General features: G+C 35.5%; 10 protein-coding genes, 1 long non-coding RNA gene and 1 other non-coding gene across 12 annotated transcripts; 4 read left to right on the top strand and 8 right to left on the bottom strand.

The window, feature by feature from the left end:
* Positions 1-1183: 1183 nt before the first annotated feature.
* On the top strand, positions 1184-10421 carry LOC133333105 (protein dopey-1 homolog). The gene is given in 11 exon segments (XM_061541448.1): positions 1184-1384; positions 1489-1670; positions 1836-2793; positions 2849-3183; positions 3243-3549; positions 3608-4520; positions 4585-4693; positions 4754-5877; positions 5880-9425; positions 9495-10081; positions 10147-10421. Coding segments are annotated over 11 exon segments (8436 nt in total). The 5' UTR covers positions 1184-1231; the 3' UTR covers positions 10369-10421.
* A 5499-nt stretch (positions 10422-15920) lies between these two features.
* On the bottom strand, positions 15921-17066 carry LOC133333089 (uncharacterized). The gene is made up of 3 exons (XM_061541420.1): positions 17030-17066; positions 16135-16943; positions 15921-16070 (listed from the first exon to the last, which is right to left on the bottom strand). Exons 1-3 carry the CDS (start codon positions 17064-17066, stop codon positions 15921-15923), a joined length of 996 nt encoding a protein of 331 aa, XP_061397404.1.
* A 1059-nt stretch (positions 17067-18125) lies between these two features.
* LOC133333087 (activating signal cointegrator 1 complex subunit 1) lies at positions 18126-19401 on the bottom strand. The gene is made up of 4 exons (XM_061541419.1): positions 19243-19401; positions 19077-19179; positions 18596-19015; positions 18126-18534 (listed from the first exon to the last, which is right to left on the bottom strand). Exons 1-4 carry the CDS (start codon positions 19394-19396, stop codon positions 18126-18128), a joined length of 1086 nt encoding a protein of 361 aa, XP_061397403.1. The 5' UTR covers positions 19397-19401.
* Positions 19402-19904: 503 nt separating this feature from the next.
* On the top strand, positions 19905-21472 carry LOC133333086 (putative methyltransferase C9orf114). Its single transcript, XM_061541418.1, has 2 exons — positions 19905-20622; positions 20682-21472. Exons 1-2 carry the CDS (start codon positions 19905-19907, stop codon positions 21470-21472), a joined length of 1509 nt encoding a protein of 502 aa, XP_061397402.1.
* A 1981-nt stretch (positions 21473-23453) lies between these two features.
* Positions 23454-27648, bottom strand: LOC133333118 (BOS complex subunit NOMO3). The gene is made up of 7 exons (XM_061541460.1): positions 27451-27648; positions 26714-27264; positions 26403-26626; positions 25684-26326; positions 25441-25619; positions 24441-25384; positions 23454-24375 (listed from the first exon to the last, which is right to left on the bottom strand). Exons 1-7 carry the CDS (start codon positions 27594-27596, stop codon positions 23481-23483), a joined length of 3582 nt encoding a protein of 1193 aa, XP_061397444.1. The 5' UTR covers positions 27597-27648; the 3' UTR covers positions 23454-23480.
* Positions 27649-30304: 2656 nt separating this feature from the next.
* On the bottom strand, positions 30305-35021 carry LOC133333108 (23 kDa integral membrane protein). The gene is made up of 4 exons (XM_061541452.1): positions 34926-35021; positions 31028-31216; positions 30625-30942; positions 30305-30513 (listed from the first exon to the last, which is right to left on the bottom strand). The coding sequence occupies exons 1-4, from the start codon at positions 34998-35000 to the stop codon at positions 30364-30366; spliced, it is 732 nt and encodes a 243-aa protein (XP_061397436.1). The 5' UTR covers positions 35001-35021; the 3' UTR covers positions 30305-30363.
* Positions 35022-39945: 4924 nt separating this feature from the next.
* On the bottom strand, positions 39946-40685 carry LOC133333106 (extracellular superoxide dismutase [Cu-Zn]). Its single transcript, XM_061541450.1, has 3 exons — positions 40618-40685; positions 40340-40552; positions 39946-40274 (listed from the first exon to the last, which is right to left on the bottom strand). Exons 1-3 carry the CDS (start codon positions 40681-40683, stop codon positions 40020-40022), a joined length of 534 nt encoding a protein of 177 aa, XP_061397434.1. The 5' UTR covers positions 40684-40685; the 3' UTR covers positions 39946-40019.
* An 8495-nt stretch (positions 40686-49180) lies between these two features.
* Positions 49181-58108, bottom strand: LOC133333085 (uncharacterized). The gene is made up of 5 exons (XM_061541417.1): positions 58018-58108; positions 50835-51241; positions 50628-50771; positions 49692-50567; positions 49181-49628 (listed from the first exon to the last, which is right to left on the bottom strand). The coding sequence occupies exons 1-5, from the start codon at positions 58093-58095 to the stop codon at positions 49181-49183; spliced, it is 1953 nt and encodes a 650-aa protein (XP_061397401.1). The 5' UTR covers positions 58096-58108.
* On the bottom strand, positions 51499-53335 carry LOC133333104 (persulfide dioxygenase ETHE1, mitochondrial). The gene is made up of 5 exons (XM_061541447.1): positions 53259-53335; positions 53000-53144; positions 51851-52217; positions 51669-51787; positions 51499-51568 (listed from the first exon to the last, which is right to left on the bottom strand). Exons 1-5 carry the CDS (start codon positions 53304-53306, stop codon positions 51510-51512), a joined length of 738 nt encoding a protein of 245 aa, XP_061397431.1. The 5' UTR covers positions 53307-53335; the 3' UTR covers positions 51499-51509.
* A 1883-nt stretch (positions 58109-59991) lies between the features above and the next one.
* On the top strand, positions 59992-63103 carry LOC133333115 (uncharacterized). Its single transcript, XR_009754438.1, has 3 exons — positions 59992-60025; positions 62329-62557; positions 62612-63103. It is a non-coding gene; the product is annotated as an uncharacterized LOC133333115 (long non-coding RNA).
* A 175-nt stretch (positions 63104-63278) lies between these two features.
* Positions 63279-64392, top strand: LOC133333114 (uncharacterized). The gene is made up of 3 exons (XM_061541457.1): positions 63279-63457; positions 63531-63687; positions 63757-64392. The coding sequence occupies exons 1-3, from the start codon at positions 63344-63346 to the stop codon at positions 64248-64250; spliced, it is 765 nt and encodes a 254-aa protein (XP_061397441.1). The 5' UTR covers positions 63279-63343; the 3' UTR covers positions 64251-64392.
* Positions 64393-66281: 1889 nt separating this feature from the next.
* On the bottom strand, positions 66282-66353 carry Trnat-ugu (transfer RNA threonine (anticodon UGU)). Its single transcript has one exon. It is a non-coding gene; the product is annotated as a tRNA-Thr (tRNA).
* Between the last annotated feature and the right edge of the window lie 3245 nt (positions 66354-69598).

Here is a 69598-nt window from a genome sequence, read left to right as displayed (position 1 = left end):
GGGAAGATAAAGGTAATTAGAAGTATGCATTAACATTTTTACCAATTATCACAGACACAAACACAATTGGGTTCCAAGAATCCCTAAAGTTATAAATTCGATTAATTTCACGAACAGAACAGTCAAAGCTAAAACAAAAGCAAAACATAAATAAACAAAAAATCAGCTGATTAATTCTAGTGTTGTCAGAAAGAGGAAATCACGAACAAGTGTTCAAAGAGGAGATGGCATTTCGTTCCTCTCAGATCCTCTTTGGGCTGTTCTTCGTTCTGCAACTTCAGACTCTACGGCAACCCTACACTTTGTATTTTTTCTTTACGAGACATTTTTGCAAATTTGTTTTTTCTGAAAATAAAATTATGGAAAACATTACTTGTTTATTGTGATCTACAAACCAAAACATTCGAATATTATTCTCGGAAAGACGCACAGAGTCGAACCAATAAAATATAAATAAAAGTAAACGGGTTTGGTTCAACACAACAAGAAATTGGAGACGACATTTTTCTGCGATTCTATGGACAGACAAACGATGATGAAGTCCCCAACAACAGCAACGACGACAAAGGGATAAAGTTATGCGTCAGCAAATGTTTACATACAATTTGGATGTGAAAAAGCCAACAGTGTGGTTCGAATAGAAACGAAGTTGAAGGACAAGTGAGTAGAGTGAGTGTGCAGGAGTCCGTAGCTGGTATTACGTTGTACGATTGACGAAAATGAATCGGGAAAAACATTTGCCTCAAGTTCTCATAATCAATTATGTATTAGGTGTTTGAAAGTGTCCCCCCGCCGTCTGTGCTCGCTCACATCACAACAATAACAGTTGTTTGTTGGCGAGTAGAAGAAAATCAGTGGTTTTTACACTACACATCCATCAGACGTCGTCATAAATATTATTATATTATATTAACATGCATATATATTCATATACGTATGTATGTACACAAAATCGGATATATGTATGTTCGCCGTACAGCGTAATTTAAATTTGATAATAATATAATTATACTTTGGGGTACTCTTTAACGTTTGAGATATGTAAAAGTGGTGTTGGTGGTGGCAATCCGATTGCTGTTCCAATATTGTGTGACATTAATTTCTTTCTTCTTTCAAGTTATAACGGCAAATTTAAGCACCATCACAATTCACAAGTTCGCAGACAGTCGTCGCTGCATTAACTGATAACGGTAGTCGGGTTACAGGCAACTTGGTGAATTGGTCAGTCACCATGGAGTCCGCCGACGTTCTGATGGAGGAGAAGAAGCTCATGGCCGAGGCAAAGTATCGTAACTACATGTCGAACATCGATAAGGCATTGCGGAACTTTGAATATTCTAGCGAATGGGCGGATTTAATTTCCGCACTGGGTAAATTAAGTAAGGTATGCTATTGAGTGAGTGGTCAGGCGGCGAGTGATGATTCACGCACTCAGTGTTTTCTTATCAGTTATACCTTTAATAATATGTGTTTTCTTTAATTCTTAAGGCCATTTCCAGCAATACACAATACCAAATTATACCACGGCGAATAAAGATTTCAAAACGTTTGGCCCAATGTATGCATCCGGCCTTACCTTCTGGTGTCCACTTGAAAGCATTGGAGACATATGGAGTTATATTTGGAAAGACTGGACCAGAGCGATTGGCGACAGAGCTTTTCATTTATAGGTATGTTTGTGTGCATTTTTATTGCATTTCATCAGACTTCGTGGTATATGAGGTCAATCCCAATTTTTATTTTTAATTTTGAAGGCAAAGATAACGTTACTCAGCGAGCTTTATTTCTCAAATAATTATCAATTTCATTTAATTAAATGTAAACATCTTTTATAGCTCCGGTCTATTTCCCCTGCTGGGATATGCTGCCATGAACGTCCGCCCAGCCTTGCTGGGTATATATGAAACCTACTTCGTTCCGCTTGGAGAAAAGTTGCGTCCAGCATTGAGCGGATTTTTAAGTGGAGTTCTACCAGGTTATGAATGCGGTTTGGACCATTTCGAACGCACCAGTTCTCTATTGACACAAGTTTGCCAGGCCGTTAATCCTACACACTTTTATACCGTCCTCTGGGAATGTGTGGCCACCAATGCACCCGTTCGTCTGCCAGCCATTACGTATTTGTTGGAACACTTCAATAAGCGCATGAGTATGCAAGAGCAAATCTACGTAATGGGTCACAACCGAGATATAATGATGTCCGGTCTATGTGCCTGCCTCAACGACAATGTAATTTTGGTGCAACGTAACACATTGGAGTTCCTCCTTTTGGGATTTCCAATGCATACAAAACTGTTGTCCGAATCAGATCTGGCCAAACTGGTGACAAATGCTCTAAATACCATACTGAGAAGAGATATGTCTTTGAATAGACGTCTATATTCATGGTTATTGGGTTCGGAAATATTGAAGAACTCACCAACATATGAAACGGAACCATCGCTACCACTACCGACCACCGATGGAGGAGATGGTGGGGAAAAACAAACAGAATCTTATTTTGAAAAACACTCAAGACATGTCGTTATCCAGGCCATAATTACAACCTTGAAGTTTAGTTTGGAATTTACACCTGTTGACTTGAAACCATATCGGATTATGGTCTCTCTATTGGACAAGGCCGAAATAGGCAGCGCTGTCTTAGATTATGTCCTGTGCGACATCATACGCACCATGTCCTTATCGATAGGTAATGTGGAAGTTATAAAATCGTCCAATTTGCTGTTTGCTACGTTCGATCCTGCATACATATGGACTTTCATGACAACTATGTTTGAAAAGGCTTGCAAAAAGGTAATGAGTTATTATTAAAAATATCACATTATTTTAATCCATTGACTTTTTATAGACGAAACAGTCCCCATCATGTTCCGATAAAGTTAGGAAATCATACATTCGTTCGAATAGCAATGGCAGTAGTGGTGGTGGAGGAGAACAACGTTTCCAGTGCATTGTTGGATCTGGAGATCCCAGTCTAGTGGAAATTTGTTTCCTAACTGAATTTCTATTAGAGACCATCTCCCTAGAGATGTACAATGAGACCACACGCATCTATTTGCCCAAAGTATTTCTGGCTATAACACAAATGCTGACAGTGCACCTAGAAAATTTAAACGACGAAGAGGTTATTGCATCTCTAAAACTCTGCATGAAAATCGTTTCCAGAGTGCAACCAATGATAACGTAAGTGCTTTTCATTTAGTATAATATAAGCGGGGAATTTAGTGTACGCTTTCTTTTAGGAGTCCAATTAAACTTATGCCACGTTCACAACAAAACAAATCATCAACTGATGACAAAAATTCTAACAGCACCGCAAGATCACAGCCAATTTCTGCATTGATAGGTGCCAATGCACTGGAGAAGAGTAAATCCGACTCTAAACTTGACCAGTTTGCCAATCAGGATGGCCACTCTCACACGATGTCCCTAAATAATGACGAAGATAATATCCGACGGTGCAACTCCAACCAACACATGGAACGAAAAAGTCCAACCAAAAAGAAAAAGGCTAAATCCTTCTCTAAACTCTCAGAGTTGGACAAAGAGGTAATGGTATATTATGAAGAAATACGTGTCAACAAATAAAAACAATTTGCCTCCTTAGATTTGTCCCGATACGGGTGAAATTATAGATCCACGACAATCATCATCCGATTTGGATACTCCAATCAGTATAAAGAAAATTAAAGCAAAGGGAAAGCAGGCTCAAAATCGCTTACGCATGAGTCCAAAAAAATCGAGACCCCATGAATTGGTATTGTCGGAAAATAAACAGCTCACTACAGGACCAGACACACATTCCAATAACGATAGCAGATTGGATACACCTGTTGGCGGCGAATATCAAGATGATGAACCTAAAAGTGCTCCCCTAGAACAACTATCTAAACAGCATGCCGAAGGTTTCGTTTTCAACTATCAAGATGTAAACAAGCCGGAAGACGAAGATATTCAGGACTCCAGCAACAACTATATGGCCACAGCATCCATACTGGAGAAGTGTATCAAACAGTATGAGGTATTTTTTGAAGTGTACATCAGTCATAAAGTGCTCGACATGAATCAGCAGCAAACGCCAGTAGATGACAACAAGTGTCCGATTAAAGTCCAAGTAGAGAAACAAGAAACTCTGGACGAAGCACAGAAAATACCCAATGTAGAAAACATATTCAAACATGAAAATGTCTACGAGGACTTGAATCCGTGTAGACTACTCGACATCGACAATCTGTTCGAAACTTTGAAAATTCACATTGTTAATCGGTCTAAACAGTTGCATTCATTGTTGAATCGTTCGCTGATTGTCGATGGTCAATCGGAGAATACTGATGGCAGTGAAGACGGAGAAGAGGGTACAATATACGAGTTAGATGATGTAACCAAAAAACGTTTACAGTCAATATTGGATTTGCAGTTGGTTCCGTCATTGCGACAAGCTATAAAGCTCTCGGTTAATCTTTTAGTCGAAATGTCAACCTTCCCAAATTGCAACAAAAATATAACACTAGAGAAAGCGGGTAAGTTTGTCAATCTCCACTATCGAAACATTTGTTGTTGCATCACTTTGAATTGTCATTACAGAAAAGGAATTACCCAGTTGGTTAAAAGTTCTTTGCATCGTTGCTTGCTACAGCCAAAACGACAGAGAGTTGCAATTGTCGGCTATTACCACATTATTCGACCTGATAAGGTAACAAGATAACTTCGAAATTTAGACAAAGCTGATTCCTAAAATCTCGTCTCTTTGTAGTTTACTAAAATCGCAAATAGAACACACAACCAGTCCAGGTGTGACATACGTAGTTATGCTACCTTTACTCAAATTCGGCCATGTTCACTATATAGAGCGCCGCACACGAGTGTTCCAGCTGTTGACTTCTAATCTATGGGACTATCTGGGGGAAATTGATGTGGACAATACACAAGTCTGTGCTTTGCTTTATCAACTGCATAATTGCCTCGAAAGTGGCCTTGTTGAGCGCATCATCGACAATCGAATGTATTCCAAGACCATGCAACAACATTTTACAGCTGCCTACGACACTGTGGAGGGGAACATCGGCCATCTGAGAAAGGCACCGGCAAAGAACAACCTCTCAGCTTGGAACTCATATAACTATGACCGAGCCACTGATATTCATATGATGTGTGTAACACCCACACTTATGGTAAATCGAGCGGCCATAGAACAATTGACCGAGAGCGAATCGATCAGTTTTAAAAAGTACGAATTACTATGGCATTTGGGACGCGATAAACAACAAACTCGAGGATTTGAAAAGATACAATTTAAAGTCCTGGACACACTGGCACTACCGCCTTACATGTCAGTAAGAACATGTGTAACTAAATGGCTGCAATCTGCCCTACTAAGGGGTGATCTTTCACGTTTGGTTAAGCCATTGTATAAAATTCTCCTGGCCTCCAACACAAAACGCGTAGGCATTGTTCATTTGCATTTGTTACGCAAGGGTTCCGACGAAAATGGGTCTGATGGAGCGAAAGATTCACTGCGCAACAGATCAAAAAATACGAATTCAGGCGACGTTGATAGCTCAGTGGAGGCAGATGTTTATGCTGTCAGTTCGGAATATGGCAACATACGGTACATAACCGATTCTACGAGTCACAACAAGAAACGTAGCCCCATTCGTTCCATTCAAAAAAAGATATTCGGTGTTTCTCTGAGTAGTAAAAATAAAACCTCAAATTTTGTAAGCGACCAGACACCGACTTCCACATCACCAAATGTCAGTGCTTTGGACCCTGCATCTTTGCCGACTACAACTATAGGCCTCATTGTTAATCCACTGGAGAATTCATTAGATTTTGACGACGAGCAAGAACCGGAAGAACTAAAGAAAAAGGTAAGCATTGACCAGCTGAAAGCATATCTGTAGAAAATTCTTAATCTAATTTGTATCTTTAGATGGCAATGGACGATTACGATCCCGAAGAATTGGACGAGGAAGATGACAATGACGATCCCTTGTATGAACAAGATTACACTGACGATTCAGAAAGCAGTCTTTATGATTCGGAGTCAGAACAAAGGGAAACAAGTGCTGAAAAAGACGACTCCATAACGGCTCAAAGCTCTGAATATGAAAATAAAACTAGACTGAAACGCTATGTGGGTCCCATTGAAAGCGTTACAGATCTACTGTCTCAACATGAACGCACCAAAAATCGCAAAACTTATCATCTAACACGCGAGAAGACTCCCGGTGAAACCAGCTTGACCTCCACAACAACCGAAGAACATGGACCGTTGTCTCTGGAATTGGAGCAAGACAATGAAGAAGAGGAAGTCCACCCGGCTGATGAGTATTTCGATAGCAAAAGCGAGGAACGCCAGGTGGAGTCCTTTGTGGATGATCTAATTGATCAAGTGAAAGACACATCGATTAGTTCAAGCAAACGTAAGAAGGGCTCCAAGAATCATCTAAAAAAGAAGTTGCGATCCAAAAAACTGGCGGGTCAAGACAAAATGGATAAAAAGCGAATGAGTTGCATATCGAAGATTTCCACTGACAGTAACAACAGCTTCACCACCGGTGAAATAGCCAAGGAAAACGAGGACGACGACGATAATTCTAGTAAATTTATAAACATTGAAGAAAAGAGGAAAACCCTTAACTTGGAAACATCAAAATCCCTAACAAAGGAGTGGGAACTAACACCCGAGACATTGGAGAAGAGCAAACAGAACTTGGAAATTTTGAGGCAGTCGGCATCGTCGCAGTTGCTCAAACACGATTTATCTAGCAAACGCTCGTCGACGAAAAGCAGCACTCTCTCATATGATGGAGGATCGAAACGTCTGCAAACAGAAAAATTGCTTCCTTTGTTCCAAAACCACATGCTCATCTACATGAATGTGTACGACACCAAACAAACCCTATATGCGTTCCATACCTTGCGCAATATAATATCGTGCGATACGCGCACCTTTCTGTGTCTATCAATAACGACTTCTTTATCGAGTAGTTCTTTAAAACAACTTTTAACCCGTCATCGTAAATGTATCGCTGGAAAAGGTTTTATGGGCAGCATTACAACATCCGAATTCGCCCAAAGTTATCGTGGTTGCATGCATCTGGAAGTTCTACTGTTGTTGTGTTTGTTTTATGCACGTGGATTCTTTCACGTTGAGTCACATGATGCAGCCAGCGAGCCTCCTACAAGATCCGACATATTGGGCAACTGTCGAGTGCAATTGGAAAGTGTAGAATTGCTGACTTTGATTTGTACCGAACTAATCGAGATTGTCAAGGGTATGGGCAAGGGTCTGGCGTGCTACTTGGCCGACCTAATGGCTCGCTGCAAGTTGCAAAAGGTAATTTTACATTGCCTCAATTCGTCTGTTAACACCTATGGCCACTTTTATCCCGGTTCCACAATGGCTGAACAAATAATAAACTTCAACAATCCCCACGACGACAATCTGCATGCCGAGGCCTTGCAGATACAACTCTTACGGTTGCTTATGGTTGTCATTAAGCTGGAGTACGAAGTAACTCTTCTGAAAAATGATGTGGGCCTGGCATCGGCAAATGATCAATCAGAATCTGGAAGTATATCTCCGACACGCCTCTCGTCAACGGAATCTCAACTGACATCAGTGAAATATTTACCCAATTGTGTGATTAGCCAGCAGCCGATGTTTTTATCGGCTATCCTGAGCGCCTTACAAGACGAACGACTACAGCCGTTGCATCACAACTGGACGGAGTTGGTTACCTCGTCGTTGAATTGCTTTAAATTTGGTTCGCTCACCAACATAGTCATAAGCGTTGTCCATCAACTGTGCAATAACATTGACCAACTAACAAAAATGAAACTCAGCGAACAGAAGGGTTTACCGCCCGACTACGTTATTTCACAATTGGAAGCTATTACCATTTTATGTCATTACTGCTTGCTGGACAATACCCAACAGACGACGCTCTCGCAGCTGTTCAATCAGGCGTACCCCCAAACTAGTTCCATTGCATCACAAAATTCGAATACTGGTCAATTGTTCAATAGCATTGTGCATTCCCTATTGCCTGGAGGCCCCTCTTCGGGAACGTCAGCAGCAAATCAAACTGACTCGCAGGCTCCGAAGAACTCTCAGCTGCTGGCGGCCCGTAATGCTGTCCTATCACATTTGCCGCGCATAGTATCCAGTGTGGCCGCCGTATGGGATAGTGACCTGGGTCAAATCCGACAAATCAAACAACAATTAATGGAATTCCTATCTCCTATTTCGCTGCACCATGGCTGCAACTTCTTGGCGGCAATCGCTGTAACCTGGCAGGAAAGAGGAGAGTCTCACCGCAAGAAGTCGGCAAGTGAATACAAAAATCTTTCAATAGCTCAACAGTATCAAAGACATTCAGTGCCTCAAGCCTGCAATGAACAGCTAAGCTTGGTATCACTGGTCTCCAGTATACGGGTAATGCCCATGGATTCGTTTGTGCAAACACTACACCAAGTTGTAAAATCTCCACCGCCCATACATCGACCACCGACAAATCTCAAAATAGAGGTCAGTGCCTTGGAGTTATTTTACTTTTATATGAAATCAGCCCCGGCTCCGCAATTGGGTGACTCGTGGACATCATTGTTGGCCCTACTAAGGGATGGCTTATCCCTCACACCCCCAGCTCAATTCACATTGCTGATGTTGTTGAACGAGTTTGTGCAGCGCTGCCCCCAAATGCCATTCCAGGATAAGAAGGACATCCGTGATTTGCACGATGTCACCTCTAGACTGGTGGACTCACTATCAAATGTGGCTGGCTCCTGTTTAGAACAGACCACCTGGTTACGTCGTAATTTGGCCGTCAAGGAAGACATAACTCCTTTGGTAACCGACAATGACGTGACATCAAACTCAAGCTCTGGTGGCACAGCGGGCTTGCAGAAGTATTCGGTGCAAGCCCAGAGTGTATTGGCAGCAATTTTAGCTAACCTTCTAGATGTAGCCTACGGTTCACAGGAGAAGGACAAGGTTGTTTCAATTGTCACCACTCTGCTATACAACATCACACCGTATCTGAAGAACCACACCGCTCGCAACATACCTTCGTTCTATGCTTGCTCCAGTTTATTGGCATCCTTGAGTGGTTATCAATACACACGCAAGGCATGGCGCAAAGATATGATGGATCTTTTGCTAGACCCAGCCTTCTTTCAAATGGACATCAGCTGCTTGCCCTTCTGGAAACAGATAATGGACAGTCTGATGACCTACGACAACACCACGTTCCGTGAATTGATGAGCCGTGTATCTCTGACCCAAACCGGCAGTTTGAATATATTCGCTTCAAGGGAGCAAGAGTACGAACAACGGTCCATGTTGCTAAAACGTTTGGCTTTTGTCATATTCTGCAGTGAGTTCGATCAGTATCACAAGTATATGCCTGAAATTCAAGGTAAGTGTCGCGGTTCAACAATTTGTTGGGTTCTGAACGAAAATATATATATTTTTTTTCGATTTGCAGAACAATTGGCCAACAGTTTGCGGTTATTGGCCAATGTGCCTTCGGTGCAAGCTGCTGTGTTTTTGTGTTTCCGTGTATTGTTACTACGGATGTCGCCTGATCATGTCACTTCTTTGTGGCCAAGTATAATAGCAGAAATGGTACAGGTCTTCTTGGCAATGGAGCAAGAACTTAAGGCCGATGGAGATGATTTAAGGTAAGTACATTCAATTTAACTATACGAAAGTTATGTATACCTGGTATTTTGTAATTTTAGCCAACATATACGCATGGTGTCTGGAATGGACGCACCTTGGTCTTCAACCGGTAGCAATGGGAACACCTCACAGAGCCAATTGTACCACTGGCGTTCTGTCCAATTGGAGGCATCAAAACTATTAGAAATGGGTTGTGTACTTCCTGCAACCCTCTTGCCTCACTTCCAGATGTACCGCTGGGCGTTTGTGGGCACTGAATTCGATGTCGCTGATAAGTCAATGCCCAATGGTATGGTAAATGAAGAAAACGCCGGGCAGACGGCACTCTATGTACCGCATATAAGACGGATTGCCCGACTAATGGATATGAAATACACTGTACATTCTCCGGTAAGACTCCTCCGCACAGATATTAAATATTTCAGAATTGATTAACTATTTTTTTTCTCGAATAGACTTTGAATATAAAACGTGGTCGTCACTTGATGCTTACCTGCCAACAGATATCAACACTGCAGGATTTGTACAGTTTCTTTTCAACACTCAGTGTAACCTGTCCCAATCCACATAATTATTCTGATATTGACCATGAAGTAAACAATTGCCTGCAAGAAATCGAAGATATACTGTCCAAAGATTTCCTGGAGAAAATTCCCTCAACTACAACACCAAGGTGAAAGGATGTACCAATAGTAGCCCCAATTAATGGCATAGGTGCAGCGCCGGACACTTGCCGCCAGATGTCATTAATCACTGATCTAACATACAACTTTTCCGCAACGACACGTTCCAAAATATCACCATATTCAATTTCTCAAACATCAATGCTGTTGTTGTCATCGTCGTTGTCTCCTCCTCCGACGCCGCCGCCCTTAATGCATCGGTCACCACTTTTGCCTCTACCAAGTCGTGCAATTCTAACCACACAAGTCGAGACCAACCATCTTCCATTTTATGTCTAATATGAATAGTTAAACTACTTGTGGCCTAAAATTTTACCCCTCGTTATTAGGGTCTCAAATCTATGCAATTCTGAATATCTTTGTATCGTTTAATTTTTATGTAATCTAATTAGCTTGAATGTACTCATAACGTTGGGAGAATTTATGCTCTCAATTGTTATTGCAAAAGAAATACCCACACACACACACCCAACCCATAAATATATGAAAAGTAAAAGAACTGTAACTATACTACGTGCGTACCACACTATTATTATTTTTATTTTTACTAATATTATAATCGTCATAACATTATGTATTGCTGTGAATCTGACAAAAAGGAAACAACAACAAGAATATTATTATATATGTACAATAATGAAACTCATTGATAAATAAATACAATTTAATGTTATTCCAACCGAAATGTGTTTCAATTTTTGGCTAATCGATTATTAATCATAACGACATTATCTGAAACTGATATTGAAACAGTTTTTACTTTTATGCAATTCTTAATTAAAATAACAGAAGTTTCAGAGTACTATTTTCAAGACATATAAAATGTCGCAGCGTGTGAAATGTATATAAGACAGTGACGAAGAGTTTCAGTACCGGATTCCTACACAAACTAATTCTCTACCTACGCAACGTTTTGACTCATTGATTCTAAGCTTTTGATCATTGATGTGAAGTAATAAAATGTACTTAGGATAATGCTACGATTTTCGGATATTCAATTCATCGCATTTTTAGTACATAACAGTTTGCAAAATCTCGAAATATTGGTCCCTACTTCTGGTGTACCAATATTTCAGTCCGTCAGTCCATTATAAATGTAATCAAAGTAAAGGATGTAATATTTAAAGCATTAAAAAACCAGTGCTTTTATGATGATGTTTGGCATGGGAAATTATTGTACATAAAAAAAATTACAAAATCTGCCTTAGCCTAATCGAAAAATTGTCACCGCTCGGTCAATCTTTAGCGAGTCCAATGTGTGAATAAATTTTCTTTCTATAGGAAAGATATAGTCCGGAGATGTTGTCAGTATATCCAAGAGTGATCGACCAGTAAATTATTATATATATGTACACATATATGGAAATTATACTAAGGATTATGTGTTGCTTAAGACCCGGTCGGTTTGAAATTTATAACATGAGTAGTTCGATGGCCCAAATTATAAAGAACTACTTTTTTCTTGAAAAGTTTCCTAAGATATGAGCTCCAGAGTTCCACTGGGAAGACCATTTTTTTCCAATGCTTTTTAAAATTCTCTAATATTGGAATATTGGTAACAATTTAAAGAATTTGCAAAAATGTATTTCATATAATTATATTTAAAGGGACATTCTGCCTCGAAGTCGGCAGTAATACATAATTTTGAAACGCGGCCAAAGGCCATTCACCCACATTAATCTTTAGATTCTGCTGTGTAGCCGATTTTGGAATCTGTCCATAGGTCGACCACCAACAAAAACTATTCTATTTTACACATGTCCGAGAATTAGCTCCCAAATTGTTGTTGTAGTAGCCCTATTGCTTTTACACAATGGGCAGAGGTGACAGACTTTGGTCGAGTAAGACCGTAGATCGTAGACCCCTCTGTCGTGGAAACGTCCCCAATTTGTAGTTGTGATTTGCTTACTTCATTAGGGGACTGCTACAACAATAATATCTGCAATTTCCTATTAAAAACCCCTGTTGGCTGACTGATTTTCTTTAAATTTAAAGGAAGAATATTCGCTTACTGTTCTTTGTCTTCTACAACATACATATGGACCAATTATTGCCATTACATGAATGCATGAAAATAAAAACATACCTCCTGAAATTTGGGGTGCTTCTAGATTTAGTAAAGTTCTCTTGATATTTCACTCCAATAACAAAATTCTCACGGCGGGACTTTCAATACACTCGGACGGAAACTTTTATTTTTCGAAACGACACAAAAATTCGCTAAATTTTGGTTTATTTGCAAGAAAAATTGAGAAATCAAACAAATTGTTACTTTATTAATCCAGTTCTGAACGTTCATGTTCAAAACACCGCTACCGCTTCAGTTTCACTGACGTTAGTGGATAAGTATTGAACTTAACTTGGACTACGTTTCCAATAATTGAGCAGCAATCAGTGCACGTACAATGCGTTACGAAAGTAGTGTAACGGATTCTGTGTTTCCACAAGTTTCTAGTTTCAATTGTGTGTCATTTATAGAAAATATTTTGCATACATTGATTTGAAATTAAAACTAATTTATTTTGAAACTTTTACTTACATTTGTATGTATCTGAACAAAACGGAATCACATGTAACAACAGTAATTGACCGTTATCGTATGTAACGTTATCTTTACGTGTCGCAAAAAATCACAATTATTGGTAATGTATCTCAAGTGAATTACAATACATTCACACTAACTGAGGGACGTAATGGATTGCGAAATACATCTGTGTTAGTTTGAAATGAAAATTCGGCTGTGAAAGATCGTAAGCGCATCGAAGAAAAGTCAATCTATTTTGTTTTCCAAATTACTTTAACTTTAATCAATTATTTGTAAATTTCTATGCCGTTTTGAAAAAAGAAAAGTATCGGGCCTTGTGTGTGAAAGTTTAGCGTCGGGAGTGTTTTGCGATTATAAAGAAAATCTAGAATACATTTTTGCAAGTCCATGGACATTCCAGTGCCGGTGTCTTGAAGAAAGTTCGCGAGTGCATCAACGAAATCTATTTAATCCAAATCCTATTAAATTTAATAAATATTTTATGAATTTCTATGTCGTGTTAAATTTCGCGTCGGGCGTGTTTTGTGATTGGAGTGAACTAATAGAAAACACTTTAGCAAACCAAACAACCCAAACCAGCGTCGGTGAGTTTTACAAGTTTTTTTTTTTTTTGACATACAAATGAAACTTTGTTCTTATTAAATTAAATACAAATCCTTATGGTTTTTTGTGACTGTGAATCAAAATCATTTGTATTTCACCCAAAATCCAGGATTTGATCTCACAAAGTGTTGGGGCAGAACAATTGTCTCTAATAAGAAGAAGTATCGCCATATTGAAACAATTGCGTTTTCGCGCGCTTTTTTAAGAGTTCAAGCTTTCTGTTGTTTAAGCCATTACGATTTGCAAAGAAATGTGTTATGACCACAAGGGTTTGGCCAAGGAAGCGGTTCAGTATAGATTTCGCTGTTCTAATTAGAATTATAGACTGCAGAATGGACTGTGCACCGTGACCAATTGGAAATCTTCGAATCAACATTTCTGTCAAGTTTGTGATATATTGTCAAGCTATAAACAAATTGTAGGTCTGGCGTATCCTTGGGTGAAGTCAACAGTCCTACAGGGCATGCATTACAATCTACTTTTTTTAATATGACATTCCCAAATGTATTTTCTATTCAGAAGGATACAGGGTAAATTCCAACGCTGGCATGTACCAGTATCTTGAGAGATTTAATGCGAGTACCTGTCTATTAGCCTACCTCACATTGGCTGAGCCACAGGCGAAAATGCGCCCTCCAGCACACCAGCACCGAAGTGCTATCCCACCCTAAAGCTCCCCAGGGGGCCACATCAACTATACCAGTTGCATGGCAGTGGCATGTACCAGTAGTAACCCTATCACTAGTTAAAAAAACTACCTTGAGTAATCATCAATAATTTTGAGATCTATATCTATGTAAATTCTCATCAAGCCAACTTCATTTATTAGTCTGATATGTTTTTAGTGGTTTTCATAACTAGACATAATTCAAGTTTCTACTCTTCCTCACACACTCTGCAGCCAGTGCTTTCTACGCTCTCAATCTTGTGTAAATGTGCCTGAAGGCTGAGATTTCATATAAGAATACATGTCGTCAGTCTGCTAATTTCCTTTTTTGAAGCTTAAGGATTTGTGTTATTTCCAGTCCCCTCGTTATTTCAAAAATGTTCGTAGGTCCATAACCTCAGTTCTAGATGTGTTGCACAAAAAAGGTTTGGGGAAATATTTTATATTCAAAAGCTTGACGTATACAGTTGACCAGTGAAACATCTCCATTGCGGGTTTGGTTGGTGCCTTTACATCGATGTTAGTTATAAGGCATTTGTGAAAAAAATGTCACTTCCATGTATTTTTGTATATTAACATCTATAGCCATCTCCTAAAACATCACAAGATGTACTAGTTACATTTCTCAATAAAATTCAGATTTCATAGATAAGATATTTAAAAATCAAGTGATATTATCCACCCATAATTTATGTCTGCAATGATAAAGTATTTTGAATAAAAATAATAAAAAAAACATTTTAGAAACTTCCCTACTCTATATTGGCATAATCGATAAGGTTTAGCTCAGGGGATGTATTGATGTTGCCACCAACATTGCATTTGACTTCTCTAGAAAATTAACCCTACGTACGTTTATCGAACTCTGTGTATGGGCCAATCATGGATAGCATTTTTATTTAGATTTTTTCGTTATTTATTTATAACTACAAACTTTTTTTATTATAATAAATACATAAATATATACAATACAATTTGGCAACAATTCATACAAATTTCACAAATATAAAATTTAATACTTTATAATAAATGCCATATTTTTATTTTTTGAGACAAATTTCGCATTCTATAAAATTTATTTGTTAAATATTGGATTTTAACTTAACAGGTACCTTTATATGATGTTGTATTGGGGAACTGGTGTAAAATCAAAATACTTGGACCAAATATAAATTCAATAGAGGATAGTATACTAAATAAATGTGCTTATATTAAATAATATATTCTATAATATGTTTTACCAAAGTAGGTTAAAGTTAGTTATGTTGAAGCCGTATTAATAAAAGCCAACATGGTTAGTATAATATCAACGATCAACTCACTAATGGTTGTCATGTTATGGAAGTGGTATTATTCGACGCCAAGTTTTCATATTTTAACTATAAATTTGATCTAAACTAATTTGGAAAAAAATATTTTTTTTTTTTTTTTTTTGTAAAAAATCGAACATTTTTATAGATGTATACGTAAATGATTTAGAATTCGTTTTTTGTAATGAGATGCTTGTGCATATGAGTGGTTTTAAAATATATATACAACACAACTGTAATGACAATGAAGTTATAAAAAATAAACGTTTGACAATTTGTTTATAATTTGCAGTTGTAATATAGCATTAACTGCACCTGGCACCTTATGGAAGATGTATGTCTTTCATCAGTTTTATAATATGGTTTAAATATACGGCGAATTAGACATTTGTCTGGGGGGTTAAACGTATACTTGTGTTGCTTATCTATCGGGAAACAATTCTTCATAACTTGGCGGTAAGTCCTTTGATGGATCATGATGATTTTGTCCCGGTATATCTCGGTTGTGATTTGCAATTGTGGTTTCAATGTCATATGTGGGCGCTGTTGGCAATTCAATTACAGGAACATCCTACAAAATGTAAAAAATAGTGTGCTATACATCCAGTCTCCGGTCTCTTTCTATCGACACTTACCCTAATTTCATTGCGTTGTTGATGCTGGGACCAATGCTGACGCTGTGAATGACGTCGTCCGGATACCGAACCAGTAGAGTCGTGCGAACGTTGATGCACCGTTATGCAATTCCAATATTTCCAACAAATCCACACACAACAACCCACACCCACCATGGTAAAGATTAACGATGTTATTGCCGACAAAGCCACACTTGTTGTATCCACTTCTCGCACCGGAACTAATTCTGGGGAGCAGGATACCTCATCACATTTGCAATTTGTTATATTGTCACGAACAAAGTGGTGTGATATGCACGAATATTTATCTGTGGGTTCACATAAAAAATCTCCAGAATTCTTACATTCCGAATGTGCAGTCAGCACCATGCTTAATTCCAATGGCTCCGTAATCATACGACTCTTGTCGATGTGTATGAAAATGCTGACATCGCGATCTCTTTGATCTATTACCCGATTCGAAGTCCCATCAATATTGCAAATGGGGTCACTGGGCGAACGATTGCCACTGCGAAATTGTATGTAATCTAAACAGTTGTTTGTCTCCGGATGGTGACGAAACTTCAGGTGTGTTATCACAGTGTAAATCCCACGGGGATTGCGATAGGCGTCCTCGCTGCTCAATACTTTGAATTCGCAATCGTAGTTAATTTTGTTTGAAGAGTAGAAACCAGGGAGTGTGGTATTCCAACGCTGAGATATGATAGCAGCCGAATCCCGTTCCTCCATTAAAGTCATAGTAGGTTCCTTGAATTTGTGCTTTAGCTGAACCAGCAAACGATTTGCACATAAATTATCTTGCAGGCGTACTGAGAGAAGAAAGTGTCGGACATTAAAGACAACTCCCAAATTGCTCAATATGATGTGACAACATCTAAGTTCGGTGACAACAAACCACCACCATCATCATCATCATCGTCAAACGTATTCATATTCTTGCAATGAAATTGCATACTTACTGTGTCGGTATCCCTGGATCAGTATAACAAATGTACTGAATACAAATACCCATAACTGGCAGGTGGTACTTTTGTAGCGAATCATTCTATAGGACTAGCCATTTACCACAAACAGATTACAATGTTTACAAAGAATTCATTCAGGTGAAAATCACAAAGGTTTCTAAAACAACAAATTAGGGATGACAAATCGCGATATCTGTAGGCCATTGTTATCGATAACTGTTGTAGGTTTGGTGGTTAGTGTAACGTTGTTATTAGTAGGGGTGGTATCGTAACTGGAGGGTGTACATAAAATCATATTACAAACTTCTTCCATGTCTTTGAGATTAACTCCTGAACCCAAGAATGTATGAAATGCGTGGTTTGATCCATTTGATAAGGTATCATGAGTAAGAATGGTATTGACAATCACATTTTCATTACATCAATAATGATTTATATAAGGACGTTTGTCTGAAAACATGTAAAGATATACCGCTTATTTGCTGAGACAGACATTAATCAAACATCATTTTTGAGTAATGATGCAGAATTTTTCGCTATACCAGACTTCGTGTTGTGTAAAAAATTCAGATGAAAAAAAATTCACACACTCATTCAGAAGCTGTAGAAATTCCTCTGCTTCTTGTAAGGTGTGAGTCAATTAAAAACATAAAACGCATTTTCTGCAAAATCCTTTTCACCAATATGTTTAAAAAAAAAATTATTAAAACCTCAAAAAAAACCTCAAAAAATTCCTTCAGAAAATATATTTTTTGCCCAAGTCATCAGCATTAGCAACTTACATAGCTCGTTTCCACCACAGAGCGCTTTACGATCCTTTGATCATTGTGGAAAATCAGTAGGGTTACTTACAAAATTTTTTAATTAATTGAACCATTTTTGGTTTTTTTTTTTACCAAATTTAATTAGAAAATCGTGATGTGCCCATCTTTTTTTAATATGATTTTTTTTATCTTTTTATTGATTCTTTTTTGCATCTAAAAATATATACTTTTTAGTAAATTACAAACAAGCGGAAAAAGTTTATTAAGTAAATTTTAAAGACCCTGTTATTTTATAGAAATCTCTGTGTTCTGCTGTGGATCCAAGAGCACACAAAAGCACCTCATTACACTGAGCGGAGCCAAAATGATAATTACCCCAACGTTTTAGTATTTCCCTAGCATCGAATGTTTTCGTAGTAGTATTCGGTACTTCCCTTTCGAGATAGCGGTTATTCATTATGGTCATGTGCAACTTTACACATCCTCGATCGAAATCGTCAATACCCAACCGCGATTTATTGAAACGTTCAAAACAGAGATTTGCAAACGTTTGTAACTCTGCTGACTCCACATTGGCATATAAAACACGTACTGAGCTGGGATCATCATTCATTATTTCCAGGCCACTACATTTTACGTTAAATGGAGTCTGGAGTCCGGTAAGGAATTCACTGGGGAAACCAATATGAATAAGTACGCGGCTATTTTCACATTGACAAGTCAGCTACTTACCGGCAACTTTCTAAAATTTCAACGGCCTTTTTCCTTTCGGTGTCATCGAGTAATACGCAAATGCCCAAAGTCAAATGCAATTTATGATCAAACTGGAACAATTCCTCAACTACACCAGGAATTTCGGCTTCAAGAATTTGAGCTTTGAGTTTCTTGAAGTTTTCTCGTATCTCATCGGAAGTCATGGTAACGCCATAAAAGTGTGTGGCTTTCATGCGCTTGCGCAAAGATGCAACTAGCAGTTGGATTTTACGTCTGGTCGTAGCTACGCTATTACGTGTCCGGCCCGTAATAATGACTTTGGCTTCGGAAGTCTTATTTGTTGGTGTTTTCTGTGGAATGTTTATGGAGCATTGGGTTTCACCTTCAATGCGACGTTTAGTGGATCCCTTGAACCCAATAATACCACCATAAAATGAACTGTAATAATAACATAGAGAATTACACAAAGATTTTGTGTGTTCTTAAAGTGGACACTTGCCTGGCGACATGCATAGCCAATTTGAACTGACCGTTCGCAGTTTCTTCAATGTCACAAGCATCTTGACCATCTAAATCGTCATTGTAGTCATCCCCATAGAGATCTGTGTATCAAATGGAACTGTTTTTAATATATTCTCGCAAAGTGTATGTGATTGAGTGAATACCATCTTCCATGTATGGCTTGGCGGTTTCTCCCTTTTGCTGTGCTGCTATGGCTCCTTGTTGACTATTTTGAAAATCTTCGTGAATAAGATTGACTCTATAGCAGCGATTGTTGCCCATACGCAACAGGGGTGGTGCCAAGACTTCACGGCTCATTTTGCAGTGTATGGACAAACTAGGTTTGGATTATACTTTAATAGACGAATGCAATTCCACAAGTTTGAACAAAAAATCTATAATATGTATTTGTTTTTTTTTTTAATATCTATCAGCTGTTCGGTTAAACTTCCACAGATGATTTATCTCTGAAGGGGTGTTGCCGTAGTTTGTTTTTTTCTGCCTACAACATATGTGGAACAAAGGTGGGACTGTGACTATCAACATGGTGAGCAATATAACTTCAGTTATTATGTATTTTTTTGGTATTAAGATCGACTTCGATCCACGTTGTAATCGTTTAACTATTGGGACATGACAAACGTGATATATCCTCAGCTGTAACTGTGCGTCCATCTAGTTTCCATCTGCATGTTCCATATGATAAGAAACTCAAAATGTAGAGATGTGGCAACATCATTCCTCTCTACAGCAAAGCGCACGTGGGGTTTAATTGTAAACAATTGCATTTATTAGGAAAAAGTGAAACAAATACATTAAAGCAACCATGACTCCAGTGGCCGGAGCAAAGGAAGAAGTTGTCCACAAATCGTGGAAGAAAATAAATGAAGAAAGAAAAGCACTAAAGAAGCAACGTAAACAGGAGAAGCTACTAAAACAACTGGCGAAAACCCAAAAGTCAGAGGAAACTTCCAAAAACATTGACAGTGCCCAGAAGTCCGAACAGAAGGAACATAAAGAAAACCCATCCACAGTATCCATTGCAGTGCCCGGTTCTATATTGGAAAATGCTCAATCGGCGGAACTAAGAAGTTACGTGGCTGGGCAAATTGCTAGGGCGGCTTGTATATTTCGTGTCAGTGAAGTTATTGTATTCGATGATATCGGCCTGGCAACGGCAAGGGAGACAAAGCGAAACTTCGAGGCCGACGACAGCGATGATGCTGAAGGCACCTCACGCACTGTACGCAGTAGTGTCCTACAGTTGGCAAGGATTCTACAATATTTGGAATGCCCACAATACTTGCGAAAATTCTTCTTCCCTCTGCATAAAGATTTAAAGTATTCTGGCCTGCTAAATCCCCTTGACGCCCCTCATCATTTGCGACAACAGAACATTTTCCGTTACCGCGAAGGTATAGTCACGGAAAAGTTGGCCAAGGAAGGTCATTGTTATGTTAATGTGGGATTGCTGAATGACGTTCTTGTCAACAAGGCCTTAACGGCGGGTCTACGAGTTACCGTGAAGTTGGAAAAACCTCAAGGTAGGTTTTGGAAATGAAATGCATGTTTATGCAAATTAAATATTTTGTAATATTTTTAGAAAATGTGCGCAAACAACGCGGCACAATCGTTAGTCCGGATGAGCCGAGGCGTGAAACTGGTGTTTACTGGGGCTACACAGTTCGTATAGCGCATTCCATATCGGAGATATTTACTAAATCCCCTTATCCGGGTGGTTATGATTTGACAGTGGGTACCTCAGATCGTGGTACCAGTGTGCACGAGGTTCCATCCAAGTCATTTAACTATAACCATTTGTTGTTGGTTTTCGGTGGTCTTCAGGGTCTTGAGGCAGCCGTCGCCAACGAGGATAAACTACAAATAGACGATCCAAAATTATTGTTCGACCATTACATTAATGTTCTACCCAAACAAGGTTCACGTACAATTCGTACTGAGGAAGCCATACTGATAGCAATGGCATCACTACAAGAGAAATTTAATCCCAAAGTAGAAGATATCGAAGAAGAATTGATAAAAGAAGCCCTACCACGTAGTGAAGACACTGGTGGTATTATACCTAAACCATCGCAAACAAAAATGGAGCGGAAACGCAAACGTTTGGAGGAAAATGAACAACAAATATTGGCAAACAATGAAGCAGATGTTCAAGAGGAAACAGTAAATGTGGAGGTAAAGAAGCCCAAGGAAAAGAAAGTGAAAAATAATCCATTCTCAAATAAAAAAGAATCAGCTGTGGTAGATTTCGTTGATAATGGAGTTGCTGCTGGTGCTGGGGACGATGATTTTGAAATTGTGCCATCGGGCAAAGTGGACAAGACAACATCAAATGCAGCCAATAATGTGGACGATTTGAGTCGATTTGATTAAGCAATAAATATTATAGTTAATAAATATATTTTTATGAAAAAAAATCAATGATTATGATGTTGTTTTTATTGGTTTCTGGAAGGATTAGTTTCAATTTAGTTTTCTTTAGGAAATCCATCTGGAAAATGAAAATTTGTAGTATATTTTCAAATATATTTCTGTAATGAGAATTATATTCGTAAGCACAAATTAAATTTGTCAATTTCATTTCATGTTTACTTCGAACCGTGGTAACTTTTTGTATTTTTTTTCGATGTTTTCATGTACAAGAGCCATTTCTTCAAGGTTTGTAGTGTTGGGGCATAATGTTAGACACTTTGATAGCATTCGATAGTTTTGTATTTTTATTTTTGTTATTCTACTCATCGGCAAAATAAATCGTATGCACCTTTCAATCTTCCCTTAAATATGAGTTTTAAAAGAAAGCCATGTCGTACAACACCCTTCTTCATCGATTAAGTTGCTGTTTTTACTTTCCAATTGTTACATACACAAGTCTCTGCATATGATAATTAAATTAACACTTGTCTATTACAAAAATACATAAAAACCATGCCTGGCCGGCTGGCGAAGTTATAAAATGCTTATGCTGCAATAAGTGTAACATCTAATTGAATTCAAAACCTTGACAAAGAAGTTCAATTATTTGCGTTGTGGCAAAAGCGCAAGAAAAAGGCCAATTGAACCAAATATCTTAAATATAAATAGGATGCAACGGATCATATTAATACTACTCTTGTGCATTACGTTCACTTCGTATTGCATTGCGAATGAAAATTCGGAAAACGATGTTAACACATCATCAACGAATTTATTGGATATAGAAAGTGGACGAAGGAAGAAAGGACATTATTTTATACGTAAGTATAAGTGACAAATACAACTAAAAAAACGCAAACGGAAAATGTTGATGTAACTCAGACACATCTTTTAAAATCGTGTATATTTTGAATCACTTACTTACTTGATTGCTATGTATGATTCGTGTTATGTAAATGTATTACTTTCTTACTTCTTAAATTGCAAACGAACTTTAAAAAAGCATGTAAATAAAAATATTATTATTTTGAATGTATTCTCAGTTTGCTGGTCACATTCCTCATGTCTGTTACTTAATATATTTCATTAAGCTTATTAAGTTTTGCATATAAAACTTCAATAAGATCGTCACGATTTGCTAACACTTTCACTTTCATCGCCAAGGTTATGGTAAATCATGGACTGCTTTCCTGTGTTAGAGGCTCCCAACATTACGACATTTACAATTATTAAATAACACATCAAATATACATACATACATAAATAATATTTACAGATCCGCTACATGGCTGGTATGCATTATCATGGATTTATTGGGTCAAAGTGAAATTGGTGGTCATTGCATTTTTCGCATATATAACATGGATTTATGTTATTCAATATGTCGGACGATTTTTCAAAGATTATAATAAATGTTCCAACTCGGGTTACAATTACTACAGTTATGGGTATGAATGAAACCTCTTTTGTATCTATCCTTCTTTAATAGACAAAAATATATTTTTCAAATAGCCATTACAGATCTTTGGAGGAAGCAGTGCCAATTGCACAAATTGAAAAGGCTCTGAACAGGACCCGAAGGCGACGACATTTACAAAGGGACAACAAACCTCTAATAAAACAAAATGAAACCATTTAAAAGATATACTTACTAGTTTATAGAAGGCCGAAGGCGATGATATTTACAAAGAGACAACAAACCTCTAGTAAAACAAAATGAAACCATTTAAAAGATATAGGTACTAGTTTATAGATTTATTTATTTATATTATTTATTTATTAATACAGCATCTCACCTATTCTGTCATATTCTTAGTTTTTTCACAATTTACCATTGCAGTGCTTTAAATATAGAAAAAAAAACATTCCCATTGACTCGAATTTTTATAAATAAAACTAAAATCGTCTAGTTTCACATAAATGTTCTTCGCTATCTCTCGAATATCAAGAGAACACTCGGATTTGTTGTCTAAATTTTCTTGGTCTTTTTCTTTTTGATATTGTTGATTTGTTCGGCCATCTGTTCGATTTCCTTCTGGTTGATGGGCTCTACTTTTCGTTGGTTGTTTTTGGCATTCGATTTTTGCTTTTGCGCCAAATCCTGAGCAATGCCATTGATTTTGGACCACACGAAGTTTAAGAAGGCCATTGCAATGTCTTGTTTGAAGAATGCAATTGCCACAAGGGCCACCAGAACTAACGCCGAAATGGAATTTTGATTCAGGTCTGATTCAAAAGATTTCACTTCGGGTTTGAAGTCCAACTCAATGTACACGGATGGGGTGTCGGCCACAAATTGTTCACTTCGCGTAGAATAGGTGTAGGTTTTGTCGGACAATGTGGAACGTAATTCCACAACGTATGTTTTGCCATCGAGTGGTATGCGGGGGAAGAATACCATTATACCGGGGTTATAACGTGATTTTGGATTCAACGGTGTGTCTAAACGTTGCGAATACACAGGCGAGTCATAAGCTCCCTTGCGATACATAACAACACGAAGTGTCTTATAGAAATCATTTGACGATGCTGTTACACGCGCCGTAACATCAACGAAGGTAATCGGAGACATAGCCAAGAAATTAACACCTTCGACGTCGTCAGTGCCAATCTTCACAGTACGAGTTTGGGGAATAGAACGATCCACATTGTTACCAGGGGTACCAGCATCTTTCAGACGAATTGTGTATTCACAGCCGGGATTGAGGCCACGAATGCGATATTTGCCATTCTTTTCGGTGGTGGCTTCTTCTTGGTGATGTGAACATGTCTCATCGGCGGTGGCTTCGATGTTTACCTCTGCAAATGGTTCGCCGTTGAGAGATGTTACAGCCCCAAACAAGGAGTAAGCCACGCGTTTACCACTGCGGGAATATAACAATTACAAAATGGACACTTGACAAAATGAAACCGATCAAGGCAAACTTACATCATTTCCACTTCCACAGTTTCACCATCCTTCAGATCGATCATTTTGGAATTTGGTTCAAATTTGAATTCCTTTAACATTGGCCGCAAAAAGTATTGGGATGGGGACAAGGAATGGAAGTTTATAGAGCCATCATCAGCGGTTATCAAATTTTTGCGATAACTCTCAGAACCACTGAGTGAAATCAAAACTCCGCTCAATCCCTTACCTGATCCATCCTTCACTTTCACAATAATTTCACACAGTTTGTGAACACTGAAAGAGCTTGTAGCAGGATTATAGTCGGAGAATACATATGACTCCTTTTCGCCCTTCAATTCGTATTTGATGCTATCACTGATAGGACCGAATTTGAAGTCACCACTCACGGAAGTCAAAGCGGTTTGTGGCTCCAATTCAGGGTTGTTGGGAAAACTCAATGTTATTTTGGCATCTCTAATGCCGGGAATTACTTTGCCGTTTAGTATTAGACCCTTGGAGGCAATGAAGTTGAAGGCAACATCCACGCAATCGTTTGTACCTACGATTTCTTTGGTCTGGGGTTCAAACAACAAAATGCCACTTTGGGGTGTGATACGTAACACTTCTTCGGGCTTGAGATGTGTATCGTAACGGAAGGCATATTTGCCATCGACTTTGTGAGCCTCAGCAACAGGCGTAACCACCAGTTTGCCTAGAGTAGCCGATTCCACAGACAATTTCAAATTATCTGCTGTGGATTCGGGCGATAGGACCCTTACACCTACTTTATGAGCCATGGCATTGATAATTGTGGGATTTGTGTTGGCTGTGTTGAACGTGGTAGGTAGTGTCTCCTCATCATACAAATGGCAACCTTCCAATTTAATGGAATATGAACCAAACTTAGGGACGCAGAATGTATTGACGCCAGAAAGTAATTTCAGATTATCTGCAGTTGTGGATGATTCGTGGGAGTATTTCATCTGGAAAAAATTGTATGTTATTTTTGACCATGAGGTGACCCGAGTGACAAACTTACAATGGCACGGTGACTGGAAATAATATTAACTTCATAGCCACGTTGTACAAATTCAGGGGCTGTTTCTTGGGCAGATGCGACATTAATCAAAACACGTGTAGAATCGAAACACAAGTTCGATTGGGGTACAGTAATTTCATATGGTCCAGGCAAGACATTGGTGAATGAATATTTGCCACCTAAGAGTAAAATAAAACATAATTAATATTGTATCTGGTGTACATTAGTTCCCAAGAAAATTACCCTGAGCTTTAGTTGTCTGTTTTTGTCCGGTAGTTTGTCCATTGGCATCGAGGGAATGTAGGGTTACTGCAGTTGAAAGGCAACCTTCTGCGGGAGCATCAGACAGGCATTTCAGTGTTCCTTGTAATGTGGCTCTAAGTTGTGAGAATGTGATATCCTTAATGGGTTCACTCTTAACTTCAATGGTTTGTTGAACCGGGAAGAATTGTACCCCATTCGAGCGGTCTGCCTCGGAAGTTTGAACTTCAATGGTAAATTTACCATTCGACAAGAAGGTACACCATGCGCCAGATTCGGCATTAGTATCGACTGATGTATGGACTGTTGTAGAGCCTTGATTTGTTATGACAACTCGGAAGGATTTCTTCGAAACCACCTTGCCGCACACTTCATATGCCGATGGCACAATTGGAGGTAATATAGCCGATGTCAATTGTAATTGTATGCGTTGTTCGTCAAATTGAAGTTTTTCAGCTTCTACTTGGATGGAATACAAGCCAGAAGAAGCCACATTTTCCAATGTAAATTGACCGTCCGATTTGGTTGTTGTTACCTTCTGGTCATTCAGTTTAATTGTAGCACCACTTACGGGAGAACCGCCGACGGAGTTGAGAACAGCGCCAGTTACACTAAATCCGCTGATCTAATATTTTGTACAGATGAACAGGGTTATCTGAGCATACATCGTCAATTACCCTATCGCATTGTGTTTTCCTTACCTTGAATTCCTGTTTCACCTCCAAAGTATCTTTGCTAACTTCGATTTCAATAAACTGGGGTTTAATATTCAACTTCAGATTTTGATTGACAACCGGCAAGAGAAGGTATTTACCAGGGCGAACATCTTTAAATATATAATTGCCAGCTGTATCGACCTGAGCGTAACAGGAAACTGCGGCAGCATACTCAGAATTAGTGTGAGAAGTGGCAGTTGTGGGCATGCCTTCCTTATTACATCTTGGTGCCGCAGTAGCCTTTATAAGAAGTTAATTGTTAATATATGAGATCTGGCACATGACTTTAACATTACTCGCCTGTTTGCTTTGGAATAGCGCTATACCAACACCAGATCCCAGCTCCCCAAATGTATTAAAGCGACCGGTAACGTCAAAACCCGAAACAACCAAGGAGTTCTCTGCCAACACTGTGTTACCACCTTCGACAACAACCGTGTGTTCACTCTTCTCGAAGTACCATTTGGGATGGGAAGCTTTCACGACATATTTGCCCGGAATTATCGGGGTGAATGAGAAGACACCCTTGGCATCAGTAACTGTGTGACGTGTATCTTTTCCATCTTCCGATTTCAATTCCACCTTGACATCTTTGGCGCCTGCCGAACCCAGAGCTACTTTGCCAGTTATGCCAAAGCCCTTGAAAACAAAATTAACATCTTTGCCCAAACTGCAAACATCAGTCTGACCATCAAAATTCAGTTTAACTTCTTCCGGCTCAAAACTCCAACCGGGTGGCGGTGAAATTTTCAGCAGATATTCTCCCTTGTCGTATATGGGCAGAAAGTAATAACCATTCGAGGGTGAACAATCGGTTTTATCTTTTAAAGCTCCGGTCTTTGTTAATCTGAAGAGAAATTGAATGTGAAATTTAGGTTAGTGTCACACCTCGCCGATTGCTGCTTAATTACTATATCCGAATCTTATCAATTCAATGTAAGGTATTGCAGTTGCCCTCATTTTCTTTTTTATCATGACTGGCTACTACTACTGACGTTGGCTAATCCACATCTTGGCATTTTGTAATACTTACAATTTGATTTCGACTTTGGAGAAGTCGATGTCCTTTTGACTTTTGATGAAGCCACCACATCCGATTACTTCATTTGGTTGAACAAAGTCAACCAAGATGAAAATTTTAATTAATAAAACCACAAAAATACTCCGGACGACCCTCATCTCTGCTGCCAGCTTAGCTAGTGAAAAAAATTAACCGGATAATGATACCAGATTGCTGCAGAACATATTACGGGAGCGAGAGAGCGATTGAACGAGAATGACCTGTCAAAAATTTTAATTTGGGTGTGGCCATACTTTAAAAAAAATAAGAACAAAACGGTTAATGGTTAACTGATATTTGGTGTAGCAATTTAAAAACTATATCACGTGATGTTGTTTTATATCAAAGGCGCAAACCCTCAATACGTAGATATAGAAAATTATATTTATATTTTTAATTTTATTCTCTGCATAATATTTCTAGTAAAAGTAATATGCATGGAGTTGTCTTTTGTCCGCAGTCGGCGTAAATTTGATAATGGACTATATCGGTCCATGTTTTGGAATATATAACGGTCCCTCCAAGTTGTCGGCATTTTGATTTGATTTTAAGCAAGTTGTTTAACGGATTTAGCTCTAATTTGGTATTTTGTGTTCATAATAGAAACCAAATCCGCCTACCAAAAATTAAGAATATAGGACTCGTTTAGGCATAGCCCCCATATAACGATATTGCCAATTTTCAATATTTAATTATGGGAATTTTGGTAGCTCCTGGCAAATGTACCCCAAATATTATTGTATTTTAGAGAGTTTCAACAAGTTTTAAACCGAAATGGTTGTAATTTTTTGCTACTTTAGATTATCATTTGGCACAAAATCTTTCTATCAAAAATTAATAATATCGGTCTACATATTGGGCTAGCCCAATATAATGGCACCCCCAAATATCCAGATCTTGAGGATTTTGTACAAGTCATTTGATCGAATTGGCTGTAATTTGGAATGTTGGATTGAAATTGTGTACCAAATCTTTCTTCCCACCAAAAATTTTCAATATTTGTCCAATTTACGAGTTAACCCGAATATATGATGGGTTTATTGATAGAATTTTTATCCTATATAACCACTTTTTATATTAAAATATTTATCTCATTTGTTTCGCGTGTTAAGGTTTTTCCATAAAACCGTATTTCACCATAGTGTGGGCGTATTCTGAACGTGAAATTGTCAGCTTATATCATACAAGCCTTGACGATTTATTCATTTCATACTGCCTTCATATTCAAAAATGCATCCCAATTTTCGGTACTTTCTACCACCGTTAATAAATATTGGTCCTCCCTTAGGGGACTTTTCCTCTTGCTTATCTTAAAGATTGAAAGTTGTGATTAGCCTGTTTAATAATTAAATCCCAGCCATTAAAAAAATTAGAAATTCCCAAAAAAAAAAACTTTGTAAAAGTTACAGCCAAAATAAAAAAATATATATACGGAATATTTTTTTATTAAGGGGACCCCCCATTCTCGGGGTCAAAATTTTTGTTGATATAATTCGAATCTACACTGATTAAAGAATGTCTCTACAAAATTTCAAGTGAAAATCTCATCAAGTGACGGCTGAAGGGCTTCTCAAACTTTAAACGCGTTTTTCTCAAAACATTTTTTTGCGAATGACGGGCACGATAACTCAAAAACTAATAATCCAATCGGTTCCAAATTTTGCAACGTTTCTCTGGGAGTATATAGCTCTCGTATGAACTAGGATAAAGCCAATCGGTGAAGATCTTCTTTATTTTTTAACTTGGTTTTTGGTAAAAAATCGGCGATTTTCCAAAAATATTTTTTCAAAGGTCCACCAGTTTGTTAATTTTAGAGCGAAGTCAATAATCCTAGTTCATACGAGAGCCAGACATGTACTCTTTCTAACACCGTTGGAATTTTCGGATTCCGATGATCCAGTGAGGAGTTATCATGCCCGCCATCAAAAATAAGGACTTTTCTTTAATTACAAAAAACAATAACAAAACAATAACAAAAATTTTTTGTAAATTATTTTTCTTCTCTTTTAAATCTTCAATTATTATGTGCAAAGTTACAAACCTTAACAAGCATTGGTATTGATTTACCAGCCCATTGAAAATCTTGAAAAATTAAAATCGAGAATGGGTGGGGTTCCCTTAAACATTTTATTAATATATATTATTCTGTATTTATGTTGCAAATAGAAACCACTAATAATAAAATTAGATAAATTAGTTCATGATAGAGGTATAAATAGAACATAAGGAACAATTTCTTGGATAAACCAAAAGTATGTTATTAAATTTAGGGCAAACATTTTCTTTTTCGAATAAATTCTATATTAACTAATAATAATTATTTAACGTTTAAATGTACGTTTGTTTTTGTTGTAGTAATTGTTGCGTTTGAAACGTCTGAGGAATAGTGGGGTTAGAGAGGATGGGGAGGCCGACGTGCGTGCATAGATAAATATTTTAAAATAACAAATCCTTTCACCTCAATCGTCAGTCCTATATTTGTACACCAACCTAAAACACACACATACTCACGTTTAGATATCCACTAAATGGAAATTAGTTTTCCTTTCCATGTCATTGTTATGATAATCATACATTTTTAATGTATAGTAAGGTACAGGTCTGTATGTATGTGTGTACAAATAAAGCATTGTTAAAATGGGAGCACGGATATTAACAATAAAGTTGTGTTTGAATGTCCACTTGTGTGTTTTTTGGTTATCGAATGATGTCAAAACAACTAAAAAAGGAAAAACCATCCACCATCGTCCGATGTACGATGGGTCATTAGAAGAGTTTGATGAAGAGTTGGGGGTCTTGAAGAATGAATCAAATGTATTTCCATTTCGGTAGTGTAATCTTAGATGATGACGCAGCAATCGTTGTCCAAATAGGTCCGGTAATCATTTATTGGTTGCGTTCGTGTCGTATTGTGGAAGCCAAATAACAGGCCAATACAATGCCCAATATTTGTATGAAGGCAATGCCAATGCCCACACCAATTAAAATAACCGCATTTTTGTCAATGCGCTGCTTCAGTTTGCCAACACAGCCCTCCTAAAAATAGAACAACAACGGGGCTCAGAATTAATTATAACGAAATGTAATAACAAATTGAAAGCAATAAATTAGGAATCACTGTTGTTGCTTGCGGTTTATTTGGCGTACCTGGAAATATTTGTCTTTGCCCAGTGCCGGTGATTCGGTGCAATGACCCACACTCTCTTCAATGAATTCGGGATGACAGCAACTAGCCGGTAGGGTTTTATTGGCGCTCATTGTACGCCAATCCGAGGGATAATCAACGCCACAGCACATCAATTTACGTTGGATATTGTCCCAGGCCATCATGTCGTCCTTGTTCGAACGTTTGATCGAATCTTGCAGTGAATTCTTGATGGCCATTTCCAAATCACTCTTGAAGACACTGGCCGCAATGCCGACTGCCAACTCGATTATGAAAATAATAGCCAAGAGCAGCGCAAACTATATAAGGAAAATGTTTTTGTTTTTTTTTTTTTAAATTTTTGGAAAATTGTTTTATTTTATTTTTTTGAATGATAATATTTACCGCCAGCAGTAGAGTTGGTGATTCCTTGATTGCTCCAAAACAACCCAACGAGGCAATGAGAAAAATAATGAGACCAGTCACTATCAAAACAATTGGTGGTGCCGTAACTTTGCCTTCAACAAAGTGGCTGAATTGATTGACGTCGGCCAGTACAACAGCGCCAGCAATTAATATACCTAGGCCAGATATCTGAAAGGGAATGGGTAGTTGAATTGGAATGAAAATTAAGAAATAGGTCCAAAATAAGTATATAATATAAAATCGCACTATACGTAAAAAGTAATCTCTTCAAAGATACAAATTGGTAGATGATATATATGTAATTATACTGTACACATATACTAATATACCCCTATTCAATCGAAATATAATTCCCAATTAATATATTCACCCCTAAGCTCTACGAAATAGACAAGATTTCTCTCATGTATTGTTAAACCGTTTGTTAGGTTAGATTACATTCTCAATCTCCTATAAACCATCGTTACAAAAACAACAACAATCGACTGTCTTCAAACGTAATTTCGTTTTGCTGTAGGCCAGTGTGGGTTTCACCTCACTCAAGGACAATTAATATCACATTAACACAATTTGTTTTATTATCACAGAACTACCTGATACATACTTGCAATTACGCATAATAATTTATAGTAATTGACTGCTGTTACTGTAAACATGAACAGAAGTTTCATTGCAACATTTTTAAAATAAACATTGCTTACATAACTTGTTGTTGGTACGATAGGCAATATGTTTATTAGATAGATAGCGGGACTAACTACTAATATTTATATGATATCAAAATTGTATCACCAAAATTCCACCTCAAAGCTATATATATATATATATGTATGTATAGTTTTAAATTTTTAAATATCTAAAATATTTTAAATAACTAAACCCGGTCGAAACAGAGGTCCTTTATATGTTGCACATTTTTTGATTCCCTATTTACTAGAAAATGTTCATATTACCGGTGATGGTGCACATAACGGACAAATATTTTTTTAGATTGGAATTTTTCTTAGTCTGAGGCATGGCTAATGAGGACTTACTATCAAAGTCCTCAATCAAAGCAGTGGCTGATAAAGTTATATTGCAATGGATATTGCTTGCGTGTTTCTGACTGATATTCCCCAAACATAGATCAAATTCGAAGATGAACTATTCCTTTGAAGAAATAGATCAATAAGTGGGATATTCTAACCAAACTTATCGTAAAGAAATTTCCAAACCTAGGTTAGGTCCCATTTTCTTCAAATTGTGCATACCTTGAAATGTATGCTAAGGATACATTACAAAGATGAACTATATATGTCTTCACTTTCTGTTATTACTTCCACAAATGGTGTGGATGGAAATCAAACTTAACATAAACGACAAAAGACAGGATACAAAAGTCGGAGTAAATATACACTATATAGTGATAAACTGGTAGTCCGACTACAAACTTCTCTTTGAAGTGAATGAAATTAATATGACAGACAACATTGCTTAGACGTTGATTATTCTATTTGTGTATATTCCAATAAGTAATCTATGTCCTCAAAGGATTAATTTTTAATTCTTTGGGACTTTCCCACATTTTGTTGGGCTGTTTCATTTCCCCCCCTCAATAACACCAATCAAATATTTTTTAAGTTTATATTACTTTGTCGTTCAGTTTTGCCATTATAGAAATACGGAATTTTGATTGGTAATTAGCAGAAAATAAAAATAATAGAATTAACAAAGCCACTACATCAATCAGATGCCATCGTTTTGACATGCTTGGGACCTCGGGGAGTAATAAAGTTGACATTATTTTATGTCGGCCATAACAAATCGTCGTTGCCTTTTTTTGCCATTCACAAATTATTTTCACCTTCATACCATTAACTTCATCATCGCCATTCTCGTCGCCGTGGATTCACGACATTCAAATGCTTTTAATGCCAGAAATTAAATGTCCTTTACCACATGGTTTGTCCTGCCACATTTCCAAGTTCCAAGCAGTTCGATGCAAATTTTTGTGTTCACGTATTTACTGAACATTTGCTGTTTCATATGCTGTTGTTGTTGTTGTAGATGTTATATTTATTTGTATATTATAATTATTATTCATTAGAATGCTACAACCTAGATTTATTGCCAGGATAAAGAAGAAACACAAAAAAGAAAAGTGTGGGATTGGACCACAACACAATCACCATTAAATATCTGATTAGAAGGCATGCCTCATGCGATTTTTGTTTTACACCAATGGCATTTTGGGTATGGCTTACGACATTCTGTTTTTCGGTTTTTATTTTTTGTATTGGAATTTCCATTTTAAAAATGTTGCTGGTAATGGTAGAATTGGCAGAAAAGAAACATTTTATTAATTCCATTTTTGATTAATTAAGAAACTTTATTACATGTTCGACATATATTAACAGAGATAGGTGTGTAAATCTATATGATGAATTAATTCATTAAATTGTAATACGAAAAATTAAAAAAAAAATTAATTACCATCATTGAGATATCTCCATGTTTCGTAATAAGTCTAGGAGGAAAAGCGAGGGAAAATGTTTGAAGGTTAACTGCCTATTTATTTAGTTCGGATTGGAAAATGCAGTTAATAAAAGTAAAATGTTACTTGCGGGTGATACAGGCGGACTCCATAACATGAGCAATTGTTATCCCGAAAAAAACTTAGACTTATGGAGAATTTTCGAAAACAACATTATCAATACACCAATGTTGTTTTCGAAAATTTCATATACAGTCGGACTTCCATAATTCGAACCACTATTATCCCGAAAAAACTATAGGGTTTCGAATTTTATAATTAATTAGTGCTTCTTAGTGCTACTTCCACTACATATGTTTCTATTGAAATAAAATTCCAACGTATGTCTTAATCGTAAGATCCCGGAGTCGAATTCGAAAATAGAATTGAAATAAAAAAAATTATCAGGGGATTAGAATACCAATTAAAATAAAAAAAATATTATGGCGGTAATCGAGTCTTCATATTATTATTATTATTATTATGAACGCATACTGATATATTCTGATAAAAAAGACTTTTCCAAAATAAACTTGACAAATTTAAATTTAGATTAAATTTGTCTGTATAAATAATCCTTCACAATAAAAACCAGTGAAATGTAGTTATGTTCGAGCGAACTAATGTTTTTATACCCTGCACCATGAGACGGATATTTACTATAACTAAACGAAGTAAAGACTTTTATGCTAAGACATGGAAAATTGTTGCCATGAAAAAAACCACACTACAGACACTCATTGGAAAATTGAAAAATGAGAATCCAAGGATCAAATTAAAGCTTTGGTTTAAAAAAAATCACAAAATTCCCAAAATACCGAATAATAGAACGTAACGTTGCAAGGGGAAACTAGGGTCAATATTTATATTGATTTTTGGTAGAGAGATATTCTAACCAATAGGAATCCAAAATATAAAATTACTGTCAATTTACAACCACACAATTTCACATTTTGGAGGTTCCGTTATATGGGGCCTACCATAAAATGAACGTACCAATAAGAACCTAAAAATGTACAGTAAATTCGATTAAAAATAACTTAATATCTTTAAAATACCAGAACGTGGACAAATATAACCTATTTTCAATACCAAACAGAAGGTAGTAATGAGTAGTATGTGCAAATGTCAAAGCTCTTCTATATTGCGAACTATATCGCGATTCCATTATACAGACGGACTTATTAAAATAGACATAACATTTTATTCCGATCAAGAATATATTTTATGGGGTTTTTGGTGAATCGGTGACAAATTTCAAACTATATTCCGTCTTATGTGGTCGGGTAAAGTTATTAAATTAAGTTCACAATTTAATTTTGGCTTCTGGGGTATTTGAAAATTAATATTTATAATTCAACTTACCGCAAATACGACATTAAATATAAATAGAGTATATTTTATCATATTCATGCCACACGAACGTATTTTGATTTTCATTTTAAAGCTGTTTGATTTACTATTTTATTTTAAACTCGAATTTTTTTTTTGATATACCAAGGATTTGGAAATAATTTCTTTCACTGTTCCTTTTAAAATTTTTTTAATACTTTTTTCGTTGTTGTTTTTTTTTTTATTTTCGTGTCGGTTTCAAGCAACTATCCAAAGCGGCGTTTCAATTCCAACTGACCAATGTTGAACATTTCGATTGACGACCAAAGTTGCGTTGGTGGTGGCCACCACAACTCCTTTTCTATGTAACTAGGCCGCGGCCGATCAATGTGAAACGCTAGCAGCGTTTCACACGAACACTGACGGCTTCTATGGAATTCTAAGGAACAAAAGGCAAATCAAAATATCCTTTGAATTGTGACAGCAGCAAACAGGGTTGAAACAAAGGCAAATCGAAAACGGGGCGATTTACGAAGGCAGTTGGTCATCAAGAAGGAAATAAATTAGATTAAAGAGTTGTTCAATTTGTGTTGATATATGTATGTGAACTTATTAAGAAGTTCGACTTTATATAATTTATGCAAATATAATTATATGGGACCTTTATCTTGTAACTGAGTCTGCACATAGTACGACAACCCTTATGGGGATTTTTCACAATTCGAATATATTCAGAAATTTCGTCCCTAAAAATTTGATTATGTTGTTATGTTGTCACCCTTCGAACTCATAAATATTTAGTGTGCAATGTAGGACTGCAGAGTTTGATTTGAATATTTAAAGGAAAGATTTCGTTGGAGGTCTCTTTTTGTTGTTTTTAGTAAACTTAATGGAAGCCTTTGTTATATAAATCTTCAGTAGACTCTACGAAGTCTTATACATAATTCGTAAAAATCTTGTATGAACATCGTGGAACTCTAATATAGACTTCATGAAAGTCATTTCTCGGAATTCTACCTAAGACTCAGTAGAAATATTTTAAAGTATTTTTGGAAGTATTCTTAAGTTCTGTGGAGTTCTCCTAAAAACTTCCTTGAAGTCCTAAGGACATAGGTGATGTATTCCAAAAACTTAGTGAACGTCTTTCAAAGGCTATATGTGGACGTCTTCCGTAGATTTCGTGAATGTATCTTCTTTAAATTCCGATGAAGTCGACGTAAATTTATTCATTGTGAACGTCTTCGAAAGGTCTGTTAATAAAACCGTTGAAACCTTTGTGGGTTAAAATTCACGGAAATCTTCTACAGAAGTAGTAACTTTTGCACTTTACTGAAGTTTTCCAAAACTTCGAAGAACTATATAAAATATCGTTTAGTTGGTGCCCATCAATTATCATCGCCTTTGGGCCACAATTTACCGCCTGTATGTGACAAGTGGTGTACGTATGTGCGAACGACCTATTTTAACAACATAACTATATTTTTTTTCAAAAGAAAGCCCCCTCACAAGTTTGGCTTTCATGTTTAGCTAATATGAGTGAAGTAAAAAAATAACAAAATATCCAATAATGCAACAACAACTTTTAATTCCAGTGCTTGGAAGAAGAGGAAGTTCTGCAATTTTCTTTTTTTGGTTCAATGAAATTTATTCCTATTTTTTAGGTTCCTTGGTATTTTGCTTTTCCGGCATTTCAGTTTGTACGAAAACACAAAACATCATTCAGCATTTCACACTACAGCGAATACTTTCGCGCACACACACACATGCACATTAATGTATATGTGTGTGTAGCTTTACCTGTAATTCCTTGAAGGGTCGCGACTTCCTTTTTTGGTAGCCATGGTTTTTTTAATGGTTAAAGTTCTCATTTCACATTTCTTATGACCTGACCAGAACCATTTCGGTCGCGTCATTTAAGCTTTGGGAAAGGGGTCAGCGAAGTAAATAAATTGCGGCTAAGTAAGTGCGTATGTGTCCAGTGTGTAATTATTGTTCGTTATAATGCCAATGACCTGGCTGAAGCCAACTACAGTTCTTGTTGTTGTTGTTTTTGTATTAATCAAAATGGACTCTTTTGTATTAAATGGAAATATTTCGAATCGTTTGTTAATTTCCAGTGTACTGGCTTGGTTGGAAATTCTATATTTTTTGGGGAATTTTCTTTGGGTCACCGGCTATTTAATATGAAGATGATTGTCCGATTAGCACAATGATGAAATCATAATCAAACAAACGTATGCATTATTAATGATGGTGTCAAATATGAACTTCGACAAACATTAGATTTCAATGTTGTACAGTTGTTGTATTTTTTTTTAATTAATGAACTTTGTATAATATGTGAATTCTAAAACAAAAATTATAATTAAATTTCGAACAAAACATATTCCACATTCATAATTGCAAGCCACTCATATGTTTTTGTTTATAACAATTAAAAATTATTGCAAAAAGGCACGTGCATCATAGTTCAGATTTAATGGGTGTACAGCTGTATTTGCAAAATTCGCTATGTACGTGCATTGAACACAGTTGTTTTTAAAAAGAAACCTTTAATTTTTATTATTTCCTGTTATGGATTTTTTCATTGTTGAAAATCTCTGCAATAACATAGCTTGCGTTTTTTGGTCAACACTTGAAATTCTTTCGTAACACCGCGGTACGTATTTGATTCGATTTTATCAAGCTATGTCCATTAATAAGTCTACTATTATAAAATATTTATTCTCGAACTCGTGGCGATGTTTTGGGTGCTGGCAGAAGCCGTACCTTAATTTTTCACGTGTGATAATAATAAATCTATTATTCGCCATAACCAGGAAATTAGACATTTTTAAAACCAACTTTACATTACGAATCATGATCACAAATCATGGGGGGTTTTTTCTCTCTCATTGGTAAATTGAGACTAATTTGAGTTGCGATATTTTTAATTTTGTAACAGGCGTACTTTTTCTTCACAAAAGTAACAAATTTAAATGAACGTACCACAACAAAAAGTCGATTCTTTATTATTCGTAAATACATTTATGCCTGAATTATGAGATATATTTTTTATGTAAATAACATGAGTAACTAATGGTCACTATTTCTCAATATTTATAATTTATTATCATTTGAAGTAAAATTGAAAGTACCTTTTCGTACTTTTTGTTCTTAGCTGCGGCAATATTTTGTAACCCTATTATCAATTTATCAATGAGAGAGAAAAAAAAATGATTCGTGGCCATGATGCGTAATGAAAAGTAGAGCTAAAATGATCTAAAACTCTAAGATTATACTTAGAAAATCTGTTTTTAGAGAAGAATATGTGACGGACCACTAAAAAAATTCGTTATAGACTTTATTGAGAATATATACTTATTTGATCGAAATAAATGTCGATATCGATTTAGCCATTTTCGTGCGACTAAGATGGATTAAGGATTTATCGAAACGTTGTTCCATATTTCGCATGCCCTCTACACAAAAGTTCCGACCCATTTAAAGGAGAATTTACAAATTCAAAACTTATATTAGTATCAGATTTAACAACAGTATTGAATTTAAAGATTGAAAAAATTTATTAGAGTCAGATTCTAGGCAAAATATACCCTATAAAACGTTTTGGGCAGAACCACGATGAACTTCGAATTATTTCAATACCAGGTTTATTTTATTAAATATAATTTTTCTATTTTTTATTTGTTTGTTTTCTTAGATATGGTAAAAATGGATGGAATAGAATTAAATTACAAGCGAACGCCCCGGCGATCGGCAAAGACGTTGGTACAAAGCGTTCTCGCCTTAAATTCGATAGTTTGTTCGATTCAGATCTCTAAGGTTGTTCGTTGCAATCTGTGGTTGGTTAAAAGCGTGTTCGCCTCTAATTTATATTAAATAACAATAATAAAAAATAATAATAAAACAAAATAGTATTTACAAAAAAGAAACAATGACTACATAAAGTATTTCGATAGAATGATAGCCAAGCTAAAGTAAATGTAGGCCGACGACGTTGTCCATCCGTCTATCATTGATGATCCACCATTTCGTGTACAGGGTAATTCACCAAAATTTTCCAAGCTGTAAAATAAATCGAATTTTGAAAATTGTCAGTCAATTTGGAATCATGATGTGTTGCACTCTGTTCGTATTTAGTTTTTATTGTTGTTGTTGTTGTTGCCGTTGGACACCAAGTATTTAATAGAAATATGGATAGGGTGGCTGATAATGATATGGCTGAGGATAATGATATGGATAGCCGACATGAGGATACGTTGCATATGAAGAGGAAAGCAAAGGATAGACAACAGAGTCCCTGGGCCTATCATGCGGTACATAAAATGTGGGCTGAAATGATGGATGCCGATGTGGTTGCTGTTGTTGGTGTTGTGAGGGCGAACATGGTAATGGTGATGTCTGTTGATAAGGGCTGAAAATAAACAAGTTGACCAACAGAAATAAAACAAAGTTTAAGATTAGTCGATGACACAAACAGAGATAGATTTTTTTTTTGGATTGGGTTTATGGGATCCTACAACAGACACTCCAGATGTTAATGACTCTGGTGCAATAGCCACAGGCAAGTGAGTTATGTTAACAACAGTACAACAATTACATTATCCATACAAATATATTGAAATAACAACAACAACACACCTTTCATGTTTATATCAGTTAATTAGTGTTCGTTCTTTTTATTCACAATGGACCCAAAATATCGGAACTGGACCTACCAGTAAGGTCCAGATATAAACAAAAAATAAAATACAATTTTTTTGTGACAAAAGTTTTTTAGCCCAAACACAAATAAAATGAGATTCTTCCAGAGGGACTAGAAAACCTTTGTCTCCAGCTACATAACCTCAAAACTTAGACTATTTTTTTTAGTAATTAAGCAAAAAATCAAAATATAAAAAATTAATACACAAAAACTGACACATACAAATACATTTTAGTAAAACACAAACAAACTGGTTAGACAATTATTGGTAATACAGACACGCACATTACTGGGCTTCAAATACGAATCGAATAGAAAAACACAACTTTAATTAACTCTGTATTAAGTAAAAATGTCGTGACATTATGCGGTCAGTGAGACCGCAGCAATCACCAAATAAACCAAAGGCAAATGACGAATATTTACTTGACACCAATAACGCCACAGGCAGCACGACCACCAGCATTGCCGGTTTTCTTGGAGTCGGGGTGTGTGGTTTTGCCCAAATCATCAACATTATCGTGAATAACCAATCCGCGGCCGAGAATGGTACGGGGTCCAGTCAAACTGATTAGGTGATCGGTGAATGTGGTGTCCACAACACCATTGGCATTTGCCTCGATGTTGCCCAAGTCACCAACGTGGCGTACTTCGTCACGGGGACCACCATGATCCATCTGTGGAAAATAAAGCATTTTTAAATCGTATCGTCAAAAAATCCACCACAACAACAAAACCTCACCTTATCAGGATTGAAGTGACCACCCAAACTGGCACATCCATTTGACAAATCTCCCTTTTCGTGAACATGGAAACCATGTTTGCCCGGTGTCAATCCAGTTATATATACACGAACATGAACATTTTCACCGCAGGCATTCTGTATGAAGGTAACATTGCCAACAGCTCCCGAGGGTCCAGTCACATAGGCAATAGCTTCCATGCGGGTGTTTTTCTAAATTATATTAAGATTTATTTGTAATTAGACCGCCTGGACATGAAACTAATGGTCCAACTTACGTCAGCTGATTTGGCCGAAACTGCCGTAATGGCCATTAATGTTATTAACAATTGCCAAGTATTCATGTTTCTGAAATAGGGAAATACAAATGTTAATAATAAATAAATTTCGAACGTGATATTTAAAGTGCTTATGAAGAGCAAATTTATTTTATTTATATTTGTGTTATGCGAACGAACCTAAATTCAAAACAACTGAATATTTGTTTGTAATTGATCTGACATCTTAAACCTATTGTATTGAGTCTATATTACAGTAATTTACATATACACAAACGTCTTGAAATCTTATCTAAAGCATATATGTCAGTTTTGTCTATCTCAGAATACAAAGCTCCCACTCATACAATTGAGGTCTACTAAGGTACTCTTGAGAGCTATCTATCCATCGTTAATTGTATTTCTCCCAGACAAAAAAAAAAAAACTTCAGAACAAATCTCAGCAATTGAAATTAAACTGAAACGCAAGAACGTGTTTCGTTTTCAAACAGAATAATTGGAAAAGATAAGAAAAAAGTGTGGTCTTGTTCAGTTGCTGCCTCGATTCGTGTTTTATCTCATCATTCTTGGGAACAAAAAAATCACAGGGGGCCTGATGACTGCAACAGCATTAATGTATTTTTAAATCCTCAGCATTATGGCTACGACAAGAATGTGACTCATCGAAATGTTGATTTTAGATCCCATGTTCATTTGGGTCAAATCCGTTTCCACCCATTTTCAAATTACCGTCCATCTGTCTAACCGGCTGATGCGCACGATAACTTTCGAAGGCAGAAACCGATTTCATCCAAACTTGGCACGTCGTTATATTTCTTCCCAACTTCGTTCAAGTCCAAAGATGGGAAATATCAGTTCACTCCGTCCCCCACAAAATGGTCAAATTGAGCAAAAAATTTATTTTGAAATATAAATTATTTTAAATAAGGGACTATTCGATTTCAACCAAACTGTGTACAACCTATTACTTTTACCAAGAAGGAGGTGGGACCCATTGGTCCAATCCTTTTGGTACCTCCCCCACAAAGGTCAATATTTTCCATATTTAAAAATTTAATATTGGGCGAAATGAATGTCCAACTTTAAACCCTATTTTGCACAACCTATTATTTTTACCAAATCTAGATCAAGTCTGAAGATGGGAACCATTGGTCATTTCTTCTGGTACCTCCCCCACAAATGGCCAAAAATTTCAATATTTATAAATTCAATACTAGGCGAATGGAATCTCCGATTTAAACCAAACCTTGCACAAGCTATTAGGTTTTCCAAGCCTAGATCAAGTCCGAAGATGGGATCCGTCTGCCCTCTCCTCTGATACCTCCCCCAAAAAGGGCCAATATTATAGATGTTTGTACATTTAATTTGGAGCAAATTGAATAACAATTGAATTCCGAAGGCCTAAGCAAACCATAGGCTGAAGGGAATATATCTGTCGACGACACCGGCTGACACTTTTTTACTGGTTGGTTAAAAAGTCGCCCTAAAACGGTAACATTATTATGTACAATAGTTTGCTTGGAAAATCGTACTAAAATGTACGACAAGAAGTAAAAATGTACTAAATACGCTATTTGGTGTCTTAGATAATGATTTGTGGGTAGTTCCTACGATTCGTTCAATAGATGTACGTAAAGTACTAAATGTTACTCGGTTTGCCGTATATTTGGAAGGGTTATTTACTACTCTTAACCTAAATGATTGTGGATCAGGGGAACAATGAATTAAAAATTTTGATTTTAAAGAATTCGATGCTGGTTTTCAACAATAGAAATGTTACTTGAAACCTTTCAAAGAAAATGGATCTTATTATTTTTTCGGCCACTGTATGTTGGAATGGGTCATGATGTGCAGATGAAATGACGAATTTTAATACATTGTTTAACAATTAACGCACGGCTTGAGATATATATTTAATATTTACTTTTGTTTATTTCCAGAACAAGACGTTTGTATATAGTAAAAGGTAAGTGATGTTTGCCCTTTAAAAAAGTGTAATTGGAAAATTCCAAATAAAATTAAAGGTTTTTATATACCTTTATCATTTACTTTTCCCCTTTATCTTTTGAATGTAATTACTATATATTTTATACTATATGTTTGTGTTTCCACAAAACTGCTTGTGGCACACCATTTTGTTGAATTAGCGTCATAATAGGTGATATGAAAGCAACAGACCTCCATAATAACACACCAAAAAAAGACACTTCCACAAATCTCGTGCTTTAATCAATTTTTATTTTTGTTGTTGTCGTTGGCGGTCGCTGTTCCTCTCGCTTTTATTTTATTGTGTATTTTTCTTTTTTTTTTCAAAAGGTGATTCCATAATTTGACCACCCCACACATTCACTATATTCTCTAGGTTGGCTATAGTTTGTGTTTTTTTTTATTCATTTTTGTCGGTTGATCGTATTACTGACCTCTTCTGCTGAGTAGTCTGATTTTTATTTTATTTTGTTTGCTATACTGAGTTTGTTTGTTTTTTGTCGTCTGTTAACCTTAATGTTTGATTCAATAAATAGAATAGAATTCTGGATTAAAAAAAATTATAAAAAAGCGGAAAGTAGTTTTGATGATGACGACGAGAATGACAATTTTTTAATAGCCAATGTTGTCTGCGGCCCCCGATTGCTCATTCTCTCTCCCATACAGGGTCAAGTGTGTGGAAAGGTTAATTAATAAACGCAATGGGATATCAGATTATCTAGGTTTGAATTTTATTTGCCGTTGCAAAGTCAACAAGGAAAACAAAACGAATTGAATGAAATGCGACAAAAATATGAACCAGGTAAACAACATGTATTACCTTCCGTTGCCGCTATATACATATGTGGATATTCGGACACATACATAACAGCAAATGTTGTCTAATTGAAAACTGGTTTAGATTTATGTGTTATTTTTAATGTTTTTTTAATTTCATTACTCTCAGAGCAAAGCTTGCAAAAGTTGTCCTTAAATTTGTTTATTTACGACAGAAATCATAATAATAATAATGTATATATATATATATATATATATATATAAATCCACATTCTTCAAAAAAAAAAAAAAAAAATTTTTGGGTACATAACAAGTTTTTATATTTTGAAAACAATTGCCATTCGATTTCTTATCTAATAAGAAAACCGTAACGAATAACACGATTAAGCAAACACAACACTTAAAAATAATTATGAAAAAATTAAATTTAGTGAAATTGGAAATTTACAAGAACAATTTTTATGCAGCAAAATCAGCGAAAATAAAGCAGTACTTTAGCTGGAAACAGAATAATGCCAAAGAATTTGTTGTGCCCTTGGAAAAAAATATTCCCAGATGCAAAGATACATGACTTAGATTGAAATTAGAATCTCAACCCAAAAAATCGTCGGAATACAGAATTCAATAAGGCATTATTAATTACGATTATTATTTTTATTTTTTCTTCGACGTTTGTTTATTTAATTTTTCAACTCATCAAAAATCTGATTCACGAAGACGATAATTGATTTGTGTGTGAGAAACACCTGTAGCATGCGCAGATTGCAATTTGTTTGCTTTTGTGTAAAATTTTAAAATTCTATGATTGTAATGTCTTACAAAACTTCTCTCGCCTCCTTTTGCCGCCACCCTACTTCCATATATTCTCATGCTGACAATTCGCCCTTGTAGCATTAATACATTCCCATATAACCGGTTTTTAATTAAATATTTAAAAATAAAACAATCGAAAATAACTTGGCTTGTATTGCGCATTGAGAAGTTGTTGAAGCCTTGAAAAAAATTTCCAGACCCTTCTAGCCTGGCTCAGCTCATCCTCTTGAAATTGGTAATGAAACAAATTAAAAAGTAGCAGCCACACACAATAAAATTCCCATTAAGTGGTTTATGTACAGACTGTATTTTCTTATTTATATTTTTGGAGTTATTGTTTTTTTTTTAATAAAAACCACTTATCAGAAAGACTACCAAAAACTGCTGATGAGATTGCATTCAGGGTCTAGATAATTTTATTCAGATTATAGATTGCTAATACGTTTTTTTTTCATGCCCTCAAATACTTACTGTTGTTCTTGAATTTAATTCAACTGACCGAGACTAACTGGCTTTGTATTTTTCACACAAACAAATTGAAAAATTGAAATCGAAAAAAGTTAAATTCTTCCGTTCTTGCTGCGATTTTTATGTATTGATTACAACCGACCGTTTTATACGAGCTCTGTGGCACAACTGTTCTCCCGCTTTTAAACAATTTATTGTTTTGATCAACTACTCGCCGCCACACCGTTAATCCACATTCAACCGAACATCGCACGAAAGTGAATTGCAATTGAAATTTAGGCAAAAAAGCTTTTGATCGACTCACTCACCTGTAAATTAAAATAAAAGCACCCACCAAACGATGCAATGGTCTCTCACTCATTGGTTATCTACAAATTGAGGCACCTTTTACACAAGTATTTTTAACATCGAGGTTGAAAAGAAAAAATACCCAAATCGGTAATTACGAAAATGTCACGGGAAACAGTTAAATGAGTGTTAAGAGCTTTCCTCTATTATCCCAGGTATAGGAGTTGTGACTTAATGCAGTGATTTCAACTTATCCAGGAGGGTGAATATTTTTCAAATTCGATATTAGCGGATTTGTATTAACTATGCTTAATTTCTATTAATGAATGTCCTATCCATTAATATGGAGTCAAAAATTGAGCAATATTTTTTTTTAATCCAGAAGATTTCTGCGAGTTCAATGGCAACTTCTAGTATTACATTAATTACCGGTCATCTTATAATCCACGGATAAAAATACTCGATCAAGAGGGCTAACTCCGACCTGTTGAAAAACTTGTTTAATGATAAACTACAGAGAACTCGAACATAAGTTGATTGAAGTAAATAATGCAGTCTAAATATCCACAAGACATACTTAAACAATGTGGACATAATGCGTACTTGAAGCGTAACGCATTCTTGCATTTTCATTCTTCTTTTCAATGGAGTTTTAATTTGTTTAATAATAAACTCTATGATTTTTTTATACTATTTTAATTGTTGGTAAACATTTTGAAACGGTAATTACAATTATCAATTTCTTATAACCCTGTATTTAGGATGTAAGTCATTTGCTATTGCCAACAAAAACGTAGGGGATGATAGATACCAAGCAACGGTTCTGATTGGCTTTAACATGGCGAAGTCCAGGCTTATCTTGGTCCCTCTTTCATCTCAATTGTGGACACTGACCTCTCCGCGGTGCCACCTGGGGAGCTATTCCCATCACCCGATGAAATAGTGAGCTAATATGTGCCTCGAGTTCACCCATAAGAACTATAAAAAAATCGGTTGAGGCATCGGGTTATTTGCCCACTCTCGGAAAACCCAACCTACTATGAAAAAGCAAAGAAAAAGAAAACCAAACCCCCCTAATGTTGACGACCCCCGCAAACGTATAAAGGACCACGATCTGCACTTGGAATGTGCGCACGTTGTACAGAACAGGGGCAGTGTTCGCTTTGGCGGACATACTCAAGAAGTACAAAGCCGATATTATTGCCCTACAGGAAATGCGATGGAAAAGGACAGGCGTAAGTAAATCAGAAGATTACGACCTGTATTATAGCTGCCATGAAACGAGACATGAATTTGGCTACGGATTTATGGTTAACAGGAGAATAAAATACATTGTCTCCAGATTCACTCCAGTAGATGAACGAATTGCTATAATCCGTATAAAAGCGAAGTGCTTTTACATCAGTCTAATTTGCGCCCATGCTCCGACCGAAGATAAAGATGAACAGACCAAATACATATTTTACGAGCGCCTAGAAACAGCATATGACCGTTGCCCTGGCCATGACATTAAAATTCTGCTAGGAGATTTTAATGCAAAAATCGGAAGGGAACATATCTTTGGCCCCACCGTCGGAAAATTCAGCCTTCATGAAGAAACATCCGACAACGACATGAGGTTGATTGACTTCGCGGCAGCAAAAAAACATGGTAGTTAGCAGCACCAGATTCTCGATATACACAACGCGAAATCAAATTGATCATGTTGTGATAGACGGAAAGCATTCATCCAGTGTTTTAGACGTCCGATCGATCCGAGGAGCGAATATCGATTCGGACCATTACCTTGTGGCAGCCAAGGTACGCACCCGTCTTAATGTTGCAGCAAAGGTGCGATCTAATACAACACGGAAACTCGACGTCGAAAAGCTGCAAACATAACAGGTAGCCGAGGCCTACTCCGCTCAACTTACCCATCTGCTTGAAGAAAGCACTTCTTGACCCGATATTAGTATAGAAGCACAATGGCAAAGAATTGCCCACTCCCTACAAACTGCAGCAAAAAGAACAATTGGGTACCAAAAACCACCACCAAGAAACCCATGGTACGATCAGGAGTGTCGTAATGCTACTGATGTGAAAAACGCAGCGTATAGGTCAACCCTGCAGACAGTAGCAACACGTAACGTGGTGGAGAATTATCGGGAGAAAAGGAGAGAGGAGAAACGTGTTTTCAAAAAAAAGAAGAAAGAACAAGAAAAACGTGAGCGTGAGCAAATCGAGATGTACAGGAGTCAGAATGAAGTCCGGAAATTTTACCAACGAGTAAAACACCAAACCGAAGGCTTTGGTGCAGGCGCATCCTCCTGTAGAGATGAAGAAGGAAACCTGGTGACAGATACAGACAGCGTGTTGAGGATCTGGAAGGAGCATTTCGAAAAGCTACTAGTATCAAATAGTGGCGATGAAGAATATACCCCAGAACCAATAAGAGATGATGATATAGAGTGTATACCACCTAACCAAGATGAGGTCATAAAAGCAATTAATCGGCTCAAGAACAACAAAGCATCAGGAGCCGATGGGTTACCAGCCAAACTATTCAAGACTGGTGGCCAGATGCTGGTCAGGAGCATGCACCAGCTGATTAACGTGCACAAAAAAGGAGACAAGACGATATGTGCCAACTATAGAGGAATAAGTCTCCTTCCCATCGCATATAAAGTGCTATCCAGTGTGCTGTGTGAACGATTGAAGCCAATGGTCAATGACATCATCGGACCATACCAATGCGGCTTCAGACCTGGCAAATCCACCATTGACCAGATTTTCACTCTGCGCCAAATCCTGGAAAAGACCCTCGAAAAACACATCGACACATACCACCTATTTGTCGACTATAAAGCCGCATTCGACAGCCCTATCCGTTCAGAGGTGTTTAAAGCCATGTCTGCGTTCGGCATTCCTGCAAAATTAATACGGCTATGCAGGATAACTTTAAGTGGCACAAGGTCAGCCGTTAAAGTAGGAAAGGACCTATCGGAGCCCTTCAATACCGAACTAGGATTCAGACAAGGTGACAGTTTGTCGTGTGATCTTTTTAACATCCTACTGGAAAAGGTCATACGAGACGCAAAGGTGAACAGAAATGGCACTCTGTACACCAAACCACACATGTTACTCACCTACGCCGATGACATCGATATAATGGGTCGAACATTGCGAGCGGTAACAGCCACCTTTGAACAAATTGAAAAGGAGTCTGGCAGTAAACGGCGAGAAGACCAAGGTGATGGTATCAACGCGCAAGACGTCCAGTAGACTCGGACCAACTGTGGAACTTGAATGACATCAGTTTTGAAATTCGGAGAAGGATTGTGATGGCCAACAGATTCTACTATGGTCTAAGTAAGCAGTTTAAAAACAAGGCCACCTCTCGCCAGACCAAACTCACACTTTACAAGACGCTGATACTACCCGTGCTATTATATGGATCAGAAGCATGGTAGATGGAAAGACCAAGTAGAAAACAACATCTTGGAACGTGGTCTTCCAAATTGGTGGACTTGTGCACAAGACCGACGCCCTTGGAAATTTTTTTAAGCTCGGCTTATGGAACAACCGTTCTGTAACAAGCCAGCTAAGTAAATAAGTAACAAAAACGTCGATTTCTCTTCCAAAATATGGTAGAGTCCACTTGTCGGCAATGCATTTCTGCATTTCTAGTCAAGTCCAACATTTTAAGACCTGAAGAATATTCTACAATAATTTGTCACTGTTGTGTAGATTGCTTGTACCTACAAAATGGGCTAGATAGCCTGGAAATAATAATTGAATTCATTGTTTCATTTAGGTTCAAAAAGTTGTAATATATTTTTAAATAATTTTCATAATCCACATACATTATAATAATCTACACTTAAATAACTATTACTATTTTATTAATATACAATTTTGATTTTTGCATTTTACTATACACCAGTCAAAATTCAACTAACTACTTATAAAAAAACTAAATTATATAAACAAATTCACTTAACGTCTACTATATAGGGATGAGTGGATGGTTTGGGTTACTAAAATAAAACTTAAAAAAAAATAATCATAACATGAAACAATTACACATTTCAGAAAAACAAAGAAAACTTTCCGCAGAAAGTTTTCTTCTTTTCAATATAGAAAAAAAACAAAAAAAAAGTTGACAAAAATCGCCATCGAAACAAAAAACTCCATGAACTAAACTGTTAAATTAAATCTCTTCTTGTAGACGAAAGAGATTGTTCAGTAATTTTCATAGGTTATGTCGATGGCGTCCCAATGATGACGTATGCATTGACGATGAACCGGAGTTGGAAACAACGGCATGTCGACAATTTTCAATAAGCAAACTGTGGCCATTGTCCAGATGTTTATCGCAATTCAGCGATAATTTTTCATTCATATGGGCCCGTTTAACGGGACGTTTACGTTCCATTTCATTGTTCGCATTCAATTCTACGGTCTGTAGACTTTGGGCTCTCTGCAGTGATAAACGCAACGGTTTTTTGGGTGGTGTTGGTCTAATGGTACGAGCCTCTGACATTGTATCACTGGACTGCTGAGCACGTAAACGGGGGCGATTTGTTTCATTATCACTATCGAAATCGAGAGACTTGACACTGCGCATATCACAAGTCAAGCGGGCTCTCAATGTGTGAATATCAGTGCTGCGTGGAGTATCACGGCGGCGTTCGCAATACCTAAATGAATAAGAGAGGATAATTAGTAAAAGTAATTTCTATTCAAATCCAGGCGATTCTTACCCATTCATGTGATTTAAATGCTCCACACTTCGTGCATGTAATTGATTTTTACTGCTTACACCATTTCTCTCGTAGCGTTCTTTTTGCCTTTCCTTGTCCTTTTTCTGACCAGTATTCGAGTCGCTGTTCACGGATATTTTGGAGGACGAAAGGGCTCTATTGGATATGGTTAAATTTATGTCGTGTTGACTGTTTTCACGTATCAAGGTTTTTGTGATATGCGCAGCCGATTTGCTTTTGGTCAGGACATTGTGTCGTTTTATTTCTATTTCCGGTGGTGTGGGTGTTTCGTCGCCCAACAGCTCAATGGGTTTGCCACCCACCAGTGTCGTAATGTAATTACCTCTTTGGAATATTAAAGGCTTATCTGGTGGTGTAGATGGTGGCGATGATATGCTTATGCTGGTGACGTGGCCATGCAATTGATTTTCTTGCTGCTGTTGTTGGTGTTGTTGCTGTAGCTGTTGGAGTGCTTGTTGTTGCTGTAATTGTAGCTGCAGCTGTTCATGTTCAAGTTTGCTGGATTGTAGCTCTTTAACTTGTTCCTCCAAATAGGAGATTCGATGTTGCAAACGTAAATTATTTTCCTTCTCTTGGTCCAATTGTTTTTGTGGTATTGCTGCCGGTTTCCGCCTGAGCACCACGAGTTGACATTTGCCAGTATTGCCTATGGATTTTTGGAATTCTTCTTTGGTTTTGCATGTGACTAATTTGCCGTTGACTTCTAAAATACGATCTCCCTTGTAGAGACCATCGCCTTCTAAGGCCCATTCGACATAGAAAACCCCCGAACCTTCGGGAATTTCTTGGGAAGCCCAACGTCCAGTGGTGGCCTGGACAGCGTGTAAGCCGACTGAGATGCCACTGCTGAGAAGACTGTACAAAAAGAGTTTTTTTTTAACATTCCAATTTTCGATTTTTAATTTAAGAACTTACTGGTAAAGACTTTGGGGTTGAACTTTTGACTTTTCCAAACGTGCCTGCAATGCTCGAGCCTCTTCAACAATGGAAAGCAATTGCAGCTCCTCACGACCCAAAGCATATTCAAGTTCTGCTTGCCTAATGCGCACATCTATGTTACTGTGGAACAAAAATATTTCAATATTAGATCTCGTTCAGCCATCAAAGTTTTCAAAAACTTACTCTGTAATATCTAATTTGTCCAAGGCCCCTTTTAAATTCTTAATTTTAATTTTCTTATTTTCGGCTTCGGTTTTGAGTTTTTGTAATTTTTGCTCGGCAGCTGGTTTATCGGCTTCATCCAGCGGTGGTCCTGAGGGTCTTGGCAGTTTTCCCAAACATAATTGTATGCGAAGATTTTGTATGACTGTTTCACGATCCTGTAAGGCTGAACGCAATTCTTTGCATTCACCACGTGTCGAGCGGGACGACAATGTTCCAGCCAATGACGAACCTTTACGTCTACGACCTGTGGTAGCACTTTGTGTCAGACTGGTACATAAATTATCTGAATCAGCATTGTTAAAGGCTTTGGTATTTGTGTTGTCTTGTAATAAACTATATTTGGTTGATTTTGGATTTAAAATTGTCTGAAAATGAAATGGATGAAGGTGTTATTTTGTTTTTCTTTGAATTGAGACAATATTTAAGCGATTGGGGGAAATTAGTTCCCATTTTACAAAATTGTTAAAGGAAAACACGGAATTGTATGTTATTAGTATGGGGGCGCTTTATTGATGGGTTAATTTGACTATTTTAATGGGGACATATAAACAAATTAGGAGGTAATGTTGTTCAGTAGTGTTCTTTGTATCAAACAAATCTCAGCTATTCACATTTATTTGCTTTTAATTTCCTTTAATTTTCCTTGGGTATGTCATAGAGACCACATTCCTTATTGGCTGGCAAGGATTTGTCTGAAAAAAAAGAAACACGAAAAATTTATATTTAAAATCATTATTTGAAAAAAATTATCTTTTAATGTGGAATTCACTTTAAATGTTTATGATTGCTTACCAATTTTCTTAGGGTAGGCCAAATTCAAATTATCCATAATATTAATAAATTCTTCCAAAGATTTTGTTAGACGAGGATTGTATTTCTTCTCTTCAAATACTGAACTTTCCATTTGACCTCTGCAAATGAGAATTACACAATTAATTTCAATTCCTCAATTATGGTTCCGCCTTCAAACTTACTTGTAATCATGAGCAGGGTAGATGCGGAAATTCTCAGGCAGGGTGAATATTTTGCTATGTACATTTTCGTAAAGGCTCTTTGAGTTGCCCTCTTGGAAATCAGTGCGACCACAACCACGAATCAACAAAGTATCTCCCGTAAAGACACAACCTTGTTCGGGTATAACATAGGTCATACAACCATTGGTATGGCCGGGTGTAGCCAACGATTCAATGGCATGACGTCCAAATTCAATTTTATCACCTTCATGGATTTTAATATCAGCCTTTGCACCACTTGCCTCGGAAATAACCGATTTACAGCCGGGCAATAATTGTTTCAACCAGCCGCTGCCGGTAATATGATCAGCATGCATATGGGTGTTGACTGGAAAGAGGAGAGGTATTAATAAGAGAAAATAAATAAGTAGGGTATGTTATAAACAGTACAATTAAATGCTACAAAAACTAAAATGGATTTTTTATAGGCCATTTAATTTGTTTCCAAAAACGTATTTTTAGAAGTCCATACTATTCTATTTAAAAAAATATTCGGTCTCTCGGTCGAGTTTAGCATCAGAACTTGAACCGCTTCAATTTGACACCTATTATTGCCTTAGTGAATTGGAAAAAATACAATAGTTTCAACTTTGGAGGCCCAAATATCAGAAAAAATGGATTTTCGTAAGATAAAAAATTATGTCGTTGTTGATGTTACCAACTGATCAAATAAGTTATTGAATAGTTATTTTTTATTTTAAATCAAACCCTCTTTAAAAAATAGAGAAATATATTTCATGATTTAATGAAAAAAGAAATGAACTATGAGATAGTAATGCTGTAACTCACAATGACTTAACAAATTTTTCAGTTAAACCACACGACGATCGGTATCGGCCTATGTTGTCTCCATATTACGAATTCGTTTTGTAATAAAAAAATATTATGACTCAATCTCTACTTGTTTATCAATAGTACTGCTGTACTTTTCCAAAATCATTTGATATTTATCTATCTTTGATCGCTCAGTTATCAATGCTTGTTTGTTTGGCCAGTTAGAGTTTAACCCATCCAACCCATCTTATGGAAACATTTGATAAGAAATCCAATAACAACAAAAATAAACTACATACGAATTTTCCCCATAATTTCTTTTTTGTTAATACTTACCGGCATATTTCAAAGTGAAACCCAAATCCTTAATCAATTGGGCATCACGTTTGGCCTGTTCCAAAACTGGATCAATAATAATGGCCTCATGGGTAGTCAAATCGGCCAATAAATAGGTGTAGGTACTGCTTTCCGTATCGAAGAGCTATATAGCAGAAGCAAACAAAAGTGACGTGCGGCAAATAGCCGTCGCCATTAATCAAAAGATATAGCTGTGAGTAGCTGGATCACTTTATTCGTATTGTTTTTGTCAACTTACCTGACGGAAAAAGAAATCTTCGGAGAAGGGGATGCGTTGAGGTAACATGTTGGCCGGACAATGGTGTAGACGATACTGTTGTGCTGCTGTTTGCTTCACAAAATTCTGTTGGGAGCAGAGATTTTGACTTTTTATGGGGATTGTAGACAGAGCACGTAGACTTTGAATAGAACTACAATTGGGCTGCGCTAACAGTGAATGGCGCAAGGTGGAAATTAGACTGAGCTTTGGCACTCTCATGTTTGTGGGGAACGTTGTTTTTTTTAATTCACAGCTTTGTACTAAACAACAATAATAGTATCGTTGGTCGTTGGAGAAAACACGCAATCATTAAATGAGGGTAGGGAGAGTGAGAGTGGGAAATAACAAGCAATTTTAGTACTATTAGCAGCTGTTGTAGTAGATTGATTGCTCTTCTTGGTGTTGTTGTTGTGGAAGCCAATAGCGACAGAACTCAAAACATTGTTTTGCTTTTGGTCGGTCAACTTATCTCCTTCCATTAACAAAACCAAAAAAACAAAACGTCTTTAAAGACCAAAGACCCACAAAAAATATAAAGAGGGTGAGGTAATATCTATGCATGTGTTTGTGCGCGTGTAAACAATCAGTAATTACTAGAATTATAGTTTTATAAAATATTGATGGATTTTTAGTTTAACTTTGCTTCGATATTTTTTATGTTTTATTTTCGGTCAAACCAATGTGACTCCCGTTTCTTTGCTTTACTCGATATGAATAAAAATCACAAGCACACAAACACAGCGATACCACAACTGGACATTGTTGGGTGGACCAATTAAATACAAAAAAAAAAAAAAGAAAGTCTAAAACAGCTGCTAATAGTCTTATGTTTTCCCCGTGAATCGAATCAGCAGCGGCGTACCTACCTACCTGTATTTACTCACTCCACTTGTGGTTCCTTTATTACTATTTTGTGTTTACAAATCACAATCTGCTGCTCCCCACTTGTTTGTTATGACGATGCGATGTGATGCGATGCGATGGTGTGGCGTTGACTTATCGGAATGTCTGCCGTTCGACGAACAAGAAGAACAGCTGTTTTAAGTTCAACACGTTGTGACTAAAAAATCATCTCTGTTTCGAGGTGAATAAAATATAAAAAGCACACAATTGAGCTTTTCGAATTTAAATCGAAAAAAGCTTCATCTCTCTTCATTTGAATTGCAATACGTGATCTTCATTTATAATTTATGGCCCGCCGAATAATCGAAAAATTCTATGGAATGTCGGTAGAACATCTTTGGAATATTTAATTTGTATTCCGTTGTTTTATTTTTGTTTATAGGAGCTTTTTTTTGATTTGCCAAACTATTGTCGGAAGAGTTGGCGGAACAATTTCGACAAGAAAATTTTGAAAATATTTAAAAATATTAAATCATAATTTTTTTTTATGGCAAATAATTTTCTCCGTGGACTATGTTTTAAATTAAAAAGTGCTATCGTGTCAAGTCCATTGAAGCTATCAGAGCAACCTATGTCGATTAAGAATGCATATGTGTTTGTTCGCAGGTTTCGTCGTTATCATTTATAGGATAAATTGAACATTTTGCAAATAAACTGGTCGTTACAACCGATATGTCGTTATAAGCGATATTTTGTGTGGGCTATAAAGGGCAGAAATTCGAGACTTTCGGATTTCGTCCGTATAACCGATGTCGTTATAAACAATTTGGACTGTATTCTTGATTAGAATAAAATTCTACGTCTATTTATGCGTGACCGTCTGTTTAAATTACGATAAATATCGCAATGTTTATTATTTGCACAGACATTGCTAATACTTCTAGGATGTTTGGTATTGAAAGAGAAATATATGGGTCCACGTTTTGTTAAAGCCCCATATAACTGTATCCATATTATTCCATAATTTTGGACACACATTGGGTGGCAAATATTCCAACCATATAACGGTACGTCCTAAATTTCGTTTTTTGGGGAGTTTGGACACGTTGGTTGGGCTATAATATAGTATTTTGAATTGTCATTGGGCATGAAATCTTCCTACAAAAAATTATAAATATGGGATCACTTTTTAGGAATACCTCTATATAACGCTGCCCATATTACTCGGCATTTTAGGAATGAACATATGTATGTATATTTTTTACAAGTTCGGTATAACCGACTTAAAATGAATGCAAACTGGAAGTTGGGACAGAACAAATAGTTCGTTATAAAACAAAAGTTCTCAGTATGGTTTGACGTACGACCATGTGTTGTGTTGTTTCGTGTATACGGTTTTTTATAACTTTTGCGGTGATTTCTGTGAAAAACTGTTTTAATGAATCTAATCTGGAATCGAAACTATGTCTATATATAGGATATTTCTGGAATTATTAAGTTTTGTTTTATTCAAATTAATATGTTTGTTATATTCCACCTGTGTCTACTACATGACGCAATCCACAACTAAATAATCGAAGAGGAGGGTGTTGTTTAATTTTAGTTTTTTATATATTTTATGTCGTACTTTACTTGATTTCCGGCCAATAGTAATTATTATTATTATCATTTCTTATAAATATTAATATAATTTTAATTTTTATTATATACGAAATTCGAATTAAGACATAAAGCAAAAAAATAATAATTTAAAGAAAAAGGAAATCCACAAACAAACTCACTCGAAACGAAGATGGTTGTGGTGAGGTGGTGTGGTGGTGGTGGGTACGCATCAACAAGTAAATCTGATGCCATTATGGGAATATTGCGCATACATTACGACCATAACGGCGTGGCGTACCGTTGGTAGGATTGCACGCACGCATGCTCACAAATAAAACATTAAAAACTTAATGAACTCTACACACAATGTGAGGAAGAGGGAGGCCGGAACGCCGTCACCCAGCCACCCCAGACTTGAAACAATTAAAACGAACTGTTTTGAACTCTAGTTCGGCGTTGTTTTTTTATTTGCAATCACAACGGCAAAAGCTTAATTGAAATCATTATTGCTGTTGTTGTTGCATTTTCAAACAATAGACAAAGAGTTTTACATTAATTACAATTTTTGTTTTGAGTTTTCAGCAGAAACTCCCTCGGTAAACGAAAAGTGGCAACAACAATAACAAAAAAATCAAGAAGTTGAAAAATAATAAAACATTTTGTTTAAAATTGCATGATGTGTTTGTTGGGCAACCCCCCTCCTGCCATGACTCGTGCTACTAGCAGCAGTCTGGTGATGATGATGATGTTTCGGAGGTTACTAATGCATGGCTGATTTATACCAAAATAAATAATAAAAACAAAAACAAAACAACCAAGCGAAAAAAAAGTCAAAACCATTTATGGCGAAAGTAACTATTGAGGCATTAAAAAGTTATCATTCATTCATCATTATTGCTGCGTTCACATTTGCAATAGAATGAGTGGTCGGGATGGATAGGTGGATGGATGGTCGATCTCAAATGAATCTTTTGTTTTTTTTTTTTATTGGATATTTCGAGAGCTGAAGTTAAATACTATGAATTAAATTAAATCATTGAACTTTCTTATTCCGTAAACAAAGACAAAAAATATGCATGAATTTCGAATTTTTATTATTGTTGGTGAAAATTGTTAACGTTTTTTTTAGGAAATAAACAGTAAAATGGGTGCGATTTCTTTCGAATAATGATTTTATTTAATAAAGTAGATTTTAATTTTCGATAGATGTTTCAGTTAAAATTAACACAGTTTGAAAATTAATTAATTTTTTATTTTAATTGTTTTTGTTAATGGGGGGTAACTGAAATGAAAGTGTTTCACTTACAGTTATAATTTATATGTCTCAGGTGCAAAATAAAATTACGATAATTATTATTAATATGTTTATTTCAAAACCTATACAGTATATAAATATTATTAATCAGTAAAAAATCATTTTAGGTTCTCTGTTATAATCTTTCGAAAAAGTCTAAAACTTTGAACACGAAAAATAGGATTGACCCTATATGGACTACATAATAGGGACTGAATTTTTACTTTTTTAGGAGTAAAGAAATATATATTGTAATATCTATTGAGTGCACTTAATGTATGGAAAACCATACCGGTTCTTGAATTTTTGAGCCAAATTTCTCAAACGAATATCTGACATTTTGACAGTCAAATTTCAATTATTGGATCCCGAAATCTCGATATTTTAAAGGTCTTAAATTGACATATATTTTATGAATATTAAAAAATCTTACAATCTTTTTAAATATTATTTTCATTGTACAAGCTTATTTAATGAACCTCCAGTTTTTATAATATTTCCAAATAGTATTTTCTTCATCAAACACACATTTCGGAAATTGGAATAAAAATAATTACACACTAGGTGTGGGTATTTTAGCTTGCAAATGTTCATTAGCAGATAATAACAATGTGGCAAGAGTCACTTGATACGGTTGCGGAAACCATGAGCATGAACTTTGATGACATAATTATGTAATATGTATGTACGATGACGACATTATTTCATGTTTTGTTAATAAATGTAATAAATTTCCCAATTTTTCACTGGAATATTTTAAATAATAATTTAATTTTAATACTAAATTTTTAACACAGCACTTTGTAAAGTTATCCTGGGAACCCCGGGGTCCAAAGGATTCAATTTTTTTATTTGAGAACGCACTTTGTTAGATGATTCTAAGAACCCTCAGATGTTCACCTACGTCCACGATATGTTTTTCTCTAATAATTAAATAAATCATGCAATCATCAAAAACCAAAATAAATAACCACAATTTCATAAACCACAACTACTTACCATAGACGCTGATTTTTGTTTAGCAAATGCACGATGTGCATCCGATATTGGTTCACTAACCACACTGCCACTGTCCATTGTTGTATCAAGAAATCTAAAAGAAGAACAAAAAGAAAAAAAAACGAAAAATAAATATAAAAATTATTACAAGGTCTAGAGAGCAGAGTAGAGTACAATCATATGCGTTTAATTTTATACAATAGGCCGACAATGGAGGGAGTTTTGACCATGATCTCAAGACTTAAATTACAAATTGTAATGGTTATTATTCTTGCAGAACTAAAACTAGAACACAGCGTAATAGTCTTGGTTTGTCAAGAACAAATAATTACGTAATATATGTATGTAAGTATCTATCTATCCCACCATTATCACCATGAAAAAAAGAGCAATCGTCTTTATATTAACAACATCGCCACCAACATGATCACCATGCCACCATGTTCGCCGTGCTTCACTTGTTGTCTGCTTGTTATGGATGACATCTTGGCAGGCATTCATTGCCATTATTCTCACATTTCAGGAAAATATTCCCACAAGCGTGGCTAAAATGCAGCAGGAATATGCCTGACACAGCATTTGTTTTCCTTATTTACTAAAACCAACCTACCCATGCATATTCTCTCACCCCCTCTCTTTTCCTGTGTGTCTTACCTATAGCCTAAGGCCAATAAAGAAAGTTCATTTCCCATCACATGCATAGGAGAAACACCAATTTTTCCTCCACAGTGCACTTCACTAAATATGCCATTCCATGCCAACTTCTTGCTTTTGTTGGTTCTTCTGTTCCTCACCACGAATTAATTTATGATTGTTGAAGGGTCTTTTAGACGTTTTTGTTTCACGTTTATCTTCTTCATCAAATTATTTTTACTTCGTTGTTGCTTTTTTATAAATTAATGTGGGATTTCCATTATTTCGTTCTAAGCCACTGAACTGTAACAGCCACCACAACAACCACCATTATCTCTAATAGTTGAGGTGGTACTAAATTTATTCAACTTTTACATCCATGCGGGATCATTTTTATCTTAGCTTTTTTAATAGTACCTGACTTCAATAGAATTCTTTGTAGAATAGATTCTGTTCCAATGGAATTAGAGCTTAATTGGTCAAGTTATGATATTATTTTTATAATTGTTAGTATTGAACTTGATCCATCGTGATTTTTAATCTGTAATCTAAACGTAGTAATTCAATAAGATATAATTATTTCCAATTAATTCAGCATTGAAATGCGAGAAAACTTCAGGTATTGAAATATAATGCATTTGAATTAAAATTGTTAAATGGTATTATACACTGAAAGAAAAGTTCATCATCAAGGTAATGAAAAAAAATTATCAAAAAATCTTCATCAAATTGGTGTAGAAAAAACATTGTTTTTATGAAATCGGTGCTCAATTTGATGTTTTATGTTTTCGGCTGAAAAACACCGTCATCAAGTAAATGAAGAAACTTTCATCAATTTGTGGTCATCATGTCATAATCATCATAATGAAATTAGTTATCAAATTGAAGAAAGCTATCATTAAATGTTTTTAGTTTTAATTTTTCCACCCCCTGATGTTTGTGCGTTTATTTCGAAAACACGCACACACAAAAACATTGCTTTTGTAGTATACTTATTCAGGCATGGGAGTTATTACCTTTAAACAACATAATCTTGAATAAGAATTGGTTTTAAGATTTTTAATTTATTACATGTCTTTTATATCATCCTTTAGTTTATTAATTTTTCTACCGTTTGCGGGGTTAAACTTCAATAACATTTTATTGCTGTATTAAAACTATTTTTGGTAGTTTTCAGATAAACGAAAGAAACTCTAGCATAAAATGCAAAGTCACATCTCTGGCATGCCAATTGAGAAAATCCCGTTATGTCTGCAGCGTGCGAAACAGTGCTTGAATAATAAGAAAAATTCATTTGTAAAGTGACATTTATTGTGATCAGACGTTGATAAAAGTGTTTTTAATATTTTTGTGCATTGGAGCTAATAGAAGTGTTGTAAGTTAAAATGGAGTGTTTTATATGTTCTAAAAATTTTAGTAATATAGAAAAATATTTGTGGCATTTGCAAACATTTCATGGTTTCCAAAATAGTGATACATTCAGGTGTACGATATGTAACAGCGCATTCACAACTAAAAGTTCCTTTAAAAGGCATCTTACAAAAGTTCACAGAGAAATATTTGTGGAAAAACATTGCGGCTCCACGAAAAAATTACCAAGTCAAAGTGATTTTAGGAATTTGGAAAAAAATATACTACACAAAAAATATGTACCTAAAGAGGTATGCATCGAGAGCCACTGTGAAGAGACTTCTGATTCTGGAACATTCGATGAAGTACCAGTAATAGAAAATCTTTTTGAAAATAATTTAAAGTTTCAGACTGGTTTGTATTCCATAAATAACTTAAGTCGAAAGGACGCTGAAAATATTCAGACTTCTCAATACAATCTTGTAATTTTACCACTTCTAGACGTTTTCAAAAAATTTGCTGGCAAATTAGATTTGGATTCAAAGCAGGAATTATTTAAAACTATTCGTTGTTGCAATGAAGTTTTGAATTCAATAAAATCTGAGTACTTATTAACTAAAGAACTTAAAAAAAGAGATTTGTGTGAAGATTTAAACATTTCTGTCATTGACAAAAGCGGCGAGCTCATTCACAAAAAAGGCAATTTAACTTTCGCTGAAAAAGAGGCCACAATGGCAACGCTTTCCCTAAGACATTCTTTCAAAAAAATTCTTCAAAAAGATAACTTATTGTTAAAAATGATTGATCATATGGAATCTTTAAACAAATCTTCGCAATTTACCAACATCGTGCAAGGAGATATGTGGAAAAAGAAGGCCGCTATGTATCCCAACCAACTTGTAATTCCTTACTTTCTATATTCCGACGATATAGAATTAAACAATCCTTTGGGTGCACATTCCACAACTCATACCGTAACAAACTTTTACTTCTCTTTTCCTGTTTTACCAAATGAAGATACCAAATTGGACCATATATTTTTAGCGGCATCAATTAAAAGTAGTGACTTGCAAGTACATGGAATCGACAAGTGTTTGTTACCACTTGTTAACCAGTTAATAGATCTAGAAGTGGCAGGCATTGAAATCGATTTAAACAACGGTAAAGTGTATAATCCTCACTTTTTGCCTTGTTTAATTATTGGTGATAATTTAGGTCTTAACACCATATTAGGCTACAGAAAATCATTTAGTGGTACATTTTGCCGATTATGCAGAATTGACAAAAATATGAGTAACGTAACAACGTCCGCTATTCCAAGTCTTAAGAGGACATATGCAAATTATAGGCTTGACGTAAATACCGGGGATCCATCTAAGACTGGCATCGTAAGCGAATGTGTATTTAACAAAATTCCGTCTTTCCATGTTGTTGACAACTTGAGCGTAGATGCAATGCACACGTTTTCGAAGGAATTTGTCATTATGATTTGTCTTTTGCCATACTTTATTTCACAAATACCAAGAAATATTTCTCTTTGAAAACCCTTAATGCTCGAAAACAAAAGTTCGATTACGGGGAACTTGAAATAGGAAATATTTCGCCCAAAATTACTATAACTCATCTCAAAAATCGCCATTTAAAAATGTCAGCAAAGGAAATGATGACGTTTTTATTATATTTTCCATTAATTGTTGGTGATATGATTCCAGACGATGATGAGGTGTGGATATTTATTTTAACACTTATACAAATTGTAGAAAAAATTCTCAAATTTTCGGTTACGGAGTTTTCTATAAGTTCTTTAGAAAATCTAATTGAAAAACATAATAAAGATTTCATTAGGCTTTTTTAAACTAATTTGAAACCAAAATATCATTTGTTAGTTAACTATCCGGAAATAATAAGAAAATGCGGACCTGTGCGGAAGTTCTGGAGTTTCCAATTTGAGTCTAAACACCGCAGTTTTAAGTTGTACACACATGCTATAACTTCACGATAAAACATATGTTTTTCATTAGAGAAAAAATATCAGTTCACTTTTTCAAACTTTTTGCTAAACTCGTCTACAAGCAATAATCTTGTTGTTTTACAAAAAGATTTAACCGTGTGTGAATTAAATGATGATATATGTGCTCAACTTAAAATACCTAAAAGACAGTTATATTTTTATAATAAGGTTATATTACAAAACATTGTATACAAAAAGGATCTTTTCGTTGCTGAATGCGAAATTGACTATAATATTTATAGAATTATAAATGTATTTTGTTTGGATAACCATATTTATATATTTGGTGAACGATTTAAAGACGTTGTTTATTGTAGCCATTATAGAGCTTTTGAGATACACGTCAACAAAGTAGAGGGAGCCTTTGCGGTCAATATCAAAAATCTTATTGGACATCCAACAACAGCCATAAAAACCCATACAGGAAAATATATGATAAGAATAAAAGAGTTATATTAATATATATAAAAATGGCAGCTATTGAACATCAATTAGAAATTCTACTCAAAAAATGGAACTTACTACATTTACTTTCCAACTTAAAAGGTAATATATAATATAACTTAAAATTAAAGCTTATTTATTTAATGTATTTTCCAGATGAAAATATAACGATTGATGTCTTACAAATAATTAACAGAAAACATTTAGAGGAACTCACACGAAGATTTAAATTAGGAGACAAAATAGTTTTTGAGTTTAATATTAATAAATGGAGAGAAGAAATCGGAAAACCTATTGAAAACGAATATTACTCAGACGTGGCCAATATTTCGTCTATCTCACGGAAATCTAGCTGTTCTTCTATTACTTTATCTCAAGAACCTCTGAAAGAACGCTTTGACTCCAATACCTGTGTAAAACTGACGACAATTTTGAACCAAAATAAAATTGGCAAAAGAATTTTAGAGACCTATAAAAAATACGAACATATAAATGAAGATCAACGAAATTTAATAATTACAACAATAGCTAGTTATTTTCATGCAAATGAGTTGCACATGTCTTTACAAGAAAGCTATAATTTGGAAAAACAAATAATAGAAATGTTTCCCAATGAGAAACTCCATTCTTACCGCACCGACAGACGTGGAAAGCTATGTGTAAAATACAACAATATGAAAAGAAATCACATTTATCAGAAAGATAGAGATGTCAATTCACCTAAGGCATCCAAACCTGCAGATTATATCGGTAAATTATTCGAAAAAAACGTTATGATTTATACAAATGTAGTAAATTTGGGTTTTTATTATACTTTCTGAAGAAAACGCCAAAGAAATAATTCATAGTTTAAAATACGATAATGTCGACCAAGAACAATTTTTAAAAATGTGGCAGTCATGCGCAAATTACCGAATACGTCAAATTTTTGATGAGCACGATAACCTTAAGGATATATTTAAAACCTGGCCACAGTATAAAGAGGGTCTTGGAGTAAAGTTGGTAAGTATCTTAATTTATATGTCCATCTTAATTTAATATTCTTTCTACATGTGTGTGTTGATGTTCCGTTTAGATTAACATGGACTTCGGAGTGCTGCATAAAGACTACACACCAATATTCGAATGGGAAACTAAACTTATTACGGTGTATAATGTGATTAAGAAGGAAAAATACATTAAAGATGCTGGAATTAAATCAGTTTTCGATAGAATTGATCCATCAGACGCAGGTTTGTTACGAATCAATTTTCATTAGATGCATATCATTAAATAACTAATATTTTTATTTAATTTTGTAGCTTCAAACATGTCTTTATTTATGATGCGCTTGACTTGGTGTCTACACGGCTACTTATATCCAACATCAAAATACCTCCGTAAAGATAAAGATGGAAAGAAAACGTATGGGAAATACACCATAAAAGACTCCCAAGAATCGTCAATATTCCTCGCACGAAGTATCCAAGAAGTAGACAACCACTTAAATTTCTTAGAAAAGAGAAATGAGAATATTCAACCTTTTATTTTTGTTGTTGGAGATGACAATTTAGAAGATAATGACTACAATTTCTATGTTTATTTAGACCATGCATTGCTACATTTTGTAGATTTCCAGCGAGCACTAGATACTTGCTTCAAAAGCTTTTTCTTATTTAATTTAGAATTTCCCGGAGCATCCAATCAGTTCTGGATCTTTGTTCAAGAGTACTTCTATGACATGAAATCAGCTCACACAAAAAATTTTTCAAAAATACTAAATATTTTAAGCGATTTAAATTATACCGAGAACTGATTTATATATAAATTATCTACATTTAATATTTAATTTTGTATTTGAATATAATTCAAACGCTTATGTACATTTTTAAATTTTATCACATTTATTTATTAATTCATTATTCTAAGGAAATATTGAAATCTATATTCATTGTAAAACCCGTAATGACTTATTTTTTAAGTTTTTTAATAAAAAATATTTCCTAAATGCCTAAAATATTTGTATTTATATTGAATTTTGTAAAATTTAGAACGGCGTTTCTAAAGCGGAAAACAAAATTCAGTTCGATGTTAGGGCTTCATTGATTAAATGTAAATTATACATTAGTTTGATGCAGTTTATTCATTGAAGTTATGTAATTTTAATGAATAAATTACGTAAGTTTGATGAATACCTTTTATTGGAATGATGCAGAATATTCATTATATAGAGATAATAGAACATCAATTTGAGTATATTTTTTCATCGAAAGGAAGAAATAATACATCAATTAAATGAACTTTTTCTTCAATATGATGACATTATTTCATTAAATTGATAAATATTTTTGATGAAAATTTGATGTAAAATTCTTCATTATAATGATGAAACGCGTTGTAAGCTCAAAATCGAAGAAACATTTCATCAAAGTAATGCCCAAAATCATCATATTGATGAATTTTTTTCTTTCAGTGTACCATGCACATCAGATGAAAACACATAAAATTAAATTATTAAGGAATTTTTTTTAAGACACCAATTTTGGATCTCAGATTATACCAAGTCCCTCTCTTCAGAATAAACAAGAAGTGAAGCCTTTAATGATTATTTTTTCATTAGATCTACCACGAACCCATGCCAACATATACCATTTTTTGGTAAATGGCGCCCAATTGGCCTTAAGTTTCTTATCGATTTGTCAGTAAACTCAAGCATTGAGTTTAAAATATCTAAAACAAAATTACAAACTGTCACATTGGAAGGAGTTATTACGGCAGAATTTTGTATGGCCGGATAATTGGAAATGTAAGGCGTAGAGGTATGCACAACAAAATTCCGAGACTTTTGATCGTTCTAGTTTGATAATAGTAATACTAAATTTATTCGAATATATACACCTGCTAATAGTTTAGTATTTCATCCTCTTCTCCAGACCATGTCTTTCCAGAGTAAACATATACCTCACAGAATAGATTTTTTATTTTTCTTTCTTTTTTGCAGATTTACACAATCTCGCTTAAATAGATAATTTTGAAATTATTATGTTATATCTTCTTCATATTAAAAAATCGTTGTTATCAATTTCCCATTTTTATTATTATTGCTTCAAATCGATTTTCACAATTAATATTGACATAATAAAACGTTTGTTTAACTTTCTCCAAAATTTTTGAGTATGATCAAAATTTGTTTAATGATCCATTTAAGCATTAAGTGATCTACTTATGTATTCATTTCTATATTAAACAGCCGCTATTCATCATGATGGTTTCTAGTTATGATTTGTTGCTGTTGTTTTTAGTGGAACAATAAAACTCCACTTAGGCTTATGCGACGACAATAATCGCAAACTTCATACCCGACAACAACAACAAACCGCAATAACCGTAAAAAAGTTAGCTACAGTTCAAAGTCAACGGATTACAAGGTTTACTTTGTTTGTGTGGATACTATTTAGTTTGATGGTGGTTATGACGTTGCCTGTTCGTTGGTCGGTCGGTCTGTTGTTTCTCTAAATTCTACTCTAGAGGCAAATTAAGGTCGTCATAATTTTCTTGACAAACCTCCAGTTTAAAATAAAAAAAATGTTCAACATAAGATTTAATTGCCCTACCGCCTGCTTGCTGTCGGTACATTAGGCTAAGCAAATTTGTAACAACAAGAACATTATCTTGTTTTTAATTACCCACATTAGGGTTTGACAAGTGGTTTTAAGCATAAACTACCAACAGAAAATCTAGCTGTATTTTGTTGTTTAAACTAGCCAAATTTCAATTTGGGAATTCCCAATTCTTCACTTTTGTGCAAAATATTAAAAAAAAAATCGAAAAAAAATAATTTTCTATTTGCCTCCTGTGAGGATTGAACTCACGACCCCTGGTTTACAAGACCAGTGCTCTGCCACTGAGCTAAAGAGGCTGACGATCTTTTTTTCTCTCACAAGTTAACTGTTAAGTTCGCGTACACACACGCCAAGGTTTGAAGACGTGTTGTGTGATGTCTCACAAAGAACAATGAAGAGAACTAGAAGAATCAGAAAAAAGACTACAATTAAATGATTCTTTTTGTCCATATTAGTAACAAAATTTCACCTGTATGTATGATGAAAACCAAAGAAACGGCGACAACAACAAGAACAAAAACACAGCATTGTTCTGCTTCATCTCAATAGTGGAAACTCAGTGGCGGAGTATATTCTTCGTCTTCTTCGTGTGTTGTTCGGCTTGACACAATTATCGAAAACAATTGAAAATAATCGTGCCATTCATTTGCTCGCTCATTCAATGATTCCGGACGGTATTGTTGTGTGGTGTCACACTCAAACCGCCACAGCATTCCTTATTCAAAATTTATAAAGAATCAGTTTTCATGCATGTACCCACCTCCGTGCCAGAAACGCGGCACGGTAGTATCAACATTAGAATGGGATGCCTCTTCTTTTATACTTTGTCTCTATGTTTTTGTGTATTTATTTTTTGCCAATCTCAAATTTGGAGAAATGAAAACGTCCGAACACCCACAACTCGCGAAGAAATTTAATATCGACAGACAGGCAAGCGTGGTTATGAATAATTTCTATGATAACAATTACTATTTATAGTCGTTAGTTTGGAACGTTTTGTTTGCTTTTGATTATGCCCACTGGCTGCTGTGGAATGTTCCACTGTATTAGAATGTATGTAGGTATGTGCATGCGTTGCTGTTTTAACCAAATTGAAACACAGTGGCTTAAAAAATTCGCAACTGATCATTACCCAAACCCACATTGGAATGCATCATCATCGCCAATCACAATAAATTTGAATGAAGATGTCGTTCGTTCGATCGTTTGTTTATGTCGTGTTTTGTTTTTCAGTTTTTTCTGTTCGTATTAATTATTTGTTTTACCTTAAAACACAATCACATCAACTGAGATCATCATCATATATTAAAAATAATTAAAATTAAAAATTCTAAACTATGATTATTGTAATTGTTGTTGTTGGCATTCTACCTGTCACCTGAATGAGTTATGCCTGAATGATTAACCCATTCGTTGACGGGTAGACCTTCATATGTGCACAACAAGCTAAAATAAAATTAAATAGTGTTAATGCAATGAAAATATTGAGAATTTGTAAGGTAATTCGTATATTATGGGAATAATGTTCAGAAAGTGTTGCCAATGTTCGGATTTCTGCTTAAATGCAGTTCAAAAAACTTATAACAATCCTTTACAATGTTATACTTTCGATTGAGCTCGTTGCTCGAATCAACACATATTTATTATATTGTATTTGACATTAATATAGAAACAATTTGGAAAATACGTATGGGAATTTTATAATGAATGTAGTGGTCGGTAACAGTGTCTTAAATAAAGAAACAATTGAATGCAAAACTAGCCACTATGGAGCGAGTGGAGAGACCGCGGTTGTAAACAAGAGATACAGTAGACTAGAGGTGTTCAGAGAGTAAGTAATAAACAAAGAGATCGAGCTGGAATGGTGAGGAATACATTTATTTTTGTCAAAAGAGAGAGTGAAGGAGAAGAACAAATGAGTGCAAATAGTAAGGAAGAGCGAAGTATGAAAATAATTTTGATTTTAATGAAATTTCTAAATGTTTAGGAAAAATAATGGCTTTCTTTTGATTATAAGGATATTTACTTGTATTTAAACGAGGTACATGTACAATGTGGAAAAATAAACAATGAATGAAATTATGAAAATATGCATTAAAATTTCTTTTCTTTGTAGAATTGTATTGCATATTTTGTACCTAATATATTAAATTTATCATTGAATGGGCAATACCTCGACCCATTCAATGACAAATTTAATATACACTCTTCCGTATGGTTGTTCAGAGAGTAAGTAATAAACAAAGAGATCGAGCTGGAATGGTGAGGAATACATTTATTTTTGTCAAAAGAGAGTGAAGGAGAAGAACAAATGAGTGCAAATAGTAAGGAAGAGCGGAGTATGAAAATAATTTTGATTTTAATGAAATGTCTAAATGTTTAGGAAAAATAATGGCTTTCTTTTGATTATAAGAATATTTACTTGTATTTAAACGAGGTACATGTACAATGTGGAAAAATAAACAACGAATGAAATTATGAAAATATACATTAAAATTTCTTTTCTTTGTAGTATTGTATTGCATATTTTTTTGTACCTAATATATTAAATTTATCATTTAATGGGCAATACCTCGACCCATTCAATGACAAATTTAATATACACTCTTCCGTATGGTATAGGGTGGTGGGTATAATGGGACAGGGATTTTCAAAAAATTTCATATACGGACCACACAAGTTTTAGTGCACCTATATTGTTAAATTTTTGCATTGGAGTATTTTTCCTTTTAAGATGTTGGAATCAATTACTTCGAAATATAAATTGTAATTTGGCAGAATTTATAACCAGCAGAATTACACAAGTTTCTTTTTTCATCCTTACCAAAGTGATTATTTTTTCCTCTTGGAATTCTGGGGGCACTGTTTTAGTTGTTATTTCTTTTGTGATAGAATAGTGTAATATTTTTTTTTATTTTTAATAATGAAAACACAATCAACAATTAATAAGAATTTTTGCAGAGGCGTATTTTGGGTTTGCCACTCACAATCTATGTCAATTTATCTAAAAGCGTAGCTTCTCGTTTTCCATTTTTTGAGCTTGAATTTGGATATTCATTCAGCTGACAATCGAGACACGCATGATTCATGGCACGATGCATTTATGCAAAAAAAAAAAAAAAAACAATATCTAAATGTTTATGAAAAATGTGTCTGCGTGTGGGATTGGATAGGTATGCAACCAAAATAAAAACAACAAAAAAAAAAAAAAATTAATAAACAACAACTGCAATATTTTCAATACAGAAAAAGAAAAACAAATTCACGATTTTAAAATTCTAAATATTAAGTGTGAGTTGAAAAAAACTTCTATGGAATTTTGCAGCGGAAAAGGCTACAAGGATTCTGTATTTACCAAATTCGTTCATATAGTTTCCCCTCATGTATGCTCTAATAAATAGCTGCAACAAAAAAATATTCTGTGACTCAATTATCTAGTTAGATTTGTGGAAAGAATGAAGAAAAATGATATGGGAATAAAAAGAAAGAAATATTTCCATAATTTATACACCACCACCACACAAACACAATTTCAATTGCG

This window comes from Musca vetustissima, unplaced genomic scaffold (assembly GCF_032173495.1).
Source record: "Musca vetustissima isolate MV318-11 ecotype Yass unplaced genomic scaffold, APGP_CSIRO_Mvet_v1 utg900, whole genome shotgun sequence".
Taxonomy (NCBI): domain Eukaryota; kingdom Metazoa; phylum Arthropoda; class Insecta; order Diptera; family Muscidae; genus Musca; species Musca vetustissima.
Note: the sequence above shows the minus strand (reverse complement) of the source record. Positions and strands in the feature narration are given on the sequence as shown.

What these genes read in the sequence shown, in the direction of transcription:
- LOC133333118 (XM_061541460.1), bottom strand. Translation starts at nt 27,596, where the DNA reads ATGAGGGTCGTCCGGAGTATTTTTGTGGTTTTATTAATTAAAATTTTC. An exon ending in AGGTGAAACAGGAATTCAAG is followed by an intron (nt 26,327 to 26,402) that starts GTAAGGAAAACA and finishes ACAAAATATTAG; the next exon opens with ATCAGCGGATTTAGTGTAAC. An exon ending in TTTCCAGTCACCGTGCCATT is followed by an intron (nt 25,385 to 25,440) that starts GTAAGTTTGTCA and finishes AATTTTTTCCAG; the next exon opens with ATGAAATACTCCCACGAATC.
- LOC133333108 (XM_061541452.1), bottom strand. Translation starts at nt 35,000, where the DNA reads ATGAAAATCAAAATACGTTCGTGTGGCATGAATATGATAAAATATACT. An exon ending in TATTTAATGTCGTATTTGCG is followed by an intron (nt 31,217 to 34,925) that starts GTAAGTTGAATT and finishes ATTCCCTTTCAG; the next exon opens with ATATCTGGCCTAGGTATATT. An exon ending in CACCAACTCTACTGCTGGCG is followed by an intron (nt 30,943 to 31,027) that starts GTAAATATTATC and finishes TTCCTTATATAG; the next exon opens with TTTGCGCTGCTCTTGGCTAT.
- LOC133333104 (XM_061541447.1), bottom strand. Translation starts at nt 53,306, where the DNA reads ATGTTACCTCAACGCATCCCCTTCTCCGAAGATTTCTTTTTCCGTCAG. An exon ending in TTTCACTTTGAAATATGCCG is followed by an intron (nt 52,218 to 52,999) that starts GTAAGTATTAAC and finishes TCCTCTTTCCAG; the next exon opens with TCAACACCCATATGCATGCT. An exon ending in TACCCTGCTCATGATTACAA is followed by an intron (nt 51,788 to 51,850) that starts GTAAGTTTGAAG and finishes TCTCATTTGCAG; the next exon opens with AGGTCAAATGGAAAGTTCAG.
- LOC133333106 (XM_061541450.1), bottom strand. Translation starts at nt 40,683, where the DNA reads ATGAATACTTGGCAATTGTTAATAACATTAATGGCCATTACGGCAGTT. An exon ending in TTTCGGCCAAATCAGCTGAC is followed by an intron (nt 40,553 to 40,617) that starts GTAAGTTGGACC and finishes AATATAATTTAG; the next exon opens with AAAAACACCCGCATGGAAGC. An exon ending in GTCACTTCAATCCTGATAAG is followed by an intron (nt 40,275 to 40,339) that starts GTGAGGTTTTGT and finishes TATTTTCCACAG; the next exon opens with ATGGATCATGGTGGTCCCCG.
- LOC133333114 (XM_061541457.1), top strand. Translation starts at nt 63,344, where the DNA reads ATGTGGCAGTCATGCGCAAATTACCGAATACGTCAAATTTTTGATGAG. An exon ending in AGGGTCTTGGAGTAAAGTTG is followed by an intron (nt 63,458 to 63,530) that starts GTAAGTATCTTA and finishes TGTTCCGTTTAG; the next exon opens with ATTAACATGGACTTCGGAGT. An exon ending in AATTGATCCATCAGACGCAG is followed by an intron (nt 63,688 to 63,756) that starts GTTTGTTACGAA and finishes TTAATTTTGTAG; the next exon opens with CTTCAAACATGTCTTTATTT.
- LOC133333089 (XM_061541420.1), bottom strand. Translation starts at nt 17,066, where the DNA reads ATGAATACGTTTGACGATGATGATGATGATGGTGGTG. An exon ending in TGATGATGATGATGGTGGTG is followed by an intron (nt 16,944 to 17,029) that starts GTTTGTTGTCAC and finishes TTCTTCTCTCAG; the next exon opens with TACGCCTGCAAGATAATTTA. An exon ending in AACAACGCAATGAAATTAGG is followed by an intron (nt 16,071 to 16,134) that starts GTAAGTGTCGAT and finishes TACATTTTGTAG; the next exon opens with GATGTTCCTGTAATTGAATT.
- LOC133333087 (XM_061541419.1), bottom strand. Translation starts at nt 19,396, where the DNA reads ATGAGCCGTGAAGTCTTGGCACCACCCCTGTTGCGTATGGGCAACAAT. An exon ending in CAAGCCATACATGGAAGATG is followed by an intron (nt 19,180 to 19,242) that starts GTATTCACTCAA and finishes TTTGATACACAG; the next exon opens with ATCTCTATGGGGATGACTAC. An exon ending in GAAATTTTAGAAAGTTGCCG is followed by an intron (nt 18,535 to 18,595) that starts GTAAGTAGCTGA and finishes TGGTTTCCCCAG; the next exon opens with TGAATTCCTTACCGGACTCC.
- LOC133333086 (XM_061541418.1), top strand. Translation starts at nt 19,905, where the DNA reads ATGACTCCAGTGGCCGGAGCAAAGGAAGAAGTTGTCCACAAATCGTGG. An exon ending in GAAGTTGGAAAAACCTCAAG is followed by an intron (nt 20,623 to 20,681) that starts GTAGGTTTTGGA and finishes TAATATTTTTAG; the next exon opens with AAAATGTGCGCAAACAACGC.
- LOC133333085 (XM_061541417.1), bottom strand. Translation starts at nt 58,095, where the DNA reads ATGGACAGTGGCAGTGTGGTTAGTGAACCAATATCGGATGCACATCGT. An exon ending in AACAAAAATCAGCGTCTATG is followed by an intron (nt 51,242 to 58,017) that starts GTAAGTAGTTGT and finishes TTTCATTTTCAG; the next exon opens with ACAATTTTAAATCCAAAATC. An exon ending in CAACCCCAAAGTCTTTACCA is followed by an intron (nt 50,568 to 50,627) that starts GTAAGTTCTTAA and finishes CTTTTTGTACAG; the next exon opens with TCTTCTCAGCAGTGGCATCT.